The sequence below is a fragment of the Scyliorhinus canicula genome, chromosome 2 (genome assembly GCF_902713615.1).
Source record: "Scyliorhinus canicula chromosome 2, sScyCan1.1, whole genome shotgun sequence".
Taxonomy (NCBI): Eukaryota; Metazoa; Chordata; class Chondrichthyes; order Carcharhiniformes; family Scyliorhinidae; genus Scyliorhinus; species Scyliorhinus canicula.
Genome location: NC_052147.1, coordinates 187466013 through 187516806, shown reverse-complemented (window position 1 = coordinate 187516806; position 50794 = coordinate 187466013). Strand labels below are relative to the sequence as shown.

The window sequence follows — 50794 nt, the reverse complement described above, 5'->3', positions numbered from 1 at the left end:
TAAGGTGTTTACTTTTTTGTCTCTTTTTTTCCCCTATCTTTAGTTCAATCTTTCTTTCCCTCTTTTCTTTCTCTTTGTGTTTCTAATTTGATATTGAATTCGCGCACTTGGATTTAAATTTCCTTTTCAGTCCTTGGCACTCTTCATTTCACGGTCCTTCAATCTAATTGATTAAGGAGATACTCCATTGATGACCCTGTTCACTCTGATCCCAGGTATCCTCTTTCCCTCACCCTAATGTTATCAGCTCACACTTTCAGCAACTCTTCATGCACAAAATTAAATTAACCTCCATCTACGGGGTTAATTCTAAAACTGATGGCAGATGCTGATAGCAGTCCTGCTACAGCATATTTAGACCTTACGTGTTTTTAAAAGGAGGCAGTAGAAGAAATGCAGGGATACCTGTCATTCTAATGCTTCACGTGTTATGAAAGAAACTTTCACATCATTAAGTAGGCCAAGAGGTGGCCATTGGAAGTTTTGTAACTTGTGCTGATTTCGATGCCAAATAACCCATTTGCTTTGCAAGAAAATGCTCAACCAATTATTATAAAATGCAGCTCATCCTTTGCTGTACTGTAAATATTGAGCACTTAGCTCACTGGTTCTGAGAGATAACTGGTTCTGAGAACACCATTGCCAATACTATTACGCCATTAAGTAATAGTCTATCCGTTATTGATGGTCATAGTAGGGTTGATTCAGATAAATTAATTTTGATGAGCACGGAGCTATTAATTGTTTCAGCAAGGGTCTCGGCTTAAAAGACCCAGAAAATTATAGCTCGGCGTAAGTAATAGTCTCACTCATGCACATCATAATATCTAGGAAGTTCAGCGCCATAATGGCATACACTGCAGATAATGGCAAAGGTTTCCAGCAAATCCCAGCTCACATAACTTCTCTTCTCTCCACAGATTCCGACTGCCCTGCCTAGCATTCCCTGTCTCTGCATGTGCCACCTGCTTATTAAGGAAAGGGCAAAGCAGCAAGCACCTCTACTGTGGAACATGCCCCCTTCAGCTGTCCACATTTCCTGTTACTCCAATGTTGAAATTTCTGTACCCATATTTAGCACTTCTGTAAGAAATAAAAAGGAGATCAACTGGTAAAAGTAGAAAGTACTGGAACCACTCAGCAAGTCAGGCAGGATCCGGAGCTAGAAAGATCATAAGAAATAGAAGTAGCAGTACAGATAACATTTCATCAGAACTGGAAAAAGTTAGAGATAAAAGGTGGCAAGAACATCTGACCAGACGTTGTCAACAATTGTGAAGACAGGTCTGCTTATAACTCACTTCCTTCCTCAACGTTTAGAATTCTCCCTTCTCACAGCACAGGAAATAGAGTAAAAGTGAAACTTAATGCAAGGCACATCGGCAGAGTGCCACTTTAAGGCGCCTTGTTTTGTTTCATTTTGTTATTTATTTAACAGTGGATTCATTGCTGTGGCGATCCTTTGAGTAAAAGGTAAGGTGAACAGTTGTGACATTGTGCTGCAATTAAATTGCAGACAGTAATTATGTGCTTTGAAGCTTGAGTGTTAGGGTTCTGGGGTGGGAAGGAACATTGTTGATTTGTAAGTGCAGCAGGCCAGCTGCCTTCTTGAACTTCTGCAGCCCATTCGACATAAGTGCACCACGGTGCTGTGAGAGGAGGGAGTTCTAGGGTTTTCATGCAGCAACGATGAAGGAATGGTGATAATAGTTCCAGGATGGTGTGTAGCTTGGATGGGAACTTGCATCCAAGTTATGCATGTGGCACCTTCTTATTAAAGAAAGGGCAAAGCACCAAGCAACTCTGCTGAGGAACATGTTCCCTTCAGCTGTCCACATTTCCTGTTCCTCCAATGTTGAAATTTCTGTTCCCATATTTAGGGTAAAAGCAGAAATACTGGAAACACAGCAAGTCAGGCAGGATCCGGAGCTAGAAAGATCGTAAGAAATAGAAGCAGGCAGTGAACTACTTCCCTTTGTTGTGTGTTTGTCTCTACTGCTTGGTGTTTCCTGTGGCTCTGTTCCAATTAGGGCAATCAGTGAATTTGCCTTCTTTCTATATTGTCTATGTCCGAAAGCTTAGAGTCGCCAGGTATCAAATGATACCACCACAAGTTTCAACCGGCTATCGATCAAAGAGCCAAACACCAGTTAGTTAGTTCAAGGGTACTTTATATACAGACAATCAATCATGCAACATAAACGCTACTAGTTTATGCCGTGCGGGCACTCTTTTCAACCGCGTCGGCCATCGCAAAGGCTATGGCCGACGCAGAAGTGACCCCCCTCCCCTGCGCATGCGCAGGGATGATGTCAGCAGCCGCTGACGCTCCAGTGCATGCGTGGACTTCTGCCGGCCGGCGAAGTCCCTTCGGCCCCGGCTGGCGTGGTGCCAAAGGCCTTCCATGCCAGCCAGCGGGACGGGAACCACTCTGGCGCGGGCCTAGCCCCTCAAGGTGAGGGCTTGGCCCCTAAAGGTGCGGAGAAATCTGCTCCTTTGGGCGGCCCGATGCCAGAGTGGTTCACACCACTCCATCCCGCCGGGACCCCCGCCCCACTGGGTAGGAGAGAATCCAGCCCCATATGTCTAAGAATCTCTAGGGGGCCATTTAACATTCATAAAAAAAGGGGGAACCTCTAACTGCCTCTAACTAGACTACACTCATGCTGCTATTTACAATCCAAAAACTTATGTTACAATACAAAAACAATATTCGATAGCAGCATCGCATTTCTTCCTATCACTGACTTACACACACAGAAAAATAAACTTTATTCACAAAACAACAACCGCGGAATTTATTAAAGAAAAGGTTCAGAAAGAGGTTGGGGTTTGCTGGAGTCCGAGGAAAGGGGCTCTGAATATATATACTGGAGGACGGAAGGCTCTCTGTCTCCACTTCCGCAATCTAATTGTCTGAATGATACTGTACAATATGGTTATTACTAGTAAGGCCTCCACTGTGTAGGACAGTGAACACTTGATGAGGTTCTCACACCATGTGGGGTATCGGTGGCTGGGTGTGTGTGTGGTGTAGTGTCCGGAGGTTGGGGGTGTTGTGTTGAGTGGTCGTGTTCGGGGCCTGTGTGGTGAGGGTGGTAGAAGTGGGTAACACATGCAGCTGGAATGTTCCAGCGACGATCATGATGCCGATTATCAGGGTCGTCTTCATCTTGGTTTGGTTTTCCTTCACCGTCGAGTGTCTTCATATCTCTCTAAGGGAACAAGCATAGTGTCTGTTATTATCGTGTTGTTTAACATCTCGTATTTCCGTCTGTTTCTCCTTAATGTCAATTCTCCCGTTATAATCGTCACCATCGGTGACTGTCTCATTTTGTATTTAAACAACCATTTGCGGAGACAAGACATCCCAAAAAAAAAAGTTCTGTGTCACAGCACGAGCACTCTCGCAGCCTGTGGTCGATGAGCTGAGTGGGTGGACAATTTATCCATCCTCTGCAAACTTGTTTTTCCGACCAAGTATTTCTTATATTTAAATAGTATGTGGGGGAATAGCAACAGAAGGGTTGCCAGGAAGAGCGAAAGTAGTGGCAAAGAGCATTCTTTAAACCACAGGGGTCGAAAAAAAAACAGAAAAAGAGTTTCAAAACCAAGTAGTCGAATGGGGTGGTGCGTATTATCCACGGCAGGGCAAGAATGGGTGGGATCCCCGGGTAGGGCGGTGATCAGTGCCGTTGCTCCACTACCCGAGCTTGGCTGACCAAATGAATAGGAGGTCCCCAGGCAGGGCGGGGATAAGTGCCGTTACTCCACTGCCTTTGTGACCTTCCAAGAACGGAATGAATTTGTAACAATATGGGTTGTTGACAAATTTGTTTCACTAACTGCCATGTGGCGTCAGGTGAGTAATTATGGCTGTATAAAGAACGTTGGTGTGAGACCGAAAGAAGAAACTGTATCAAGAAATTAAGTGAGATCGACAGGAGTGTTCGCACAAATAAACAAACATTCAACATATAAAAATAACAAATTAAAGAAAAAAACGGGCAGGCTCCATCAGAGTACAGGACACCGTGAATCTCCATCGGTTCCTGACTCTCATCATCTGAACACCTCAAGATTCCATTTCAAAAAGGTTTGCAAAGGGGTTACCATGGCGGGAGTCAGACTCGTAGCTGCCCCAATCTCCGGGGTGCCAAACTCTTTCATGGAGTTTGCGTGCTAACGCGGCATGTGCCAATGTGGGGTCCATTTCGTCATTTCTCGTCAAGCGACAGGAATTATCACGGTGCCAGTGCTTCATGGTCCGTAGGGAGATTGTCAGGGGGGTGTCGCTATCATCGGGTGGCGGGTCAAGTTCCGGATTGGTCAGTTAAAAAAAGGGGCGGAGATTATCGTCGTCGGGGTGTTTGGGCCTGTAGTGACTGGGGCCTGGTTCGAGGAATCTTTGTTCGGGTCTCTCAGGGGCTTTGGTCGTGCTGCCGCTGCTGCTAGCAGCCGATTCAAGCGCCAGGGTGAAATTTGATCCTGGGAGTGTAGTCAAGGTCTTGTCTGTGGACGTGCTGCTGCTGCTGGGGGAGGGAGAACTCAGGTTGTCAGTGGGTGGGTCCTCATTGTCTGCCATTGCCAATGAGAGATGGTGCGAGTGGCTGCACTGCGTTCCATAAACCTTAAGCTGATTTACATGGAACCATCCTGATTTTCCGTTTGGAAACATGATTTTGTAAACCGAAGGGCTTGCCTTATCTGAAATTGAATAGGGTCCTGCAAATTTTGGCGAGATGAACGAACTAGGGTTGTACAAGGTGATCATTACCTGATGTCCGACTGTATACTCTGTCAGGTATACTGTTTTGTCAATGCAGGCCTTACTCTGATTTTGTTTAGCGCCTAGTCGAACAGCTGCAGCGAGCTGTGCTGCTTTAATATTCTCTCCCATTGCTGGACTGCTTTCTCATGGGTCAGGGCGGTGACTGCAGGGCTGGCCAAATCAAGTCTGAATAAGTATTCTGTACCCTTCATGGGTCGTCCGGTCATGAGGGTATGGGGGAGTATATCCTGTAGAGCTCGACACCGTGTTCCTAATAAACATCAGTGTGAATGGGAGCACTGTGTCCCATGTTGTATTTTGCTGCTGCACCATTTTCCTAAGGGTGGCCTTTAGCGTACGATTCATGCGCTCCACTATGCCGCTGGACTGCGGGTGATAGGCAATGTGGAACTTTTCTTAATTCCAAACATTGTCATAACATTTTTCATGACTCTTCCCGTAAAGTGGGAACCTTGGTCCAACTCAATAGAATGAGGCAGTCCCCATCATGTAAAAATCTGTTCTGTTAAGACCTTTGCGGTGGCCTTGGCTGTATTTGTTCTCAATGGGAACGCTTCGGGCAATTTCGTAAATATGTCTATCACTACCAACACATACTTGTAACAATTTCTGCTGGGGAGGAGCAATATGATCTAATTGGAGGTTTGTCCACAGGCCATCGGGCCATTTACAGGGCGGGTGTGTCTGAGCTGGGCTTTTCTCACAAACCTATCGGGGTTGTTTTGGGCGCAAATTAAACAATTCTCGACGTTATGGGACACGTCGGTTTTCAACTCGGGCCATCAGCAGAGGGGTCTGAGGTGGGCAAGGGTGAATTTAATCCCTTGGTGTCCATGTCATGGAACTTGCAAATGATCTCGTTCCTAAGCTGGGTAGGGACTACATAAACTCCATCTTTTAAAACGATTCCCTCATGGACCGTCAAAGAATGTTTAAACTTTTCATAGGGAGCTGGGGAGTTTCCTTTTAAAATCTCCTTTAATGCTTTGTCTTCTTTTTGTGCCTGAGCTATGTCCTGTATGTTGGTTTGTGAGACCTGAACTGCGTGTACTGGGGCACTCTCGGGGGGTTGCCAAAAGTGGCCATGTCGTGAGCCTGCCTTCGCTCGGGCATCAGCTTTCACATTACTGGGTGGGGAGGAGCGATGGTGACTTCTTACTTTGATGATGCCGTATTCTCTGCCTTTAGCTGTCTGAAGGATGTGTTTTAGTAGTGGGGCTGAGGGTAGAGGTTTTCTGTCCGCGGAAATAAATCCTCTTAATTCCGTAAGGCTGTTGCAGACGTAGCCCAAATTTCACCCCCTTTTTAAAGAGGGCAGCCTTCACCCGATTAAACCCGACTCTCCTCTTCAACAGGTCTGCACCCAGGTCCTAGTACACCCAAAGCTCACTCCCCACCCAGGCGTGCCTCCTCATCTGCCTCGCCCATCTCAGTATCTACTCCTTATCCAGGAACCAGTGGAGACACACCACCATTGCCCTTGGTGGCTCATTCACCTGTGGCTTCCTCATCCGTGCCCTGTACACTCGGTCAACCTCCAGGGGCTGCTCAAAGGCTCCCTCCCATCAACTTCTCCAGCACCTTGGCCACATACGCGCCAGCGTTCGCTCCCTCGATGCCTTCAGGCGTCCCCACGATTCTTAGATTCTGTCTCCCGGAGCGGTTTTCAGGTCTTCCACCTTCTCCTTTAACTGCTGCTGAGTCTCTCACATCAGACCCACTTCAGCCACCAACGAGGCGAGCTGCCCCTCGTGCTCTCCCACCGTCTCCTCCACTTTCCGAATAGCTTGGCCCTGGGAGCTCAGCCTCTGCTCCATGCGGCCAATTTCCGCTTTTAACAGCAGCACGGTGGTGCAGTGAGTAGCTCTGCTGCCTCACAGTGCCGAGGTCCCAGGTTCGATCCCGGCTCTGGATCACTGTCTGTGTGGAGTTTGCACGTTCTCCCTGTGTTTGCGTTGGTTTCGCCGCCACAACCCAAAAATGTACAAGCTAGGTGGATTGGCCTCGCTAAATTGCCCCTTAATTGGAAACAATGAATTGGGTACTCTAAATTTATTTTTTTTAAATTCCGCTTTTAACGGCTCCACAGCCTTGGCTAGGTCCTCCTGGGCCTCCCTCCTCTGTCAACTAAGCTTCTCATTCAAGAAGTCCACCAGGGGCTCCGTCAACCACTGGGCAAGCAAGGCAGACTCTTTACCCTCTACCATCTTGCCCTGTATCGCACAAAGATTCTCTTGCTCCAGCAGCTCCCTTGTTTTCATGCCACTTCTGGTCCGTAGATCCATCCACCAGCCTCACCAGTGGAGTTAAACTTTTATCCAGTCAGCCCTACACCTTTTGTCCACAAAACATCCACCCTACAAATGGGGAAAAGGTCTGAAAAACAACTTTGAGCCGGAGCTGCCAAATGTTCGACCACTCACTCCATGGCCACCACCGGAAGTCTAGTCAATATAATCATGGCCATGTCAATGAATGATGTGGAGATGCCAGCGTTGGATTGGGGTGGGCACAGTAAGAAGTCTTACAACACCAGGTTAAAGTCCAACAGGTTTGTTTCAAACACGAGCTTTCGGAGCACGGCTCCTTCTTCAGGTGAATGGAAAGGCTTGTTCCAGAAATGTTTATATAGACACAGTCAGAGATGCCCCGGTGTTTCCTGTTGACTTTAACCTGTTGTTGTTCGACTTCTTACTATTTCTATGAATGCTCTCAGTGTCACGGTATCCTTCCCCCTCTACCCACAAACCATCTCTGCACCCTCCCCCCATCCCACATGTCAGTAGACCCACTGCTGTGAGATGTTCTTAGCCAATGCATGGAAGGCCTGCATTTATTCCAGTTCACATGTTACTCATTTAGTGGCCTGAACGACTACATCCTTTGCAATACACACAAGGGCAGATGTTCTGTGAGGGCTTGAGATTCTTTTTGGCGTACCGGGTGTCCCCTCTCTGAACCTGGCAGCTGTGAGGCCCGGAGGTGGTGTTTTCTGCTTGTCCAGGTGCCCATTTATTTTTGGAGTCACGTTCACAGGAGAATAACCACAATTGTTGTAAAGGGTTACTAGATAATTGGAACTAATTGGAATTAATGTCGCATGAATGTGTTTTATAATTGACTGCTCATTATTGCCTCTGTTGTAACAGTGATGATCCGAACATGTTTCAGCTGTGCATTTCTCCTCATTTAGGAATACAGATTTCAGATGGGTGCCCCTTTAATTGTCTCTCCAGTGCCATGTGGCAGTCTTCCCAGAAGACCTTACAGCCCACCCCAGCAGCGTTGTTTTTAGTTCCATTTTACAGTGCTCCAGGTTCCAAGTTGGTGGTCCTCAGGCTTTATTACTGGACCATCTTAACCCTTCCTGTGTAACCATGGAAATCCCTTCCATCGTCCTGGAAGAGCACAACAATCAAGTTTGCCTCCCTCCTATTACTCCCAGTCCTCCCTCTGCAATCCTTGATTCCATTGTTATAGTGGTTGATGTCCCTGTGTTACCCTCTGAGACATTTGGGGTGGATATTCCTATGCCTATATAGACCTTCACCTTCCCCATCTTGAGGCCTGCTGTATCTTGACATACAGGGACCCCCCCTCAAAAAAAAAACACACCCCATGAGCCCATCAAGTGCCATCCCCTATCTGTTCCCAATCTACAGGCTGCAGATACCTCTCCACTGTCACTGTGCCATCTGTAGCTGAGCACGATGCTAGAACCCCCCCCCCCCCCCCCCCCCAGCCCACCATGTGTGAGGTGCTGACCATGCCCTCCACATGCCTTCCCTGGACTGGGACAAAGAAAGACCTTTCAAGCTGATGTCACTATTTAGGCACTTCTTTAGTCAGCATTCCCCCTGATGGTAGTCTGGTTCTTCCCTGGCACCAACTTTCACCCTGGCTGACACACTACTGTGCTCCACTCCTCTCTTCAGCAGTTTGAGTTGTTGTCCTCGTGGGTTCAGGGTGAGGCTTCCTGCCCATTCCTCTACTACCCCATGTGTCTCTCTGCGACTCCCTTGGGTTCCCTCCTCATCTCCTCTCCCCTTTTCTCTCTTCTCCTCTCCATTGTGTGAGTTATGGTCTGCTCTCCTCCTTACGGGCGGCACAGTGGCACAGTTAGCACTGCTGCATCACAGCTCTAGGGTCCCAGGTTCAATTCCCAGCTTGGGTCACTGTCAATACAGCACAGGAACGGGCCCTTCGGCCCTCCAAGCCTGCCCTGACTATGGTACCTGCCTAAACTAAAAGTGTCTGCACTCATGGCGTCCGTATCCTTCCATTCCCACTCTTTTGGATTTTAGTAAGGCATTTGATAAGGTTCCCCATGGTAGGCTTATGCAGAAAGTAAGGAGGCATGGGATAGCGGGAAATTTGGCCAGTTGGATAACGAACTGGCTAACCAATAGAAGTCAGAGAGTGGTGGTGGATGGAAAATATTCAGCCTGGAACTCAGTTACCAGTGGAGTACCGCAGGGATCAGTTCTGGGTCCTCTGCTGTTTGTGATTTTCATTAATGACTGGATGAGGGAGTTGAAGGGTGGGTCAGTAAATTTGCAGATGATACAAAGATTGGTGGAGTTGTGGATAGTGAGGAGGGATGTTGTCGGCTGCAAAGAGACATAGATAGGATGCAGAGCTGGGCTGAGAAGTGGCAGATGGAGTTTAACCCTGAAAAGTGTGAGGTTGTCCATTTTGGAAGGACAAATATGAATGCGGAATACAGGGTTAACGGTAGGGTTCTTGGCAATGTGGAGGAGCAGAGAGATCTTGGGGTCTATGTTCATAGTTCTTTGAAAGTTGCCACTCAAGTGGATAGAGCTGTGAAGAAGTCCTATGGTGTGCTAGGGTTCATTAGCAGAGGGATTGAATTTAAGAGCCGTGAGGTGATGATGCAGCTGTACAAAACCTTGGTAAGGCCGCATTTGGAGTAATGTGTGCAGTTCTGGTCACCTCATTTTAGGAAGGATGTGGAAGCTTTGGAAAAGGTGCAAAGGAGATTTACCAGAATGTTGCCTGAAATGGAGAGTAGGTCTTACGAGGAAAGGTTGAGGGTGCTAGGCCCTTTCTCATTAGAACGGAGAAGGATGAGGGGCGACTTGATAGCGGTTTATAAGATGATCAGGGGAATAGATAGAGTAGACAGTCAGAGACTTTTTCCCTGGGTGGAACAAACCATTACAAGGGGACATAAATTTAAGGTGAATGGTGGAAGATATAGAGGGGATGTCAGAGGTAGGTTCTTTAGCCAGAGAGTAGTGGGGGCATGGAATGCACTGCCTGTGGAAGTAGTTGAGTTGGAAACATTAGGGACCTTCAAGCGGCTTTTGGATAGGTACATGGATTATGGTAGAATAATGGAATGTAGATTAATTTGTTGTTAAGGGCAGCACGGTAGCATTGTGGATAGCACAATTGCTTCACAGCTCCAGGGTCCCAGGTTTGATTCCGGCTTGGGTCACTGTCTGTGTGGAGTCTGCACATCCTCCCCGTGTGTGCGTGGGTTTCCTCCGGGTGCTCTGGTTTCCTCCCACAGTCCAAAGATGTGCAGGTTAGGTGGACTGGCCATGATAAATTGCCCTTAGTGTCCAAAATTGCCCTTAGTGTTGGGTGGGGTTACTGGGTTATGGGGATAGGGTGGAGGTGTTGACCTCGGATAGGGTGCTTTTTCCAAGAGCCGGTGCAGACTCGATGGGCCGAGTGGCCTCCTTCTGCACTGTAAATTCTATGATAATCTACGATTAATCTATGACGAAGGTTCGGTACAACATCATAGGCCGAAGGGCCTGTTCTGTGCTGTGTTTTTCTATGTTCTATGTTTTATTTATTTGTCTAGCTGCCCCTAAAATGCCACTTACCTGCTCCCACCACCTCCCCAGGCAGCGCGTTCCATATATTTCCACCCTGTGTAAAAAAATTGCCTTGCAGATCTGTTCTAAACTTTTCCCCACTCACTTTAAACCTATGTCCCCGAGTACTTGACTCTCCTACCCCAGGAAAGAGCATCTGACTATCCACTCTGTCCATGCCACTCATAATCCTGTAGACCTCTATCAGGTCGCCTCTCAACCTCCGTTGTTTCAGTGAGAACAGACTGACTTTATCGAACCTCTCCTCATAGCTAATGCCCTCCATATCAGGCAACATCCTAGTAAATCACTTCTGTGCCATCTACAAAGCATCCACATCCTTCTGTTAGTGTGGTGACCAGAATTGTACACAATATTCCAAATGAGGCCTAACTATGTTCCTGCACAGCTACAATATGACTTGCCAATTTTTATATTCAATGCCTGGACCGATGAAGGCCAGTATGCCTTCTTGACCACCTAATCCACATGCGTTGCCACTTTCAGTGATCGGTGGATATGCTCGCCCAGATCTCTCTGCCTGTAAGTACTTGCAAGAGTTGTATCATTTATTCATTTAATTTATTTCGTAATTTCTACATGCATTGGACCTTCCAAAGTGCATTACCTCACACTTGTCCAGATTAAACTCCAAGTGTCATTTCTCTGCCCAGTTTATATCTTGCTGATTCCTCTGACAATTCTTTTCACTATCCGCAAATTCACCAATTTTTGTGTCGTCTACAAACTTACTAATCAGACCGGCTACATTTTCTTCCAAATCATTTATATACACCACAAACAACAAAGGCCCCAGAACAGATCCCTGTGGAACGCTGCTAGTCACAGCCTTCCATTCAGAAAAGCACCCTTCTACAGCTACCATCTGTCTTCTGTGCCCAAGCCAGTTCTGTATCCTACATAAGAACAGAAGAACTAGGAGCAGGAATAGGCCATCTGGCCCCTCGAACCTGCTCAGCCATTCAATGAGATCATGGCTGATCTTTTCTGGACTCAGCTCCACTTTCTGGCCCGAACACCATAACCCTTAATCCCTTTATTCTTCAAAAAATTATCTATCTCTATCTTAAAAACATTTAATGAAGGAGCCTCAACTGCTTCACTGGGCAAGGAATTCCATAGATTCACAACCCTTTGGGTGAAGAAGTTCCTCCTAAACTCAGTCCTAAATGTACTTCCCCTTATCATGAGGCTATGCCCCCTAGTTTTGCTTTCACCCGCCAGTGGAAACAACCTGCCTGCATCTATCCTATCTATTTCCTTCATAATTTTAAATGTTTCTATAAGATCCCCCCTCATCCTTTTAAATTCCAACGAGTATAGTCCCAGTCTACTCAACCTCTCCTCGTAATCCAACCCCTTCAGCTCTGGGATTAACCTAGTGAATCTCCTCTGCATACCCTCCAGTGCCAGTACGTCCTTTCTCAGATAAGGAGATTAAAACTGAACACAATACTCCAGTTGTGGCCTCACTAACACCTTATACAATTGCAGCATACCTTCCCTAGTCTTAAACTCCATCCCTCTAGCAATGAAGGACAAAATTCCATTTGCCTTCTTAATCACCTGTTGCACCTGCAAACCAACTTTTTGCGACTCATGCACTAGCACACCCAGGTCTCTCTGCACAGCAGCATGTTTTAATATTTTATCATTTAAATAATAATCTCTTTTGCTGTTGTTCCTACCAAAATGGATAACCTCATATTTGTCAACATTGTATTCCATCTGCCAGACCCTAGCCCATTCACTTAACCTATCTAAACCCCTCTGCAGACTTTCGGTATCCTCTGCACTTTTTGCTTTACCACTAATCTTAGTGCCATTTGCAAACTTGGACACATTGCACTTGGGCCCCAACTCCAAATCATCTATGTAAATTGTGAACAATTGTGGGCCCAACACTGATCCCTACAGGACACCACTAGCTACTGATTGCCAACCAGAGAAACACCCATTAATCCCCACTCTTTGCTTTCTATTAATTAACCAATGCTCTATCCCTGCTACTACTTTACCCTTAATGCCATGCATCTTTATCTTGATTATATAGAATTTACAGTGCAGAAGGAGGCCACTCGGCCCATCGAGCCCGCACCGGCTCTTGGAAAGAGCACCCCACCCAAGGTCAACCCTATCCCAATAACTCAGCAACCCCACCCAACACTAAGGGCAATTTTGGACACTAAGGGCAATTTATCATGGCCAATCCACCTAACCCGCACATCTTTGGACTGTGGGAGGAAACCGGAGCACCCGGAGGAAACCCACGCAGACACGGGGAGGATGTGCAGACTCCGCAGAGACAGTGACCCAAGCCGGAATCGAACCTGGGACCCTGGAGCTGTGAAGCGATTGTGCTATCCACAATGCTACCGTGCTGCCCTCTTATGCAGCAACCTTTTGTGTGGCACCTTGTCAAAGGCTTTCTGGAAATCCAAATATACCACATCCATTGGCTCCCCATTATCTACTGCAATGGTAATGTCCTCAAAAAATTCCACTAAATTAATTGGGCACAACCTGCCCTTTAAGAACCCATGCTGCATCTGCCCAATGGGACAATTTCCATCCAGATGCCTCGCTATTTCTTCCTTGATTATAGATTTCAGCATCTTCTCTACTACCGAAGTTAAGCTCACTGGTCTATAATTACCCGCTTTCTGCCGACCTCCTTTTTTAAACAGTGGTGTCACGTTTGCCTATTTCCAATCCGCTGGGACCAACCCAGAGTCTAGTGAATTTTGGTAAATTATCACTAGTGCATTTGCAATTTCCCTAGCCATATCTTTTAGCACTCGAGGATGCATTCCATCAGGGCCAGGAGACTTATCTACTTTTAGCCCCATTAGCTTGCCCATCACTACCTCCTTAGTGATAACAATCATCTCAAGGTCCTCACCTGTCATAGCCTCATTTCTATCAGTCATTTCTGGCATGTTATTTGTGTCTTCCACTGTGAAGACCGACCCAAAAAACCTGTTCAGTTCCTCAGCCATTTCCTCATCTCCCATTATTAAATCTCCCTTCTCATCCTCTAAAGGGATATTTACCTTAGCCACTCTTTTTTGTTTTACATATTTGTAGAAACTTTTACTGTCTGTTTTTATATTCTGAGCAAGTTTACTCTCATAATCTATCTTTTTCTTCTTTATAACTTTTTTAGTAGCTTTCTGTTGCCCCCTAAAGATTTTCCAGTCCTCTAGTCTCCCACTAAACTTTGCCACTTTGTATGTTTTTCCCTTCAATTTGATACTCTCCCTCATTTCCTTGGATATCCACGGTCGATTTTCCCTCTTTCTACCGTCCTTCCTTTTTGTTGGTATAAACCTTTGCTGAGCACTGAAAAATCGCTTGGAAGGTTCTCCACTGTTCCTCAACTGTTTCACCATAAAGTCTGTGCTCCCAGTCTACATAGTTCTTTTCTCATCCCATTGTAATCTTGTTTGTTTAAGCACAAAACACTAGTGTTTGATTTTACCTTCTCACTCTCCATCGGTATTTTAAATTCCACCATATTGTGATCGCTCCTTCCGAGAGGATCCCTAACTATGAGATAATTAATCAATCCTGTCTCATTCCACAGGACCAGATCTGGGACCGCTTGTTCCCTCGTAGGTTCCATTACATACTGTTCTGGGAAACTATCGCGTACATTCTATAAACTCCTCCTCAAGGCTGCCTTGACTGACCTGGTTAAACCAATCGACATGGAGATTAAATTCCGCCATAACTGCTGTACCATTTCTACATAGAACATAGAACATGCATCCGTTATTTCTTTGTTTAGTGCCTGCCCCACCATAATGTTACTATTTTGTGGCCAATATACTACTCCTATCAGTGACTTTCTCTCCTTACTATTCCTGATTTCCACCCAAATGGATTCAACCTCATCCTCCATTGCACCGATGTCATCCCTTACTATTGCCCGGATGTCATCCTTAAATAACAGAGCTACACCACATCCCTTACCATCCACTTATCCTTCCGAATAGTTTGATACCCTCGGATATTTAACTCCCAGTCGTGACCATCCTATAACCATGTTTCAGTAATGGCCACTAAATCATAGTTATTCACGGTGATTTGCGCCATCAATCTATTTACCTTATTCCGAATACTACGAGCATTCAGGTAAAGTACACTTATGTTGACTTTTATACCTCTGTTTTGAATCTTAACACCTCCATCAGTAACCTCTCCTGAGTTATATTTCCTCTTAACTTTTCTCCTAATTTTCCTTGTCGTTGAACCCATATCTTCATGTAACAACCTGCCGCATCACTTCAAATTTACGTTTTCACTTCCCGTTTTATTCCTTTTAGTATTACTGGGCCTATTCACTGAGCTTCCCTAAGTCACTGTACCTTGTACTGTCGCCCTTTTTGATTTTTGACTATGCTTCTCTGCCTTACACTTTCCCCCTTACTGCCTTTTGTTTCTGTCCCTGTTTTACTACCTTCCGACTTCCTGCATTGGTTCCCATCCCCCTGCCACTTTGAGGTCCTACTTTTTAGTTTAACTCCTAACTCCTTGAATTCAGCTTGTAGGACCTCGTCCCATTTTTAAACTCTATATAGTTGCTGTCTATGTGCACCACAACAGCTGGCTGTTCACCCTCCCCCCCCCCCCCCCCCCCCCCCCCCCCCCCCCAGAATGTCCTGCAGCCGCTCTGAGACATCCTTGACCCTTGCACCAGGGAGGCAACATACCATCCTGGAGTCTCGATTGTGTCCGCAGAACCGCCTGTCTATTCCCCTCACGATTGAGTCCCCTATCACTATAGCCCTACCATTCTTCTTCCTGCCCTGCTGCGCTCAGAGCCAGCCACAGTGCCATGAACCTGGCTGCTGCTGCCTTCCCCTTGTGAGCCATCTCCCTCAACAGTATCCAAAGCGGTATATCTGTTTTGCAGGGAGATGACCATAGGGGACACCTGCACTGCCTTCCTACTCTTGCTCTGTCTTTTGGTCACCCATTTTCTATCTCCCTCAGTAACTTTCACCTGCGGTATGACCAACTCGCTAAACGTGCTATCCACAACGTCCTCAGCATCGCAGATGCTCCAAAGTGAGTCCATCCGCAGCTCCAGAGCCGTCAAGCGGTCTAAGAGGAGCTGCAACTGGTCACACTTCTTGCACGTGAAGGAGCCAGGGACAGTGGGCATGTCCCTGAGCTCCCACATCGCACATGAGGAGCATAACACGGGTCTGGGATCTCCTGCCATGTTTTAAACCTTAGGTTAACTTATACAGCTACAATTCGCCCAAAAAACGAAGAAAAAATAAATATACCAATGAAAAGAAAAAGGAAAAATAAAAACTACTTACCAGTCACTTACCAGGGTTAGAAAGCACCTCCTCCTCACCCAGCTTCCAATTCCCACCTAGCTTCAAATTCCCAAACTCGCTCTTAGCTGTGTCTCACTCTGGCTGTGTCTTCTCTGGCTCACTGGGAGAACTACTTGCCAGCTCTCCCCTGATCTCACGTGACTTTACCTTTTGTACCAGTCTACCTTGAGGTACCTTGTCAAAGGCTTTACTGAACATGAACTGCCTTTCCCTCATCTGTCAGCTTTGTCACTTACTTGAAAAACTCAATCAACTTAGTGAGGCATGACCTCCCCTTCACAAAGCAATGCTGTCCATCACCAATAAGTCCATTTCTTTCCAAATGTGAGTAAATTCTATTTCTACAAATCTTTTCCAATAGTTTCTCTACCACTGAAGTAAAGCCTATAATTTCCTGGATTATTCCTGCTGCCTGTCTTACATAATGGAACAACATTGGCTACTCTCCAGTCCTCTGGAACTTCACCCGTAGCCAATGAGGATACAAAGATTACTGTCAAGGCCCCAGCAATTTTCTCCCTTGCATCCTGCAGTATTCTGCGGTAGATCCCATCATGCCCTGGGGATTTATCTACTTTAATGCTTTAAAACATCTCCTTTTTATTAATATCAGCATGACTCAGAATATCTGCACACTCTACCCTATACTCCTCATCCACCAATTCTCTTTGGTGAATACTGAGACAAAGTATTCATTTAGTATCTCTCCCATTTTCTCTTGTTCCATTCATAGATACCCTCCAATATCCTTGAGTGGACCAACCCTTTCTCTGGCTACCCCCTTGCTCTTTCATATGTATAAAACGCCTTAGGATTTTCCTTAACCCTGTTTGCCAATGACATTTCATGACCCCTTTTAGCCTTTCCAACTCCTACCTTAAGTTCCTTTCTACTTGCTTTATATTCTTCAAGGGCTTCATCTGTACCAAGCCTTTTAGACCGTACAAATGCTTCCTTTTTCTTTTTGACAAGGTTCATACTAACCCTCATTATCCAGGGTTCCCTATACTTGCCACCCTTATCTTTCGTCCTCACAGGTACATGTTGGTCCAGAATTTTAATCAACTGACATTTGAAAGCCTCCCACATGCCGGATGTTGATTTTCCCTTAACAGCCTCGCCCAGTCAACACTCTAGTTGAGGGGCTAGTTTAGCACGGTGGTCTAAATAGCTGGCTTGCAATGCAGAACAATGCCAGCAGCTCAGGTTCAATTCCCGTACCAGCCTCCCCGAACAGGCGCTGGAATGTAGTGACTAGGGGCTTTTCACAGTAACTTCATTGAAGCCTACTTGTGACAAAAAGTGATTATTATGATTATTATATTATTATTACTCGCCAGATCCTGCCTAATGCTGTTGTAATTAGCCTTCTCTCAGTTTAACACCTTCACCTGAGGACCACTCTTGCCCTTTTCCATAAGCAGCTTAAAACTTACAGAATTATGATCACTGTTCCTGAAAAGGTCTCTTACATGAAACTTCGATCACCTGGCCGGGCTCATTTCCCAGCACCAGGTCTGGGCTATTTACATATTGTTTCAAGAAACCCTCCCGGATGCTCCTTACAAATTCTGCTCCATCCATGCCTCTAGCAGTTAGTGTGTCCCAGTCAATATAGAGGAAGGGCAGCACGGTAGCATTGTGGATAGCACAATTGCTTCACAGCTCCAGGGTCAATATAGAGGAAGTTAAAATCACCCACCACGACAACCTTATTGTTTATGCATTTTTCCAAGAACTGTTTGCATAACTGCTCCTCTATCTCCTGCTGTCTTTTAGGAAGTCTGTAGCAAACCCCCAACATTGTGACAGCATCCTTCCTATTCCTGAGCTCTACCCATATTGCCTCGCTGCCTGAACCCTCCAAGGTGTCCTCCCTCAACAAAGCTGTGACATTCTCCTTAACCAATAATGCAACTCCCCCACCCCTTTTGCATCCCCCTCAATCCTGCCTGAAGCATCTAAATCCTGGACTGTTTAATTGCCAATCCTGTCCCTCTTTCAACCAAGTTTCTGTAATAGCAACAACATCATAATTCCACGTACTAATCCAAGCTCTAAGTTCATCTGTTTTACCTGAAATAGTCAGTCTATTGAAACTAATGCACTTTGCACCAGCCCCACTGCGTTGACCAACCACTCCCTGCCTGCTCTTCCCCTTAATCAATCTTAGTGGCATTAGTCTGTAGCTCTCTCTCAGTTATTTCTTCCTACTGCTCTGGTTCCACCCCCTGCATACTAGACAGTTCAATCTGTTTCTCTGCCTTCCACTTTTCTCCTTATTAGCTTTTGTTTCTGATGTGCCATCAATTGCATGAGAGACGTGTTGCTTTACAAAAGTTAGGCTTGAATAAACAAGAACTTAGCCCTGCGGTTGTCTACAATAAAATGGACGACCGCTGCGCATTTGACTATTTATACCTCGACCAATCGGTCGAGAGGCACATGACCGACCAGGGCCAATGGTAAGCCGGTGTTCTGCCCCAATGGCAGACAGGTATGCAAATCATATCACCACAGTTTCTGTCCCCTCTTTACTCCCCTCTGACTTCCTGCATTGGTTCCATTGGAGTTTGTACATAATCCCCATCTCTGCGTGGGTTTCCTCTGGGTTTCTGGTTTCCTCCCACAGTCCAAAGATGCGCAGGTTAAGTGGATTGGCCATGCTAAATTGCTCCTTGGTGTTCAGAATATTAGGTGGTGTTACTGGGTTACATAGAACATAGAAAAATACAGCACAGAACAGGCCCTTCAGCCCATGATGTTGTGCCGAACCTTCGTCATAGATTAATCTTAGATTATCATAGAATTTACAGTGCAGAAGGAGGCCATTCGGCCCATTGAGTCTGCACCGGCTCTTGGAAAGAGCACCCTACCCAAGGTCAACACCTCCACCCTATCCCCATAACCCAGTAAACCCACCCAACACTAAGGGCAATTTTGGACACTGAGGGCAATTTATCATGGCCAATCTACCTAACCTGCACATCTTTGGACTGTGGGAGGAAACCGGAACACTTGGAGGAAACCCACGCACACACGGGGAGGATGTGCAGACTCCGCACAGACAGTGACCCAAGCTGGGAATCGAACCTGGGACCCTGGAGCTGTGAAGCAATTGTGCTATCCACAATGCTACCGTGCTGCCCTTAACAACAAATTAATCTACACTCCTTCATTCTACCATAATCCATGTACCTATCCAAAAGCCGCTTGAAGGTCCCTAATGTTTCCGACTCAACTACTTCCACAGGCAGTGCATTCCATGCCCCCACTACTCTCTGGCTAAAGAACCTACCTCTGACATCCCCCCTATATCTTCCACCATTTACCTTAAATTTATCTCCCCTTGTAATAGTTTGTTCCACCCGGGGAAAAGTCTCTGACTGTCTACTCTATCTATTCCCCTGATCATCTTATAAACCTCTTATCAAGTCGCCCCTCATCCTTCTCCGTTCTAATGAGAAAGGGCCTAGCACCCTCAACCTTTCCTTGTACGACCTACTCTCCATTCCAGGCAACATTCTGGTAAATCTCCTTTGCATCTTTTCCAAAGCTTCCACATCCTTCCTAAAATGAGGTGACCAGAACTGCACACAGTACTCCAAATGTGGCCTTACCAAGGTTTTGTACAGCTGCATCATCACCTCACGGCTCTTAAATTCAATCCCTCTGCTAATGAACGCTAGCACACCATATGCCTTCTTCACAGCTCTATCCACTTGAGTGGCAACTTTCAAAGATCAATGAACATAGACCCCAAGATCCCTCTGCTCCTCCACATTGCCAAGAACCCTACCGTTAACCCTGTATTCCGCATTCATATTTGTCCTTCCAAAATGGACAACCTCACACTTTTTGAGGTTAAACTCCATCTGCCACTTCTCAGCCCAGCTCTGCATCCTATCTATGTCTCTTTGCAGCCAACAAAAGCCCTCCTCACTATTCACAACTCCACCAATCTTCGTATTATCTGCAAATGTACTGACCCACCTTTCAACTCTCTCATCCAAGCCATTAATGAAAATCACAAACAGCAGAGGACCCAGAACTGATCCCTGCGGTACGCCACTGGTAACTTGGTTCCAGGCTGAATATTTGCCATCCACCGCCACTCTCTGACTTCTATTGGTTAGCCAGTTCGTTATCCAACTGGCCAAATTTCCCACTATCCCATGCCTCCTTACTTTCTGCATAAGCCTACCATGGGAAACCTTATCAAATTCCTTACTAAAATCCATGTACACTACATCCACTGCTTTACCTTCATCCGCATGCTTGGTCAACTCCTCAAAGAATTCAATAAGACTTGTAAGGCAAGACCTACCCCTCACAAATCCCTGCTGAATATCCCTATCAAGCAGTGTCTTTCCAGATGCTCAGAAATCCTATCCATCAGTACCTTTCCATTACTTTGCCTACCGCCAAAGTAAGACTAACTGGTCTGTAATTCCCAGGGTTATCCCTATTCCCTTTTTTGAACAGGGGCACGACATTTCCCACTCTCCAATCCCCTGGTACCACCCCTGTTGACAGTGAGGACGAAAAGATCATTGCCAACGGCTCTGCAGTTTCATCTCTTGCTTCCCATAGAATCCTTGGATATATCCCACCAGGCCTGGGGGACTTGTCTATCCTCAAGTTTTTCAAAATGCCCAACACAACTTCCTTCCTGGCAAGTATCTCCATGAGCTTACCAGTCTGTTTCACACTGTCCTCTCCAACAATATGGCCCTTCTCATTTGTAAATACTGAAGAAAAGTACTCGTTCAAGACCTCTCCTATCTCTTCAGACTGAAAACGCAATCTCCCACTACTGTCCTTGATCAGACCTACCCTCGCTCTAGTCATTCTCATATTTCTCACATATGTGTAAAAGGCCTTGGGGTTTTCCTTGATCCTACCCGCCAAAGATTTTTCATGCCCTCTCTTAGCTCTCCTAATCCCTTTCTTCAGTTCCCTCCTGGCTATCTTGTATCCCTCCAGCGCCCTGTCTGAACCTTGTTTCCTCAGCCTAACATAAGTCTCCTTCTTCCTCTTAATAAGACATTCAACCTCTCTTGTCAACCATGGTTCCCTCACTCGACCATCTCTTCCCTGCCTGACAGGGACATACATATCAAGGACACGTACCTGTTCCTTGAACAAGTTCCACATTTCACTTGTGTCCTTCCCCGATAGCATATGTTCCCAACTTATGGACTTCAATTCTTGTCTGACAGCATCGTTACGGGGATGGGGTGGAGGCATGGGCTTGAGTTAGGTGCTCTTTCCAAGGGCCAGTGTAGACTCAATGGGCCGAATGGCCTCCTTCTGCACTGTAAATTCTGTGACTATGATTATGTCCTCCTCCTCTTTCCCTAGTTGCGGTTGGCCTCAAACAGACCTTGGAATAGGCTGATGAATGACCCCCAGGCTTTGTGGAAGCCCTCGTCCGGCCCTCGGATGGTGTACTTGATCATCTCCAGGTGGAGAGATTTCTACTGCCAGCCAGTCTGCAGCCCTGTGGATGGTGCTGCCGATCACCAGCCAAGAAGAATTCTCCGACGTACGGTTAAGGATGCCAAAGCCAGGAGATCGGCCCCCTTCCCCATATATAGTTCTGGCTGGTCCTAAATCCTGAAGACTGACACTCTTGGGCACGGCTCCGCAATCACCCCAACAACCTTGGACATCGCCTCGCAGAAGGCTGTCCAGAACCTGACATGAGGGCCTCCCTTGCACCGTTCACATTTATCCTCCACCTCCAGGAAGAATTTGTTCATTATGGTTCTGATTAGGTGTACTCTGTGGACCACTTTAAACTGCATGAGGCTGAGCCTTGCACAGGAGCAGGTGGAGTTGGCCCGACTCAGTGCTTCGCTCGAGAGACACTAACCCACTTCCGTCCCGGGTTTGTCCTCCCATTTCTGCCTAGCTCCAACCAGTAGTGTCCTTGCCTTTTCGAGCAACCATCCATAGATGTTCCCACAGTTCCCCCTCTCCTTACTGTCCATGTTTATTCAGTATTCCAGTAAAGTGTCTCTTGGGGCCCGAGGATACCTTGCCGACTCCTTGTGGAGAAAGTGTTTGAATTGAAGATGCTGGAGTTCCTGTCTTGTTGGGAGCTCCAGATTTTTTGTTAGTTCTTCCAAGGTCGCCAGTCTGTCTCCCATGTAAAAGTCCCTGACCGCTAGCGTCCCCCCCATCCTGTCTCCATTTTGTGAAGGTGGAGTTGAACATGGCTGGCGTTAACTTGTGGTTGCCTCAGATGGGGACCATGGGGATATCTCGGTTAAACCAAAATGCTGCCTCATTTGGTTCCATGTCCTTAATGTGGCTATCATCACTGGGCAGGATGTGTATTCTGCTGGGTGGGGGGGGGGGGGGGAGGGGGGGGGGGGGGGGGGGGATGGGAGCGCTACCATGACGAGGGCCTGAAGGGTTGTTCCCTTACAGGAGGATTCCTCTAGCCTCACCCATTCTGTGTTGGGTTCTTGTATCCATCCCCTCACCCTCTCGATTGTCATGATGTGGAGGTGCTGGCATTGGACTGGGGTGAGCACTGTAAGAAATCTTACAACACCAGGTTAAAGACCAACAGGTTTGTTTCAGACACTAGCTTTCAGAGCACTGCTCCTTCGCCTGAGGTGTTGGTGTTGTAAGACCTCTCATTTGTGGCTGCCCAGTGTAGAATTGCAGGTTCGGTGGGCCAGACAGCCCATATTTTTCCTCCTTTGCAGTGTTGGCTTGGGGATCCTTGGGTTCGTCTCCCCACCCACACGCACACAAATGCCATGATCATTTTTTCTGTCCCTTGAAAAAAGGCCTTGGGGATGAAGATCGGTATGGATCTGAACAGGAAGAGGAACCTTGGCAGTACATTCACCTTGTTCGTCTGCACTCTCTCCGCTAGGAAAAGCGGGACTGTGTCCCATCTCTGTAGGTCCTTGTTAACATCCTACTCCAGACTGGTCAGATTCCACTTGTCGATCCATGTCCAGTCATGGGCTGTCTGGATTCCCTGGTAACGGAATTTGCTTTGGGCTAGTTTGAATGGTAGACTCCCCCAGCTCTGTTTCTCCCCCACTTGGATTCACTGGGAATGCGTCGCTCTTGCTCAGGCTGAGTTTGTAGCCCGAGAAAGTTCTGAACTCTTCCAGGAGTCTCATGATTACTTTCAAGCCATTCTGCGGATCCGAGATGTAGAGGAGCAGGTCATCCTCATAGAGTGAGACTCTGTGCTCTCTGCCACCTCTTTGGATGTCCTTCCAACCTTTCACGTCTCGCAGGGTGATCGCGCCGGGTTCAAGACAGGGCGAACAGGAGCGGGGATAACGGGCATCCTTGTTCTTCTGTGTAGCTGGAAGTATTCAGAGCTCGCCTTGGGGATGTTGTACAGGAGTTTCACCCATGAGTTGCACCCTGTCCCCAGCCCAAACCGGTCCAGTACCTCAATGAGGTACTTCCATTCGATTCTGTCGAAGGCCTTTTCTGCGTCCAGGGAGATGGTCACCTCTGGTGTTCTCTCCCCGGATGTGGTCATTATTACATTCAGCAGCTGCCTGATGTTCGCAATTAGCTGCATACTCTTGACAAAGCCCGTTTGGTCCTCTTAACCAGGACTTTTGCGAGTATCTTTGCGTCTACATTAAGCAGCGAAATGGGTCGATATGATCTACATATCGTTGGATCTTTGTCTTTTTTTGTATATCAGCGTTATTGTGGCCTTTGTTAGTGTTGGAGGCAGTATGCCCCTCACTAGCAAATATGCAAATATATCCTGTAGATGTGGGGCCAGGGCTGGTGAAATATTTTATAGAAGTCCACCGGGAACCCATTGGGTCCCGGCACCTACCCCGCCTTCATGGAGCTGATCTCTCCAGTTCTATTGGTGCTTCCAGCTTCCCTCGTCTATTGTCCCCCACGAATGGCATGTCCAGTCATCAAGGAACCGTTTCATCCCCAAGTCTCCATCAGGGGCTCAGATGTGTACATCCTCAGTAGATTATTATTATTATAAGAGGGTCTCAAATGCTGGTTGACCTTTTTTAGTTCGGCTACCAGTCTGCCTCTGTTGTCCTTTACCTGCGTTATCTCCCTCATGGCTGCCTGCTTTCTCAGCTGGTGAGCCAGTAGGTGGCTCGCCTTTCCTCCCGTGTTCGTAAAAGGTCCCCCGTGTCTGGTGGAGTTGGTGCACTGCCTTCCTGGTGGATATCAGGATAAAGTCCATTTGCAGCTTTTTCCTCTCCGCCAGAAGCTTTACCGTCGGTGCCTCGGAGTACTTTCTGTTAACCTCCGGGATATCTCTACGTGCTTTTTAGGCTATAATCTCTCCCCAAATCACTGCCTTAAGTGCCTTCCACAACTTGGAAGGTAAGACGTCCCTGTTCCAGTTGTTTATAACATACTCGCCCATGGCCTATGATATTTTCTGGCAGAAGACCTTGTCGCCCAAAGGTCCGGGACCAGAGCGGCACGTGGCACAGTGGTCAGTACTGCTGCCTACACCGCTGAGGACCCGGGTTCGAATCCCGGCCCTGGGTCACTATCCGTGTGGGGTTTGCACATTCTGTCCGTGTTTGCGTGGGTTTCACCCCCACAACCCAAAGATGTGCTAGTTAGTTGGATTGGCCGCACTAAATTGCCCCTCAGTTGAAAAATAAATAATTGGGTCCAACCTCCATGTTGGGTGCTGGGCACGGCCCTTCTCCAGCCTGACATCGATGTAATATGGAGCATGGTTGGAGATGACATTTGCAGAGTATTCGGCCTTTACTATTTCTGGAAGCACTGATTTCCCCACTGTAAAGAAGTCAATCTGTGTGTATACCTTGTGCACCGGCGAATAGAACAGGAATTCCTTCTCACCGGGGTGTAGGAACTGCCATGGAGCCCATCTGCTCCATGAATGCGCCCAGTTCCCTAGCCAGACCTGTCTCTTTCCCTGTTCTGGGGCTCGATCAATCTGTCAATGGGTCCTGTACACAGTTTAAGTCATCCTCCATGACCAGTCGGGGTGTGTCGATGTCGGGTCTTTTTTATTAAATCTGTGTTGTCCTAGTGTGGTGATATGACTAGGAGGTTTATGGTACCTATCTGCCATTGGTGCAGAACACTCGCTGCCCATTGGCTCAGGCCGTCATGTGCCTCTCGGCTGGTTGGTTGAGACTAGTCATGTGACTGCTCACCGATTGGCCGGGAGGCAAGTAGTCCCGCCTACGAGGCGGGGTATAAGAACCCGTAGGACCCGGCAGTCGGCCTTTCTCTGTAAGTCGACTGCCGGGCACACAACTAGTCGATTAAAGCCTAATGTTTGGATCTTCATCTAGACTCCTGTCCAATTGATGGTACATCAATTTAATTGACTAGAAGTTTAAAATGGAGCTACGGATCAAACCAGACTGCCTCCACATCAGCCCGCATGCTACAAACGCGTCAGCAACTTTTAAACACTGGCTGGCGTGTTTCAACAGCTACCTCTGCACCACAGACAGCCAGCCCACCAAGGAGCAGAAACTTCACATCCTCCACTCGTGCGTGGGCACCGCCGTCTACTCGATGATTGAGGACGAATGAGATTACGACGCAGCCATGGACCTTCTGAAAGGACATTTCCTCAAGCCTGTTAACCAAGTTTATGCACGGTATCTCCTAGCTCCAAGGCAACAGTTTCCCGGTGAGTCCCTTGACGAATTTTATCGGGCCCTCGTTATCCTGGGGAGAAATTGCGCCTGCCCACAAGTTACTGCAGCAGAGCACACAGAACTGTTAATCCGTGATGCCTTCGTTGCAGGCATGCAACACTCTGCAATTCGCCAGAGGTTGCAAGAGGACACCTTGAGCCTCGCTGAGGCACGGACCCTCGCATCCTTCCTGGAGGTTGCCGACCGAAACGCCCGCGCATATGCCCCCGGCCGCGCGGCAGCCCCTTGGGCAACGTGGCATGCAACCCCCTTGTCCCCCGCCTACTCCAACCCCTCCACAGTGTGTAAAAGCTGCGGGAAGAAAGGTAATTACTCGGTGGCCTGTCAGTCAACGTCGGTCGCTGCTGTTCCGCGCAGCGACCGCGGATCCCCGACCCCCATGCTCCACCAGGGCCCCGCACGGCACACAGGCCCCCCTACCGCCGCTCCCAGCCACCACGAGTGACCCACAGACTTCTCTGCCACTGACTCCAGCCTCCATGAGTGACCCACAGACGCCGCCATTTTGGGCCCCGGACGCGACGTGTGGGTCCCGGGCGCCGCCATCTTGTGGCCCTGACCCCACGTGCGGGACCTGGGCGCCGCCATCTTGGGGCCCTGACCCCACGTACAGCCGACGGGCGCCGCCATTTTGGACCAACACAGAAGACCCCACCAGTGACTACTCTGCAAATGAAGACGACCCAGACCTACTGCCACAACTTCCTGCAGTGACCCTCGACCAGTCGCGACCACGCACGCTCTCTACGGCAATGACACAGATCCTTCTCAATGGACACAAAATGAGCTAGACTCCGGGAGCACAGAGTTTTGTCCACCCTGATACGGTAAGACGCTGCACGCTCCCCGTTCACCCAGTCAAGCATAAGATAGCTCTAGCCTCAGGTTCGCACTCCGTCCACATCACCGGGTGCTGCGTAGCGGACCTCACAGTCCAAGGGAGAGTTTTAAAAAACTACAAACTCCTCGTCCTCCCCCGCCTCTGCGCACCGGCACTCTTAGGACTGGATTTCCAGTGCAACCTGCAGAGCTTGACTTTCAAATTCGGCGGCCCTACCATCTGCAGCCTCGCGTCCCTCAAAGTGGGCCCCCCCTTCCTTATTTGCGAACCTTACCCCGGATTGCAAACCAGTCGCCACTAGGAGCAGACGATACAGTGCCCAGGACCGGACCTTCATCAGGTCTGAGGTCCAGAAGGAAGGAGTTATTGATGCCAGCAACAGTCTTTGGCGACCCCAAGTGCTGGTAGTTCGGACTGGGGAGAAAAACCGAATGGTCATTGACTACAGTCAGACCATCAATAGGTTTACGCAGCTGGACGCGTATCCTCTCCCCGGTATCTCCGACCTGGTTAACAGGATTGCGAAGTACAAAGTCTTCTCCACGGTGGATCTTAAGTCCGCCTATCACCAGCTTCCCATCCGCGCGAGTGACCGCAAGTACACCGTGTTCGAGGCAGATGGGCGCCTCTATCATTTTCTCTGTAAGTCGACTGCCGGGCACACAACTCGTCAATTAAAGCCTTATGTTTGGATCTTCATCTCGACTCGTGTCCAATTGATGGTACATCACTCAGTTGGGTGTATACACATTTACCAGAACTACCGGTGCCCCGTCCAGGATACCACTGCCCATGACATACCGTCCTCCTTGGTCTGTTACTGTCCTTGTCACCGTAAGCACCGTCCTCCTGCTAATCAGGATAGCTACCCCTCCTAGCCCTCATCCTGAAACACGAGTGATATGTCTGTCCCCCCTACAGCCCTTCCTTACCTGCAGTCGGTCCTTCTCCCTTAGGTTGGTTTTCAAACGAAGTCCCCTGATATTCCAGGTGATAATCCTGGTGGGGGGTTTCTGTCGCCCCCCCCTTCCTGTGGAACCAATCATACTTATCTGGTCGACGCGCCCCTACACTCCAGGGCTTCCCTTTATTAGGGTGCCGTCCAAAATGGCTGCTGTTCTCACCATGATGCCGGACCCCTGTGCTCCGGGGTTTCCCTTTGTCCAGTGAACACCCAACTTGGCCGCCAACAGTGTGTACGCCACGTGGATGTGCCCCTGCACTCCGGGGTCTCCCTTTATTTAGGTTCCTCCAAAGTAGCTGCTTTTGGTGCCATCTTGTTCCTTCAGCCTGCACCTTACCTGCTGAAGTCAATCTGAAAACCGACCCTTTCTTCCCATTGTGTTTGTTTTGTGTTTCTTCTCCCCCATCCCCCTCCCCTACCCCCACAGCTAGTCGCTCCCTCCCTGCGGGTAGGTGCACCGCAGCCCCCCTTGCTGTTTGTCTTCCTGTGCTAGCTATCCCAGCTAGTGCGGTAGCCTCCCTCCCTGGGCTAATCTTATGCCTGCTGATAGTTCACTTCCTCTGCCTGTACGTCACCCTCACCTGCATTTCCCTGTACTCACCCTTCCCTGTGACCCGGTCTTTCTGATCAGAGTGAGGCAGCACAGTCCTGCTCGAACATATCAGGGGCTGAAGGGGCTGGTTTAGCATGGGGCTAAATCGCTGGCTTTTAAACAGACCAAGCAGGCCAGCAGCACGGTTCAATTCCCGTACCAACCTCCCCGAACAGGCGCCTGAATGTGGCGACTAGGGGCTTTTCACGGTAACTTCATTGAAGCCTACTCGTGACAATAAGCGATTTTCATTTTCATTAAGTGTCCAGGAAGTCTCTTTCTCTGTCGCTTTCCTCCTCTGTTCCGCCTTCATCGCTGCCTCACCTGCCCCTTGTCCAGGCCGTTTGTCCGCACAAATTCGTCCGCCTCCACCAGGGTGTTAAAGGAATGCTCCTTGTTCTGGAACGTGACCCAGAGGCTGGCTGGGATTAGCAGTCCGAATCTTATGCCGTTCTTGTACAGGGTCGATTTCGCCTGATTACATTTGGTTCTGCGTTTTGCCAAGTCCACCCCAATGTTCTGATATACCCGGATTTTGTGTCCTTCTCAGATACGTGCCTTTGTCTGTCTCGCCCACATCAGAGTCCTCTCACGTTCTTGGTGTTGGTGTAGTTTCGTGATGACCATCCTTGGTTGTTCCCCTCCTTGGGTTTTGGCCTGAGTGACCTGTGCGCTTTGTCGCTCTCCAGGGGGTTGGGGGTTCCCGATTAGGTTGCAGGTTGCCCAGCGTTTGGCGATGTAGCCCGTCGGGTCCCTCCCCTCAATATCTTCTGGCAGGACCACAATCCGAATGTTCCGGCATCGGGACCTGTTTTCTTGGTCCTCGACTTTTAAGTTCCCTTGGGCCGCCACCAACTGTTTGACATCTGCCTCCTGGACGACAATCCTGTCGCTCTGGTTTGTGGAAGCTTTCTCTAATTCGTGGATTGACTTTTCCCGTGTTACCACCAATTCGTGCATGGTGACCATCGCCTCAGTCACCGCCACCTTGACTGCCACCCGAATTTTGACCTTTTAATGCTTCTTTCATGGCAGTAGCTCCTTCATAAGGAATGCTTATCTCCGTCTCCAGGTAGTTGTGGGGGAGGGGGGGGGGGAGGCTGATATGCTCATGTCACAGGCCTCCCTCTCTGTTGGGTGGCCGGGGTCCCCTCGCCTCGTGGGCCTTCCGGCTCGTTTGCCTGCTGCTCGTAGCCTTACTACCACCTCTGCCGTCCCTTTGACCCCTCGAGCTACGTTTGCTGGAATTCTAGCACAGTGGTTAGCACTGTTGCTTCACAGCTCCAGGGTCCCAGGTTCGATTTCCGGCTTGGGTCACTGTCTGTGCGGAGTCTGCACGTTCTCCCCGGGTCTACGTGGGTTTCCTCCGGGTGTTCTGGTTTCCTCCCACAGTCCAAAGACTGTGGCCACGCTAAATTGCCCATTAGTGCCCAAAAAGGTTAGGTGGGGTTACTAGGTTATGGGGATAGGGTGGAGGTGTGGGCTGAAATAGGGTGCTCTTTCCAAGGGCTGGTGCAGACTCGATGGGCTGAATGACCTCCTTCTGCACTGTAAATTCTCTTTTTCTGGTTCCATTCTTTTCTTCTCTCAGTTGAGGTTAAGTTGATTTCTAATTTCCAGGCAAAATTCATCTAAAAGTAACTATTTGGTTCTGGTCTGGGCGAGAGCCATCTGATGTGCATCCACTCAGTGCATCACTGTCCCCGGAAGTCCCTCAAATGGCATTTGTGACATGGCTCAGTGGGAATCGTGATCCATGAAAGTTAGAGTGGTGATGGTAACCTGTTTTCCTGCCAACAAGAAATTGACTTCCTGGCTCCTGCGATATTTTCCCCTCCTGCGGTACATTTACCTCCTGTCTGCTGTGAGGTGGGTGTGGAAATTCCCAAAGTTCAAACAAAGGATTGATAACCACCAGCTGAAGGAACCTCGGAGTGGGTAACCAGTGTCACTCACTTCCTTTGAACACATAATTTACGAATGAAAACGAAAAAGGATTAGTGCACCTATTTGCATACCTATTTTGAACCAAAGCTTGGTACATTTCTGTATATTCACCCCTTCCCTGGATTCCCTGGTTGAATTCAAGGGTCAATGAAAGTGCTATCGCAAAATGTATACGTGTATTCTCTAGTTTATCTCATATTTAACAAAAGCCTGGTTGAATCACTGTTAACTTTATTGTAATGAAATATCGCAGAGACAATTATGTCTTAACTGAATAAGATGGAATCTAGTTATTCTTAAAGGTACTGTTGATATATTTGCAACAAGGTTGTCACTTAACCATGGAAGTATTGGCATTTAGACCAATGGTGGGATTTCCGTAAGAAGGTATACTTCTCTTTGCCACATAGAATTTACAGTGCTGAAGGAAGCCATTCGGCCCATCGAGTCTGCACCGGCCCTTAGAAAGAGAACCCTACTCAAGCCAACGCCTCTACCCTATCCCCGTAACCCCACTTAACATTTTTGGACACTAAGGGCAATTTAGCATGACCAATCCACCTAACCCGCACATCTTTCGACTGGGAGGAAACCGGAGCACCCGGATTAAGCCCACGCAGACACGAGGAGAACATGCAGACTCCGCACAGTGACCCAAGGCGGGAATCAAACCTGGGCCCCTGGAGCTGTGAAGCAACTGTGCTAACCACTGTGCTACCATGCTGCAGTCTGAAGAAACCCATATTGGGTTATAAACGTTCCTTTGTTAGTGTCCTTTTTATAAATCTTATCAAAAAATGGAAATTCTCGTCTTGTACAGTCTGAAAAAGGTATTTCTGTTGAATGAGAGTAAGAAATTAAGAAAGTAGAAACCCCTTTTTGGCTGGTGAATCTGTTGCTTTTGAAGTTCATTCTTATTATCCAGGGCTTTGTCATGATTATAAATGTAAATCTTGTTTTAAACATGGCAACAGTCTAACCTGCAGGTAATGAATAAAGATCCACTGATAACAGGCCCATGGCTGATGCCTGCAGCTGGCTTCAGGCTCCATCGGGAATGCCACTGATAAGTCATGCCATATAGTCACCCTGGCAACAGTGCACATGCACAGGAGGACATAACTCCACAACGACACAACAGCATCGCTACACACGCACAAAAATGAGTTAATGTTCGCACATTAAAGCAGAAAGTGCTGGAAACAACAAGCCAGGCAGCATCTGTGAAGTACGAAACAGGGGTTAACAGAAGTGGAAGACAGTGATTAACACATTTTAAACTAATAGAGAACCAGGGAAAAGGAAGTAGTGTCATGTGAGAGTACCTTTAAGAAATGAGTGTTTGTAAATAGGTGTGTATATATATATCTGTAATGAGAGTACCTTTAAGAAATGGGTGTTTATTACTGCAGTGATGTCAGAGAGCAGGTGGAGCTGGGCTATCTGTCAGCTTTTTACTTTCGTTTTAGGCTGTTTGCTGCAGGGTGTGTTTTAGTTTTGTTTTCAGAGCTGGATAGCTGCAGTCACAGCCAGAAAGTGTAGTAGAGTCTCTCTCTGTAACCTAAAGAATGTAAGTCGGTCCTGGTGCTTTAATTTAACCTGATGTGCTTTTGTTAAAAGGTGTTTTAAGTCTTATGGATGTTACAGGAAAGTAAGAATTACTTAGTGTTGTTTTCTTTGGGGGTTGTATTTGAATTAATGGTTGCTAAGATGTTCACTGTATGTTTTAAAAAGGTTAACTTGAGTTCATAGAATAAACATTGTTTCGCTTTAAAAAATACTTTTCCATTTCTTCACAACCACACCTGTAGAGTGAGCCGTGTGCTCCTCATACCACAATCTGTTAAAAGTTGTGGGTCAGGTGAACTCCATGATATTGTTGGGTGGGGTTACTGGGTTATGGGGATAGGGTGGAGGTGTTGACCTTGGATAGGGTGCTCGTTCCAAGAGCCGGTGCAGACTCGATGGGCCGAATGGCCTCCTTCTGCACTGTAAATTCTATGATATACTTTGGGGTTCTCTAAACCCTGGCCCATAACAGTAGGTAAAAGAATTAAAAGGGGAGGCTGATGATGGAGTGGTGGGCAGGAGAGCTAAAATGATGCAACAGATGATGGTGCAGGAGATCGTAATCAGACAAGCAGAAAACCAAAAAGTGGGTGCATTGTAAAAACAATCTTCAATGGGGATTCCATTTTTAGCAGATAATATTCAAAGAAAACTTGGATTTCTTGGTGGAATCTTTAGTTTTGTTGGAAAAAAAATCTGAGTTATGGCTTACTAAGCATTTGGTGATCCTGGAGTATGCAAATTGTGTGTGGTATCCTTCTATTGGGAGGGATATAAATGAGATTCAATATATCCAAAGATGTGCTGCACAATTCTGCATAAATCAGTATGGGAAGTGCATACTTTGATCAAAGATTTGGGTTGGGAATCACCACAGCAAAAGAGGGAGAAAAATAGATTAATCACGTTCTACGAAATATGGAATGGACGGGGGGAATTGATAGAAACAAGTACCTGATGCCCTCCAGCAATGGGAAAAAACAAAGTAGCCACACAAACTAGAGATCATTGTTTTCAAGACAGTGTATCAACAATCTTTCTGCCCAAGGACAATTCTACAATGGGACGAGTTGCCAAAGGAAATAGTCACGACTGCCTTGCTGGAAATCTTCAAGACTCATCTTTAGATTATTTTCATTTACAGCTTTTCATTATCAGCACTACCATCACATCAGGTCATTTCAGCTAGCACCAGCCATATAAATAGTGGCAGAATGCAGAGATTAGACGATGGTGTTGACACAACTATAGCAGAAGCAGAAGGTGCAGAACGTGTAAATGGTCACTGCAGAATAGACATATCTGACTATAACACTCGGGACTGTGAATGAAGAAAGGTGACATCAAGGTTTAGAACACCCCGCCAACTGTGTGTTGATAGGGGCTTCTCACCCCAAGCACTAGCCCCCAGAGCCTCCATTCGCAATGACTGGTCCAATGCCGGGGTGGAGAGGCTTGAACCCTTTTTTTGGACACTAAGGGCAATTTATCATGGCCAATCAACCTAACCGTTGATCCAAGAGATTTCTTAAGCTCCTGGGAGGGTCACCCATGATGGTAACATTGGAGGAAAGAAAACAAAGAACAAAGAAAAGTACAGCACAGGAACAGGCCCTTCGGCCCTCCAAGCCTGTGCCGACCATGCTACCGGTCTAAATTAAAATCTTCTGCACTTCCGGGGTCCGTATCCCTTTATTCCCATCCTATTTATGTATTTGTCAAGATGCCCCTTAAACGTCACTATTGTCCCTGCTTCCACCACCTCCTCCGGCAGTGAGTTCCAGGCACCCACTACGCTCTGTGTAAAATACTTGTCTCGTACATCGCCTCTAAACCTTTCTCCTCGCACCTTAAACCTATGCCCCCTAGTAATTGGCCCCTCTACCCTGGGAAAAAGCCTCTGACTATCCACTCTGTCTATGCCACTTATAATTTTGTAGACCTCTATCAGGTCGCCCCTCAACCTCCGTTGTTCCAGTGAGAACAAACCGAGTTTATTCAACCTCTTCTCATAGCTAATGCTCTCCATACCAGGCAACATCCTGGTAAATCTCTTCTGAACCCTCTCTAAAGCCTCCACATCCTTCTGATAGTTGGCGACCAGAATTGAACACTATACTCCAAGTGTGGCCTAACTAAGGTTCTATACAGCTGCAACATGACTCAATTTTTATACTCAATGCCCCGGCCAGAGACAAACACAATCCAAAATAAGCCCTCAATGGTGGATCAAGAGCTATAGACACTTGTATGGTAGTAACGGCTGCGATGGCGGATGAAGGCTGCATTGAATCATTGAATTTTCAGTGCAGAAGGAGGTCATTCAGCCCATTGAGTCTGCACCGGCCGTTGGAAAGAGCACCCCACTTAAGCCCATGCCTCTACCCTATCCCCGTAACCAAGTAACCCCACCTAACCTTTTTGGACACTAAGGGAAATTTATCATGGCCAATCCACCTAACCTGCACATCTTTGGACTGTGGGAGGAAACCGGAGCACCCGGAGGAAACACCCCCCCCCCCCCCCCCCCCACACACACACAGGGAGAGCGTGCAGATTCTGCACAGACAGTGACAGTAGGAGGTGGATCCCCAGTTGTTGAGGTTCACTTCCCACTGGAACTGGGCACACCACCTGCCAAGGACCATATGTGTCTGCTGATGTGCAATGCCATACCCACGTTAAAAAATGTCCCGCACCAGGCATCTACCTAGAGCAAACCCCCCCCCCAACCCACCCACACACACACACACAGACAAGCCCTGCGGCGAGAAGGGAGGGGGCAGGACCATCAGATATGGAAGTCCCTAGCTTCTAACTGGCACATCAGGGGTGGCGTTTGATTCAGTCATCTCACTCTTGGAATAGGAACAGGAGAGTATTTCAGGAGCCATCTTCACGACTGAGCATCGCTCTTCAGGAACAACTCTGTTCACCCCACATGGGGAAAAGGCTAGAAAAGGTGCCCTAAAAATGGATCCATCCCCAACCTGGCTGGAAAACGGCATCATCTTCCTGCGGTCAGAAAATCAACGTTAAACTGAAGCCTGAGAGAGGGATACCAGTGATCTAGAGTCCAAGGGCCGATCCTACCTCTCGGAAACACCTGCCAAGTGTGCGGTCAAAGATAAGGCTCTGGGATCGCAAGAAGCCACAGAACCTTTGACCAGTAACACGGAGTTTCGTAGGTGGACAATCATACATCTTAGCGAGAGTTTGTCAAAGAAGAAGGTCCAATCATCCTTGCTTCTTGCAACTAGTTCCCACTGCCCAAAAGAGACCAATAACCATGCAACCTGTACCTTTCAAAGGTGTACTTACAACTTTTTACCTCAGACATTCCCTAACTCACTAAACCAGGTTGCAGAAACTGTTGCATTCCATTGAATATTTGAACATCTTTCTCCGTAACTTTACAGCATTCCTTCCAGTTCTAAGGTCAGTGCTTTATTCAGCGTTTTTCAAAAGTGATACTTCAGAAATGCATTGCGTGCTTTTGGTGGGAGTCGGTTCCTTATATCTGCACCCTACATAAGCTGAAGTGTGCACTGTTATTCAAAGTTTCTCTGAATCTACTGATGTATTTGTCCATCTCGAGAACTGCTGGAACATTACAAATATTTAATACTCTATAATCAATGTTCCTCCTCCAGTTGTAGGCAACGGACATGGAGGATATTCGAAGCTCAAAGCTTAATCTTATCGAATGGTTAACAAATGATCCAGATTTTATTCTGCAAGTGGTACAAGATGATCGTCTCATTACTCAGCGGGAGTATCAAAAACTGAAGGCAGAGAATGATCCTGAAAGAAGAATCATAAATCTTCTTGATATTATAATTGGAAAAGGCGATTCATTCTGTGAGCTATTCATCCATGTTCTGCAGAAAGATAAAGTTAAGGAGACCTATCCAAGGCTAATAGATTGGCTTTCAAGTACAGAACAAGGTAAATTCTGCCATTTATTATCTATTATAGGCTAAACATTTTCATGTTAGACTTCAGCTGTAATGTTCTTTCATTTAAAACCAACGGAACTACATTTGTCATTCTTTGAATACTCCTACAATGCTTTATTGTTCTAGTTGTTCATTTGATTTTATTACACTAACATTTAGACAGTCTGTTTCGCTTGGAGGTTTAATAAATTATGAAACGGGTTAATTATTTAAGTAGCAAAGCAATTCTCTACTACTGTGGGAGGTTCGACCCAGCAGAGTGTGTTCCTTTCAATTACCTGGATTATAGTCCGCCTGCTGGAATAGAAAATGCACTTATTATGTTCAGCAGTGGGATTTGGTGAATATTCCCTGCCCGAATGCCTGCCCTTTGATGGATTAATATCAATACAGTCCCATTTTAGGTCTCCTTTCCTGCTGATGAACCCTATGATAATTCCTACTATTGTCCAAAGGTTACCTTTTGTCCTCTGCTGTGATTGACTGCTGACTAATTGCTGTCAGTGGTGCATTAATCCAGAGAGGGTTTGCTTCATAGTGTTCAAACTCTTGCTGGTTGGACGTACCTTCACTGTGAACCTAGCTGCTACTCAAAATGTGATGAAAATCATATTGCGTCGTGTATGATACAAAGAAATTGTGTATGTTGGAAGATTTCCATAGTAAATACATATCCAAAGAAGCTTAAAATACACTCTTAAAATGACAAGAACGTTCAACATGTGGAGATCTTTCATTTAAAAAGTGGTCAACTAATAAAACAAATTTAAAAAGATTAGAATTTGACTCTATTCGGTCAATCTCTTTCCCTCCAAAAAAATAATTTGAATGTAGTCAGCTTTTGCTCATCACTTCTCATTTGACCACTCACTGATCTACCTCAAACTTGCCCAAGAGTTTTAAACTTGTTTAAACAAAAATAAAATGGAGCCTCACGACCTTATTCAAGTATTTTAAAAATTATTTTTATTCAGAAAATTTTAAATGATAACATACAAAATGTTGAAAAAATATGTATACAATTTTAATAAAAATATTCCCACCACCCAGCCCCCCCATTCCGTATTTATTCTGAACCCTCCCCCAAGCCCTGCCCCCTAATTGCTGACGACAACCAGTTCCTTAAAGAAGGTAATGAACGGCAGCCACCTTGAGTAAAACCCCTCCTACGATCCACCTATTCATACTTTATCTTTTCCAAATGCAGGAATTCCAACAAATCCCCCAACCATGTCAAAGCCTTAGGTAGAGCTGATACCCTCCATCCAGGCAAGACTCACCTCCGGGTTATCAGAGAGGCGAAGGCCAAGACTAAAGCTGTATTCTCCTCCTGCAGCCGAGGAAGATCACTACCATTGGCACAGCTCCACTCTAACTCCCAATATCTCCGACATTATTTCCAAGAAGGAAGCCCAAAACTTAACTAACTCAGTACAAGACCAAAACAAATGCGACTGGTTCACTCGCCCCCTCGAACAACGCTCACATCTATCCTCTACACTTAGAAAGAACATTAGTGAACCTTTAGGGATGAAATCTGTCATTCTCACCTGGTCTGGCTTATATATAACTCCAGACCCACAGCAGTGTGGTTGTCTCTTAAATGGTCTCAAGGATGGGCAATGAATGCTCGTCCAGCCAGCAATGCCCACATCCCATGAACAAATAAAAAAATCCTAAAAACATCCCCTCCCTGAAACTTCACCATCAACCCCTCCGGCCCAGCAAACCTATAGTCCACAAACAAATCCCTAAACCTCTCCGCCCTCTCCCTCTCCCAGATCTTGGGCTGGATTCTCCGCCGCTGGATGCTCCATTTTGCCAGCAGCCCGGGAGTTTCCCGACGGTGTGGGGCTGCCCCACAATGGAAACCCCATTGAACGGCCGGCGTAATGGAGCATCCCACCGGTGGGATGAAATACAAATGTGGCGCAGCAGGGCGGAGAATCCAGCCCCTTATATGATGAATCCATCCCAACCATAAACCTATGGTTACCACAGATCAGCGCAGGTAGCGACATAAACCCTAATTTAAAGTGCTGTCTGAATTAATTCCATATTCTTAGAGAAGCTATTACTACTGGGCTCGAAGAAAAACTAGCCGAAGGGAATGGAAGAAGAGCAGTAACAAGTGTTCTCAAACCCAAACCTATACAAGAAGCCTCCTCCATCCTCCCTCATAATAAACCCGGATCCTGAAACCATCCCCACACTTTTCTCCATATTTTCCGCCAGTAATAATACATCAAATTAGGTAATGCCAGCCGGCCAACTGCTTATCCCTCTGCAAGAAAGCCCTTCAAACCTGGGGGGGCCTTACCCGTCCAAACAAAAATCAAAATTAACTTGTTGACCCTACTAAAGGGTCTTCTTTAGTAGGGTGCTCTTTCCAAGGGCCGATGCAGACTCGATGGGCCAAATGGCCGCCTTCTGCACTGTAAATTCTGATTCTATGATTCCAAAGAAAGATTTAGGAAGAAAGACTGGGAGACATTGAAACACAAACAGAACCTCGGAATAATGTTCATCATCCGTCTGAAACCTTCCTGCATTTTCTCCCCACATGCGACACAAGGTCCTTCCAAGTCAGTCGAGGAACCTTTGTTTTATTTGTTCCTTTAGACCTTATAACCTTTAGACATTACATACTGATGCTGGTGGAGGAACCAAAACTTTCAAATTACACCACTTTTTTCTCCAAACAACACCTGTTAAACAGGTAAAACGGGCTAAAAACCGAATCCCCAAGCAGGAGCCACCTTGTGTGTAAACATTTATCTCAAAGCCACCACCAGAAGTCACCTTATTTTAGTATTAAGTTAGTTCAGCAGATGCACAAGCGGACCCAGGCAGGGCGGTTGGGGGGGGGGGGGGGGGGGGGGGGGGGGGGATGATGAGTGCAGTTGGAATTTTCCTGGAAAGCAAGAGGTATCATTTGAGGCAGGCTTGCCAGAAATGTTGTAACGAGGGAACACTGTAACCTTCTAGTGATTTGTCTGGTTGTGTCTTCTTGTTGATGACATCTATCTGACCAAAAGCAGTGGGCAGTCAGTTAAGGCTATTTTGGAACTGGAGCCACATTCCTAGGGCAACGGCAGTTCGCTGGAAATGCACCAGACCCTCACTGCTTCTGCAGCTTGTCTTCTCAAAGTAGGTGACAGTCCAGAGAGAGATTGGAGTCCAATGAAATGTGTATCCAAAGTAATCTTTAAATGATCATGTAGGTTTCATTTACTACATCTGCAGTCAAATGCTTTCAAGTGGAATCGTTTCTCCTGCAGATGGATCTACCTGATAGTTCTAGCCATTAGGATTTGTCTGCTGGTTCCAGCATAATAACCCATGCCTCCATATTGTGATATGATGTAGAGGCTTTAGAGAGGGTTCAGAAGAGATTTACCAGCTTGGTGCCTGGTATGGAGGGCATTAGCTATGAGAAACGGTTGAATAAAATCGGTCTGCTCTCACTGGAACGACGGAGGTTGAGGGGCAACCTGATAGAGGTCTACAAAATTATGAGGGGCGTAGACAGAGTTGGTAGTCAGAGGCGTTTTTCCAGGTTAGAGGGGTCAATTACTAGGGGCCTTGGTTTAAGGTGTGAGGGGCAAGGTTTAGAGGAGATGTACAAGGCAAGTGTTTTTACACAGAGGGTAGTGGGTGCCTGAAACTCGCTGCCGGAGGAGGTGGTGGAAGCAGGGACAATAGTGACATTTAAGGGGCACCTTGACAAATAATGAATAGGATGGGAATAGAGGGATACGGAGCCAGGAAGTGTAGAAGATTTTAGTTTAGATGGGCAGCATGGTCTGCACAGGCCCGGAGGGCCGAAGGGCCAGTTCCTGTGCTGTACTTTTCTTTGTTCTTGTTCTTTGTTCTCTGGTTGACTGCATTGATTAGCCCTCCTGTGTCTGGTACTCATCCACCATGTCTAATTAGATAGTACTCCCAGAGATGGATTTTTAATTGGCTCTGTCCTGGAAGATTGGGCCCAGTGTCCCTCTACCCGTTCTTCTGGGTTCCCAACATGCTCAATTCAATTCAAGATTGGGTTGGCATACTTTCAGCAAAATTCAGCCCAATGTTTTCAAATGATATCACTGAGACGCTGCATTAAATGAGAACTAGGAGCAGGTAAAAGCAGGTTTAAGTACTTAAATATATTCATTGTTTAACCATTGTATTACTTGTTTAAATATTTTTCTTTTGATGCCGGTAAAGTGCAGAATAACTAAAAATAAGTTCAATTTACAATTTCCCCAATCTTTTATTGAAGCTCATTCAGGTGCTAATCTCAATGGACGACAAATTATTTCTGCTGATGTTCATGCGACTGGAGGTTCCTTTGTGATCTGTCCCATATTCCAAACTGATCAAATCTCAAGTAACTCAAGTATTACCATGCCTTTAAATGTTAACTCATCCAGGAATAGCAAGACTGTGGGAAACAACCTGCCTTCAGGTAAATATTTAACAAGGAACTATATCCTGTCTTGTAAATGATTATCTGTGAATTATTTACTCTTGCTGTGTTCTGTATTATGGCAGTACTTTGGTAGCCTCTTGCTTGTAACATCGTTTTTTTAATCATGTGAATGGCAAGATTTATCTATTCTGATTTTTCTTTTGATTACTTGTGATTGGGCTCCCTTTCAAAATGGTTGGATAGATTGCTTATGTATTCCACTGCATTCAAAATGGCATATCACCAGGAACCAGCACCACAAATAAACATGATTATGGCTCAGCTAATGTTTACACAGAAGGAAAATAAATTAATAAATTGCAATTGCAATTGGTAATAAATTACCAATTGCAATGTGAAAATGCAATAAACCAAGATTCTCCACAGTAACACCAGCATTCATTGTTGATGTTTATGACCCCTTAACTGGTACTGAATTGACTATAATATAATATGATCAATATAACTCATGTAATATAAGCAAATTACTGCGGTTGCTGGAATCTGAAACCAAAAGAGAAAATGCTGAAAAATCTCAGCAGGTCTGGCAGCCTCTGTAAGGAGAGAAAAGAGCTAATGTTTTGAGTCAAGATGACCCTTTGTCAAAGCTAAAAGGCCTAGGAAGTGGGAGATATATATACTGTAGGGTGAGGGAATGGAAAATGAGCCATAGCCACAGAAACCAAGGGAAAAGAGTGCTACTGGCAGTCCCCAGAGAGAATAAAAGGTGTGAAAGGCCAAACAGCAGAGAAACTAAAATCAGAGAGTAAACTGTGACAGATGTAGATGTGGGGGTAGGGGGTGGGGCCTGCTGCAATGTTCCAGTTAAGCTCAATGCAAACTGGAGGAACAACATCTCATCTTTCGGTTAGGCAAGCTACCATCTTCTGGTCTCCACATCGAATTCAACAACTTCAGATGATCAGCTCTACCCTACCTCGACCTCATTGTTTTCATTTCATTTTAACTGTCTTTTACCTTTTATTTGTTTCTTGTCTTTCTTTTTATATATTTCCCCCACTATTTCCCCTTACGTTATCTCCCCTTTCCTTACCTTTTCTCCCCTTTGCCATCCCCTTGCCCCCTTTTTCTCATTTTACCTCTCTCCCACCCATGTCCCCCCACCTGCTGAGATTTTATAGCATTTTCTCTTTTGGTTTAATATAGTTAACCACTAGTACATGGTTGTAAAATATTGTGAGCGAGAAACGACGGCTGGGTATATATATTCCTAACCCTTCAGAGTTCTTCTGCTATTTCAAAGCTTGACCGTTTCGTACACTCCAGGAATGAGAGATTAATTTATGGATACCACCCTGAACAAATGAGTGAAAAACTGAATGCGGAAAATTAAATCCAGTTCCTATTGCTGATTTTGTTTGCAGTTACTGCAACAGAAATGTGGCGCAATATATATCTGGAAATTGAAAAGTTTTCATCTTAAATAAATGAAAATATAGCTATGTAGAAATATATCCGAATAATGTTTGCACTTTCACAGTGTGATATCCTTTCCCTTAATGCATTAGTAATAAATGGACATGGTCACAATAAAAAAAATTTAAGACTAACATTTTACATTACAAAATTATGGGTAAATACAGACATGAAATGTAAGAAAGCTTTCTAAATAAATTTCAGAAATTAAATGCTGTAAAATTAAATATTTAGTCTGTATTGATATTTTGTTTGCAGGTTCCACAAAGGAAATAAACATCAAAGAGTTAGAGGAAAAAGTGACAGGTAATTAATTTTACTGTTAATTAAAAGCTGAAAACGTATGACAGATGCAGAAGACAGTAACATGAGGGTTGCTAATCCCACAGGATTGTCTTGATGTCCCCAGGAAGTCAAAGGTTAATCTCCTAGGCACTGCTGTGCCAAGCCAGAAGAAAAAATCATATGGTGTTAAAAAAAAATGTGGCAGGTATTTTAAATTTTCTTTGAACACTTTTGATTCCTAAGTATAGAAATACTGGCAATGGGAACAAAAGGATGTTTGCTTGGACAGGATGGATGGATGCAGGGGGTCATGTGATCAAACCTCCAGGAATACATCCATCCACCCGACATAAAGGATTTATGTCCACATTCTTTATGATGCAGTGCACCAGATTAAATTGAAAGAATAACAGATATTAAAACACTCTATTCTGTATGTAGATACTGATTTTAAACTCTTATTATCCAGTGTTTCAGATGATCCCATATCATATCTTCTTCAGTTGTCTGTATTTTCCCATCCCAAATAATATCTACTGTAACCATGATTAAAGCATCCTGTAAACTTTTAGCTGAGATACTGGACTAACTGAATAGAACTGATCAGGATCCAGAAGTTTGGGAATTTTTGGTTGACTCATTTATTTATTCTTGCCACAAGGAAGTAAGTCCAGTTCAGGCTGCTGAGATGATAGTAGGCCCCAATGGCTAATATGTTTGCACAATTATGAAAGAGAGACCTGACTTTTATCTTGAGAACAAAATGGTCGAGGCTTATTGCTGGGCAGGAAAGCATATTCATTTAGACACTGCGGTTAGTATTTAAACCAATGGTCTGGCTGGGAATGCAGGTGGGAATGACATTCAACCTAAGTAAGCCAGTGACCATTCTTTACATAATGACCTAAACCTGGAGCTTGCAGACAGGATGTTGAAGAATATAACAAAAATGTCTGTAATTAAATCAATATTAAAGGTTGCATTTAAGTTGTCAGCATTCCTCAGAATGAACGGCAGGAAATTGGTAATGTGCTGTGATTACTATTGATCCACCGGAATAATCTATGTATTGATTACATTACCTTTTTAAACCTGAGCAAAGGACCTTGACTGTTGATGCAATGAGATGATGCACTCCTGTCCAGAAAAGGCCTTTTTAACCACAATAGAAGTTCATTTTTGCAAACATTCAACTGGGATACACTATGTAATGACCTCCAATTAGCATTATTGGTTAGCCAATTGGAGTATGAGCTCCCTCAATGATAGCTCATTGAGGGGGCCCATATATGCACCTGTGTAGGCTTTGTGATCCAGTCTTAAGTTGACTGGAATGCTAGCAGCACTGTTGGAGCTGCTCTTGTATATAGTTATTGGAAATAAATATTGGTGTGGTGATGGGACTCCTGCCTCCTGTGGATTATTACAGTGGCGATGAGGTAAACAAAGAACTTTGCGGAGACCAGCTGCCACACTCGGAGGGTAAGCCTTGCTATTTCAAAAATGCCATTTTTTGGGAGGTTAGATGCATTCGACCCGACTATTGAGGACTGGTCCCAGTATGTGGAGAGAATGTGTTACTTCTTCTGGGCCAATGATATAACTACGGATGAAAGGAAACGGGTTATTCTGCTGTCGGCATGCGGACCCTCAGCTTTCACCATTATACGTAGTCTAACTTATCCCGATGCGCCGGACACGAAACCTTTCCAAGAACTAACGGAATTGGTGAAAGAGCACTACGACCCAAAACCACCCCTCATTTTGCGTAGGTACAGATTCTACACAGTGAAGCGGGAAGACAGGGAGTCAGTCACGAATTTCTTGACCCGCCTGAGAAGGCTGGTGGAAAAATGTGAGTTCGGCCCGATGCTAAATGCTTTGGGACCGGTTAGTGTGTGGCATAAACAACCTCACAATACAGAAGCGCCTGTTGGCAGAAACGCAGCTAGACTGCAGGCAGGCGTCACAGCTCGCACTGCCCCTAGAAAAGGCAGCAAGTGGGGCGCAGGAACTACAGGGCACACCAATGGAGGTAGATACCTGTGAGAGGGACTACCACAACGGGTCCAGCTACCAGATAGCTGCTCTCAGGAAAAGCCTGAGGAATAGAGGGCCAAAGGAAAACCCCAGAACTGCCTCCAAGTCTGCTAGGACTAACTGGAGACAGAGGGAAGTACGCCCTTCCGAAATTTTGTAAGGCCAGACCTTTTGAAATTAAGAAAGAAAGTAGATGACGAAATAGAAAGGTTACGGCGCGACGGCATTATCAGACCAGTACAGTTCTCGGAATGGGCAGCGCCGGTGGTACCAATTTTGAATCCAGACGGCTCGATACGTCTCTGTGGAGATTTCAAACAGACGGTAAACAAATAAGCACTGCTGGACAAATACCCGATCCTGAAAATAGACGACCTATATGCCAAATTGGCAGGTGGGCTTTTGTTCATGAAACTGGACATGAGCCATGCCTACCTGCAGTTAAAACTGGACAACGGCTCCCAGAAGTTCGCTACGATCAACACCCTGACGGGCCTTTCTCATTATACTAGGCTACCTTTCGCAGTGTCATCAGCCTGCGCTATATTCCAGCGTACGATGGAAAATATTCTGCAGGGACTACCGCAGGTGGCGATTTATTTGGACGATATCTTAAACACGGGTAGGACGAACAGGGAACACTTAAGGAACCTGGAGGAAGTGCTCAGGCGTTTCGCAAAGGCAGGCGTACGGCTAAAAAGGGATAAAGGTGTTTTTGTGGCCCCGCAAGTGACGTACCTGGGATATAAATTAGACGAGTCAGGCTTACACCCATTGGAAGACAGAGTAAGGGCAATAAAAGAAGCCCCAGCTCCCACCACTGTCCAGGAGCTACGATAATTTCTAGGGTTGGTAAAATATTATGGCAAATTTATTGAAAATAGGGCATCCATCCTAGAACCCCTCCACCAGCTACTAAAAAAGGGGCAAGAATGGAAATGGTCCGCCCGCTAAAACCGAGCATTTAGGGACATTAAGGAACAGCTGTCATCCGAAAATGTCCCAGAGCATTATGACCCAAGGAAGAAGTTGGTGATCACTTGTGACGCATCCCCATATGGGGTAGGAGCCGCCTTAGCCCATAGAGGAAGGAATGGGGAAGAAAGGCCAATAGCCTATGCTTCGAAGACCTTGGTGATGGCTGAGAGGAAGTACGCCCAAATCGAGAAGGAAAGACTGGCGGTGATATTTGCAGTAAAAAAATTTCACCAGTATCTGTACGGGCGGAAATTCACCATAGTGACGGACCATAAGCCGTTATTAGGGTTATTAAACGAAGACAAGTCAATACCTCCGATTGCATCAGCTAGAATCCAACGCTGGGCATTGCTACTGGTGGCGTATAGATACGTTCTGGAGCACAGACCGAGAACATGAGTAGCAAATGCAGATGCTTTGAGCAGACTTCCCCTCCCGGACACCCCGCCGCTAATACCGAACGTAGAGGAGACAATAATGACTCTAAACTTTTTGGACACCCTACCAGTGGACGCACAACATATTCGGCTGTGGACGCAAAAAGACCCAGTTTTAGCCAAGATGAAGCATTTACTGCTAACAGGGGAACTGGAAAGACCAGGGGAGCCCCAGATGCACCCATATGGAGCAGAAGGGACCAAATAACCGTTGAAGATGGTATCCTATTATGGGGAGCCCGGGTAATAGTCCCAGCTCAGGGCCGTCGGGCAATATTAACTGAGTTACATCACGGACACCCAGGGGTGTCTAAAATGAAGATGCGAGCTCGAAGCTACGTTTGGTGGCCAGGATTGGACACAGACATAGCAGCCTTGGTACGTTGGTGCCAGGAGTGCCAACAGGGGCAAAAAGTGCCACCAGCTGCGCCATTGCACCTGTGGGAATGGTCAGGCAGATCGTGGACCCGCCTGCATATTGACCACGCCGGCCCTTTCATGGGCTCAATGTTTTCGGTGATAGTGGACGCCCACTCCAAATGGTTGGACATCCACCGGGTAAACACGGCAAGCACAGCATCGACAATCGAAAAGCTCAGTGCCTCGTTTGCAACACATGGACTTCCGGAGGTATTGGTGTCGGACAACGGAACGGCATTCACAAGTGGGGAATTTGGAAAATTCCTAAAATAAAACGGAGTCCACCACATCAAAACGGCCCCTTACCATCCAGCGTCCAACGGCCTGGCAGAGAGACCGGTCCAGACACTAAAAGCAGGACTCGAGAAGCAGCCGGCAGGGTCAATGGACACAAAGCTCTCACGCTGGCTGTTTGATTACAGGACCACACCGCATTCCACAAGAGGCATACTACCAGTTGAACTCTTAATGGGAAGGCGGCTGCGAACGAGGCTGAGTCTCCTTTTCCAAAATTTAACGGGGAAAGTGGAGAAACAACAGGAGGCCCAACGCAGGGGGCATGATAATAGTCGGCAGCAGAGACATTTCCAGGTGGGGGCACCGGTTTGGGTCAAGAATTATGGGAATGGACCAACGTGGGTCAAAGGCAGGGTAGACTCCCAAACAGGGCCCATATCCTATGAGGTTTCAATAGGAGGTAAGGTGCTGAAGAAACACCTAGACCAAATAAGGGCAGTGGAACCACACCTGGAGGCAGGCGAAGCAGGACCGCCTCAAGCTGGGATAGCCCAGACAGAAAAGATACCCACACCCCAGCCCCAAGCAATTTCTCCAGACCCCGTCATCCAGTTGTCAGAGTTGGAGATGGACACGTTCAACGAGGCCGCCGCGACACCTCTCCCCAAGGAGGAGGAAGAACAACTTCCAAGGAGGTCGTCAAGGAAAAGACGGACACCTATAAGGTACACCCCGCCCACATCAGAGAACGACCCGGTGGACGACACAGAGGTGACAGACCCAGACATGAGGAGCAGGAAGAAGCTCAGAGGAATGCCAGCTGGCAGGAATTCCTCGGACCTTGGGGGGGGGGGGGGGGGGGGAGGGGTGTAATGACCTCCAATTAGCATTATTGGTTGGCCAATTGGCGTATGAGCTCCCTCAATGATAGATCATTGAGGGGGCCCATATATTCACCTGTGTAGGCTTTGTGATCCAGTCTTAAGTTGACTGGAATGCTAGCAGCACTGTTGGAGCTGCTCTTGTGTATATAGTTATTGGAAATAAATATTGGTGTGGTGATGGGACTCCTGCCTCCTGTGGATTATTACACACTAGAATGCCACTTTCTGGACTGTGAATCTTGTGTTAATAAAGCACTTTGAAGTAACTACCTGAGTCTGACCAGAATTACTGACTGTCCAGAAAGTGGCATTCTAGTGTATCTGAATTGAATGTTTGCAAAAAATTATCTTCCATTGTGGTTAAAAAGAACTTTTGTTGAACTTATATTCCTTGAATACAAAAACAAAAAAGGGAATGAAAACTAAGTTGCCAACATACTGCACTGGTTAATTTGTGTCCTCCAACTGAAACCAAAATTGCAGCTTTTAATAATCCTTTGGTTTGGCTCTTGGTTCTCACAGGGCACTGCTATTGATCCAAATTTTTTAAAAAAGCAAAATACTATGGACACTGGAAATCTGAAATAAAGCAGAAAATGCTGGAAAAGCTCAGTTTTGTACTTGGGTTGTATGGCCTGTCCCACCTTGAGTTACTCTGGTCCGACTCAGATTTTTTTTTAAACTTTAGAATGCCCAATTCATTTTTTCCAATTAAGGGGCAATTTAGTGTGGCCAATCCACCTATCCTGCACATCTTTGGGTTGTGGGAGTGAAACCCACGCAAACATGGGGAGAATGTGCAAACTCCACATGGACAGTGACCCAGGGCCGGGATTCGAACCCGCGTCCGCAGCGGCGTAGGCAGCAATGCTAACCACTTTGCCACCGTGCTGCCCCCGACTCAGATTATTGAGCTGGGAGGTAGTAAGTGCATTTACCAATTTATTTCAAAATAATAACTGAAGCTTTTTTTAAAAAAAAATGATTTGATAACATTCCACTGTCAAATATTATGACAGTTTAATTGTATCATTTTCAATCACACAAAATAAGGTGTCATCTTTTTCCAATTGACAGGAAAATAAAGATAATTTTAGGGGATTTATATTTTTATCGGTAAACTTTAGAAATAAGGTATAGTTTTAATTGGGTTTAATTTAATGTTTCTGTACCTGGAAGGGTAAAACCTTACAGTTAGATTCATGCTGGACAAAGGTGTTTGTATGTGTGGGGGTTTGTTTCAATTCCACTGTGATTCTATTGTGCTTAGAGAGGGCTACAGCAAGAAAAATAAATAAAACAGAAGTGGTTGCTTTGCAACTGGAGCCTTGTAAGGAAGCTTTTAAGTTTTAGTTTAGCTACTAATTAGTGGTTGTGTGACTCTCTTCCTCCACGTTTTATTTTAAAAAAAAAAAGAAATTCTGGAGCGGAATTCTCTGTTGCGGCGCACCCCCACCAGCAACGGGATTCTCTGTCCCGGCAGCAGGTCCATGTAAGCACTCCCACGTTGTTGGGAAATATGCGGACATGTGTACACTGCCAACGAAGCGGAGGATCCCACCGACGGAGAATCCAGAATTGTTTGATCCAGGTTCCATTCTGGGATCTTCCCATCCAATTATAATATCAACTGAGGGCAGCATGGTGACGCAGTGGTGAGCACTGCTGCCTCACAGCACTGAGGACCCGGGATCAATCCCAGACCTGGGTCACTGCCTATTTGGAGTTTGCACATTCTCCCCGTGTCTGCGTGGGTCTCACCCCCACAACCCAAAAAGATGTGCAGGGTAGGTGGATTGGCCACGCTAAATTACTCCTTAATTGGGAACTTTAAATTTATTTTAAAAATAACATCAACTGGGATCGTAACACAATTTCTTGACATAGAATCACATTTTGGCAAATCGAATCTTACACTTTAATTTTTTAAAAGCCTTACATTTAAGCATGGCATTAACTTTTGCATTCTTTTGTTTGTCTCCATTTTCTGCAACAACAGACAAGAAGTCATTTCTGAAACAGAACTGGGCGAACCTTGTTCAGAAAGTAACAAATGTTGAAGAACTTGCAGATCAAATGATGGGACACGGCCTCACCAATGAAATGTACTCCGAAATCATAACCTGTAAAACATCACAAGAGAAGATGCGAAAACTTCTACATTGCTCAACAACAACTGATGTAGCTTCAGGTCATTTGTTTATGGCATTGTGCACCTTGCAGAATTATTTAATGCAAGAACTCACTCAATAAGGCTATCAATTCCAAACAGAGGTTATTCTATTTTTATGTAGCTGAATGTTGTGGCTTATTTTGAATCCCAAAATACAAAGGATGTTTGAATAAAATTAAATGTTCCAGCCCCAAGAACACCTATATTTTTTGGGTAGATATTGGAAGTAGAATGGGTGTGGGAGGTATCATTATGCTGGGTCTCCGGCTATATTACATTCCATCTCGGCGTCCGGTCACAACTGTTGTGAAAGTGCCACTTGGAGACATGAGAAAGTAAGACGCTGCATTCCCCTCCCCCCCCCCCCCCCCCTGAGGAGGGGGCGGTGTGGAGTTTGGGAGGGTGGTGGGTGTCAAGCAACAGCATGTGATCTGTTGCCAGGATTTCTCTGGATATCCTCACATGAGATGAAGACTCTGTAACCGTAAGACTACAAGCAGATCAAACATGTTCTTGTTGAATGGTAGAGCAGGCTTAAAGGGCTGAATAGCCTACTCCTATGTTCCTATGAAGCAACACTGCCTTCTCCATGATGGCCATTATCATGTGCCAGGACTTGCCCTTATCATGTAAGTAATGGAAATACAAGTGTGCCAGTGGAAATATAGTGCAAATTCACTGTTCCTTGCTTGCTACAGGCCATAGCGGGAAAGAGGACATCGTGGGCCCACAATTTCAGATCTCCAGATAGTCACATCCTGGAGGTACCTCCATCAACCCCCCCCCCCCCCCCCCCCCGTCTCTCCTTCAACTAGCCATTGCCAACTCTCGATGACTCACTGGAGCAACCATCTAAACCGCAATCCAACTACACTCAATGATCACCTGACTGAGCTGACCACTGATTATACCCTGACCACCCCACTACAGTCTGGCTTGACTACCCTCTGACTAGCCCCCCAACCTGACTATTCCCACAATCAACTGTGGTAAAAAGTGATGTACCATCAATGACCACGCGACGAATGGTGAACTATTGTGGCTTTATTGTGCTAGATGTGAAGCCTCCTGCAGCTGGACCCAAGAATAGGCGCACTGCAGGAGAGCGTACACTTTTATACAGAGCCTGCTGGGTGGAGACAGCAGGCCAGGATTTACCCAAATAACTGGAGTACAATGGCAGTGTACCATAATACATGTAATGTATGTTCAGTGGTTTATCACATTCACCCCCTGTTTAAAAAAAGAGTCCAGCGGGGGAGAAGCAAAGTTACAGGTCGAGTCTGTCGCGGGCTTTGACCTTCCGCCATGATTGCCTCAGCCCCGGCTGTTGTGTGGGCGCCGATGTGAGTACCTGCGACTCCAGGAGCGTGCTATCCTCTCCTTCTTCACCCAGTAGTTGAGCCGGTGGAGGGACGGGTGCCATCGGGGCGGGGGCGGGGGTGGCGGTGATAGTCACTGTTGGGGGGGGGGGGGCGGCGCAGGGCCGGGGGTGGCAGTGGTCGCCACCAGAGGGGGAGGAGACGGTACCAGGTCGGGGGTGGTAGTGATGGTGGATGGGGAACCAGCGGGTGCCAGGTCCCGGAGGGAGACTGTGTCCTGCCGCCCGTCATGGTGTGCCACGTAGGCGTACTGTGGGTTGCATGGAGGAGGACTTTTTCGACCGGGGAGGAGGGGGGGGGAGGGGGAGGGGGAGGGGGAGGGGGGGGGTCTGATTTATGGCTCCGCGCATGCTTCCGGAGGAGGACGGGCCCAGGAACTGTCAGCAAGGTTGGGAGCAAAATCCCGGAGGTGGACTTCCTGGGGAAGGCAAACACACGTTCATGAGGGATCTCATTGGTAGCAGTGCACAGAAGCGACTGAATGG

General features: G+C 46.6%; 1 protein-coding gene across 1 annotated transcript; it reads left to right on the top strand.

Moving 5' to 3' along the window:
• Positions 1–1256: 1256 nt before the first annotated feature.
• Positions 1257–49124, top strand: LOC119961829. The gene is made up of 5 exons (XM_038789209.1): positions 1257–1473; positions 35269–35563; positions 39848–40033; positions 41732–41779; positions 48754–49124. Exons 2-5 carry the CDS (start codon positions 35284–35286, stop codon positions 49005–49007), a joined length of 768 nt encoding a protein of 255 aa, XP_038645137.1. The 5' UTR covers positions 1257–1473; positions 35269–35283; the 3' UTR covers positions 49008–49124.
• The last annotated feature ends 1670 nt before the right edge of the window (positions 49125–50794 follow it).

Coding starts and splice junctions, on each gene's coding strand:
- LOC119961829 (XM_038789209.1), top strand. CDS start 35,284: ATGGAGGATATTCGAAGCTCAAAGCTTAATCTTATCGAATGGTTAACA. Junction 35,564..39,847: donor GCTTTCAAGTACAGAACAAG/GTAAATTCTGCC, acceptor CTTTTATTGAAG/CTCATTCAGGTGCTAATCTC. Junction 40,034..41,731: donor GGGAAACAACCTGCCTTCAG/GTAAATATTTAA, acceptor TTTTGTTTGCAG/GTTCCACAAAGGAAATAAAC.